At 44.7% G+C, this 72,089-nt stretch overlaps 2 protein-coding genes across 2 annotated transcripts; one reads left to right on the top strand and one right to left on the bottom strand.

Moving 5' to 3' along the window:
• Window positions 1-14,245: 14,245 nt before the first annotated feature.
• piwil1 (piwi-like RNA-mediated gene silencing 1) lies at window positions 14,246-21,921 on the top strand (the record flags this gene model as incomplete). Its single annotated transcript, XM_083673483.1, has 20 exons — window positions 14,246-14,320; window positions 15,608-15,710; window positions 15,911-16,039; window positions 16,190-16,404; window positions 16,653-16,774; window positions 16,906-16,986; window positions 17,101-17,298; window positions 17,592-17,700; window positions 17,798-17,924; window positions 18,060-18,177; window positions 18,330-18,444; window positions 18,624-18,811; window positions 19,208-19,280; window positions 19,387-19,587; window positions 20,260-20,363; window positions 20,481-20,551; window positions 20,719-20,872; window positions 20,997-21,122; window positions 21,223-21,370; window positions 21,805-21,921. 20 exons carry the CDS (start codon window positions 14,246-14,248, stop codon window positions 21,919-21,921), a joined length of 2,574 nt encoding a protein of 857 aa, XP_083529609.1.
• Window positions 21,922-25,611: 3,690 nt separating this feature from the next.
• rimbp2b (RIMS binding protein 2b) lies at window positions 25,612-50,215 on the bottom strand (the record flags this gene model as incomplete). Its single annotated transcript, XM_083673481.1, has 23 exons — window positions 25,612-25,806; window positions 28,438-28,572; window positions 28,700-28,771; window positions 29,268-29,300; window positions 29,898-29,995; window positions 30,352-30,414; window positions 30,715-30,883; window positions 31,102-31,289; window positions 32,688-32,813; window positions 33,398-33,512; window positions 34,794-35,570; window positions 37,418-37,576; window positions 37,869-38,018; window positions 38,113-38,805; window positions 39,296-39,447; window positions 42,543-43,490; window positions 43,631-43,740; window positions 44,601-44,680; window positions 45,436-45,584; window positions 46,244-46,448; window positions 48,387-48,407; window positions 49,011-49,061; window positions 50,114-50,215. 23 exons carry the CDS (start codon window positions 50,213-50,215, stop codon window positions 25,612-25,614), a joined length of 4,791 nt encoding a protein of 1,596 aa, XP_083529607.1.
• Window positions 50,216-72,089: the final 21,874 nt, after the last annotated feature.

Genomic DNA, 72,089 nt, shown 5'->3' with positions numbered 1-72,089 from the left:
TGAACAAGAGCAAACAAAAGCGGGGAGAGAGAGTAATATCACATTTGCCAGGAGGTACAACTGCAAAGCAAGCAAGCTAGTCCCTTGTGCAACTACAACTCTTTCTTTTTTTTTCTCACAATGTCAAATGTTTTTCCTCCTGTCTCATGTTTCTCCGTGACACCCCTTCTACCGTGCCATTTTCAAATTCCATCAAATTTGGATTTCTCTCATAACAGACATCAGAACAGGGACTTAACTGTCATGTAATTCACAGTTAGAGCAGCCTTACCAAAGCATTGCAACATCCCAAATTCAAGAGGGAGAGATCAGTCCACATTATCAGGACTGGGCAAACAGGACAGGGAGTTTATGGCAAGCATGTTCTCTCTGATCAAAATGGCAGAGGGGTATTAATCATGAAACTGAAAAAAAACTTGTGTCAAAAATAAGAGAAGTATAACTAATACGGCACCCATAGGCTGAAACTAGGCTGAATCTACAAAGGCAAGTGACTGAAGATTTTGCATGGAGGAGGAGGAGGGGAGAAGGGGGGGGATGTGAATAGTCTGGTGTCAGCTGGAAGCAGGGTTTTCGCCATGGTGACTTAGCAGCGCCAGATTGTGACGCTCTAATCTGCCACCTTCCTAATCCTCACAGCAAAGTGCTCAGATAATAAAACCCATCAGAATTCCTGCGCCCTGAATCTCATTGTTGCCCCAGTAGTGGGGATGGGTTTCCTCTCTCATAGGCTGAGCACATTCATTTTCACACACAAACTCATATACATGCGCACAGTTGTGTTCAATATCCCGGGGACGGTGTTTTGGATCAGGCCTTTGTCTTTACTGCATAGGAATGTAGAGTCACTGATATGATGCCCATTGTGATTACAGAACAAATACTTTCCCAGGCACACTTTCAAGCAGGGTGTGTGTGTGTGTGTGTGTGTGTGTGTGTGTGTGTGTGTGTGTGTGTGTGTGTGTGCGTGTGTGTGTGTGTGTGGCACTTTAAGAGATGTTGGCACGGCAGTGACAGGATTGATGGTAAGAGGTGCAGGGTGGAGAGAGCGAGCACGCCAGGAGACTGTCAGTGTGTTTGTGCATGTGTGCATGTGTGTCTGCACGTTTGTTTGTGAGGAAGATAGAGGGAGAAAGATGATGGTGGAACTGGCAGGCCTCATGAACGCCGCTGAGAGAGAATGCCTGTGGTTCAAAGACACACTCAACAAACTTAACAAAGAAAGATGGCACAGAGGGGGATCATATGAAAGGAAGCTACACAATCAACTGTCACATAAACTTGGGGAAAACATCTCGGCTTCGCCAACAGAAAATATATACAGACATTCTACAAAACTCCATTCTGTATCATTTCCAAAAGCAACACATATGCTGTGCTGTACATCATACAAGCCATATTGCAGAACCAATTTGCAATCTTACAAAAAAAGACTGCCAGAGTTCAGGGATAGAAGCAAACCGAAAGGAATACGCATGTTCCCTTTATTGAACACAAAAACCCATCTTTGTATCTGGAATAATATTGAAATATAAAATCTCATCTTTGCATTTGGAATACAAAGTGTTTGCTCGTTCATCCCTGTGTTGTCCATTGCTTGTTTTCTTCTATGTGACGTGTTTCTTCACTCCATGACAACTAATCTTCACTGTGATTGGTCCATCCTCATTGTCAGATTGGATACATACACACCATATGTGTTTCTCTCCACAGAGCTCATGTTTACCCGTGCAATCAGAACCTGCACAGCTCCCTTGAGAGTTACTCTGGTGAATCCAGTTAATACAAACTGGCACATACAACACAGAACATGTGTTACTCCTCAATGGGACCAAACAATGTCCTGTTTTTCTCCAACAGTACAGTACGTTTACGTTGAACGGTGACAGGGCTGGAAGCAATTTAGAGCAAACACAGAACAACCGTGGAGGAGTTGATAAATGGCGTTATTGTTTCATTTCTTACTGTATCTGATACCAGAGCATGTGTGCCTTTGAATAATCAAGCATGGGAAGGAATCTGGGTTTCCCGGAGACTGGCGGTGGCCAAGATGGCCTGGGCCAGATAGTGGTAATGAGTGTGATGGCAGGAGAAGGCAATCTCCAGAGAGAGGAGGTCAGGACCCACTTATCTGGCCCGAGTGGAAAATACAGACCCACTTAAAGTCTGTCTGGACGACAGCTGTCATAAGTGAGAGAGGCCCACAGGCACGCCCACTGCATTCTGTAAAACATAAGTCGTGTCCGCTCCACGAAAGCATGCAGAGTCAACTGTATACGTTCAGCGAATCCCAATGTCTATGGAGTCTGTCTGTCTGCAAATGCAGTTGATGTGTCAGAGAGTTCACAAATACAAGCAACCATGGCTGTCATTTAAATGAAGCGCTAAACTTAGCTAACCGTGTTTGATCGTTTGCTGCTGTAAACTGTATATATATATCAGGTCATGGACCACACTTTCAAACAACAAGGCTAGACTCACAAAACAATGTGACAAGATGACTCTGATTTTGTTTTATCAAAGGACAGAACAGTGAAGCAACTATATCAAGGCGCTACATCAAGCTCCTCTCAATTGTTTGACTGGAGGTGGGGTTTGATGGAATGATGGAAGCAGAGATGGATGTGCACTCATTAAGTGTTGTTTTACCCTTAAGAATATGTCCCTCTGAGCTGAATGAAGTGAGTGGATGGAGCAGGTCAGGAAAGGTCAGGGAGGACGAGGAGGGGCTCTCATGTGAGTCGGACACTTTTGAGGACTTTCACAAGGGGCACTGAGTCAGTTCATTGATATTCAAGGATTTGACCTGGCGACAACAGGGATGTCACTAAGGTTAAGACAGCCTTGCCTCTCCTTATTGTGCCTTGCAGAAAAGCCAAGGGGTCACCAAGCCCCTCCCCCCTCTGCCAGGTTGTCATGGTGAGCAAATCAAGCCTGCAGCGCTTTGTCACAGTCATGTGGGCACATTCTCTCTTTCTTCCTCTCTTTCTTCCTTTTCTCTGTCTTTCTTTCCTGCTGCTTCACCAAGGGACTGGAAAAGGGAGGTTTCTGTCCATTGACAATGTCTAGTGAGTCAGCCATCCCCATATATGTACACAGACACACAGGCTGTGGCGATACAAGAACTCCCTCATCCTAAAGCAATACTTCACCTTCGTGAAAGACGACAGGATTTGTGTGATGATAAGAGATATCTCTGATAAATGTGTCCAGTAGACATGAGGACAGGTGATAGGTCGCCCAGTGCAAATACAGTACTAGCCAATCAAATTCCTTCTCATGCCTGGGAGGAGTGAATACAACATCAGTGCTTGGTCATGTATTGGCAGTGCCAAATAGACACTGTCAGGCACTGCATTGCCACAAACTCTAAAGTTATTGTATGCTTCCGCTTCAAGCATAATAAAAACTTACAAAAAACTTACAAACTTACAAAATAAAAAAAATGAAAACTACAACAGTGCATGAACAATTAATTTAATTGACCTTCAAAACACACACCGCTCATACATTTACTCTGTCATCAAAAGGAAAACCACTGACTGATGTTTAGCAATAAGCCGCTGCTGTGTTTTGTCATACAAATATGTTCCAAGTGCAAATGTCAGGGAGATTACGTTGAGGGGAAAATTGCAGCTGTATTTAAGGTTGAGGAGCAGGAGAGTAGCTCCTCTCAGGTGATGGGGCATGTCTGTGCCTCACCCCGGCTGAACCTGATGGCTGCTCCGTCTGGCATTGTAATTACACCAGTCAGCCATAAATCAGAGGAGGAGAGGAGAGGCCCCAGGGCCAGAGGAGGCCCTGACAGGAGTCAGCACCATCAGAGACACAATTTTCACTCCTAGACACACACACACACACACACACACACACACACACACACACACACACACACACACACACACACACACACACAGGGTTAAGATGCTCCCCTGGCTATGGGAGCCCAGCCCACACATGGACCTGCACCGGTCCAACGGGTTCAGCTCTGCCAGTGCATACCACATGTGCATCCTGCACTCCTACATTCTGTGCACATTAAAGGAGCTAGCACCAGCCAAAAGGAAACAATGGTGGCGGCGACTGCTGATGTGAACCAACACCATTCTTCTTCCTGTTGACCCGTCCCACTGAGGGGGAGATCTAAAACACTTGGCATGGCCAACCTGACAGGGTCACCTATCAAAGAGATTTAGAAGAACAAAAAAAAATGTATTGACTCATTGCCTGTAAAATCATCACGTTTCAAATGTTAAGCCAACTTCCTCACCAACATCCTATGTAATTATAGTTATTAGACATTATTTGTTCATTATTTGTTATTGATGACTATTTGTAATTGACCTGACATTTGCGCATTTAGAATTGATATTCAAACCGCTACTTGATTGAAGGGCACAAGATGTCAAATCTAAAAGGACTGTACTCCCTTGGCAGCGACCTGTCATGTGTCACCCCTCTCCCTCCTCGCCTCCTCCACCCTCACCCTTCAGTTTGGACCATGTATTATATATCTGCACACATGGAACACAAAGCTCACATGGGACCTACATTCCCTTCATCCTTTGAACTGATGCCGATGCATAAAATGGAACAAATGAGGGAAGCTAATTCTTGTTGAAATAGGACATATGGAAATGAACATGACTTTCGCTGCAAGTGCCACCTTCCATTCATATCTCATACTCACACTGAGGTAAAGTTTCAGTGCTCAAGGTCAATCCCCAATGTAAAGATAGTGTGTCGAAGAAGACAATCAGCACTCTTGATTGTATTTTGTACCCATAGAGAGCCACTGATCCATAAAATCATTACAGAAGCTGCAGAGGAGCTTTTTAACAGGTTCCAAGGACCATGGATTACTTTTTAAATAAAACATAAACAAGAGAAAATATCAAACCCATTAATCTTTCATTAAGCTAGCCGGATAAAAAAGAATCGCTTAAAGTATCATTCGTTACCATCACTGCGAGTGCAAGCCCCCCTGCTAACATCAAAGGCTTCTCAAAGAAACAGAGAGGCAGAGAGAGTCAGTTAACAGAATTTGGCTGAGAACCAGCTTGTGGCTCGGTTTTAATTTAGTCTGACTCTTAATGGCATTGAGAAGGAAATAGGGGACTGCGCTATGATGGTTTTAGGAGTGGCACCCAGGCATGTTTTTTTTAAAGCAAACACACATAAACAAAGCACAGTTTAGCATATTGAGTGTTGATTATGGATGAGGAGTCCTGATACTGTAAGTTGGTAAGGAATAGTGTAGGATTCTCATGGCCAGAAAGAGGGTGAACTTCTAACATACCCCCCTAACAGGCAGACAGGCACTCCTCACAGGCAGAGGGAGGGGAGGAGGGGTCAGGATGTTTGCGTGGGGTATGTAACAGCACATTTTAGAAAACAGCTTCTTTTTTTTGCCGTACATGGTCTGAAGAGACATCTCATTTTGTTGTACTTCTTTTGAAACACTGCCATAGAGAAGGATGAAATATTAATATATTTCAACTGTGCCACTCTTATTGGGAAAATGTTTGAAATCTAATAGAAACAAACTCAATTGCCAGCTTTGGTTTGATTGAAAGGCTAAGAACAATGAGGCACTCTTACAGACTGTAAGGCAGATCATGGATGAGACTCATCAACATCTCTGTTTGTTGTCTTGCCAATAAGGTGTGTGTACTGTACATAAAAGCAAATTCATAATTTCATTTGTCTGTGTTTTCAGCTTGTGTCAACTTGGATCTGTATGGAGATATTTTAGCCGCCAACCTTACTTTTTCTTTTTCTTGTTGTCTTCTGAATGCATTAAAACGGCTTGGCAGTGGTGTCAAGTAGGTTAATAACATGCAGTGGATTAAGGTTTCAGGATGGCTCCACACTGTGAATTGTAGTGGAACTGGTTTACAGGGTAAAATAACAAGTAAAACCTATTCCAACACATGTTCAGGGTCCCCTTGTCTCCTGTTTCTATCCAGGGAGAGGACGTGGAGGTGGTCCAGAGCTATAAGTACCTGGGGGGACACGTGGACAATAAACTGGACTGGACTGGGAACACAGATGTCCTGTACAAGAGGGGCCAGAGCCGGCTTTATCTCCTGAGGAGGCTCAGGTCCTTTGGTGTGTGCAGGACTCTGCTGAACATGTTCTACCAGTCAGTGGTGGCCAGCGCAGTGCTGTACGTGGTGGTATGCTGGGGGGGCAGCATCAAGGAAGTTGACACCAAGAGGCTGAATAAGCTTATTAGGAAAGCTGGTTCTGTCCTCGGTGTCACCCTGGACACCACGTTGCACTAATAATAAGACTGTACAACTCCTCCTGCGACTGGCTCGATCGGGGTGATCAGAGTCAGCCTGGGGGATGTTAAATCATACTCATTCTTACTGTATATAAAGTTTCAGATGTCTATTTTACTCTATTATTCTATTGTCACTTCATTTTGTTGTTGTTGTTTGTGACGTGAGCTGCTGTAACGCCTTCATTTCCCCTCGGGAATCAATAAAGTATCTATGTTCCTCTCATGTGGTGTCCTGCATCCCAATGCTGGGGCACAACATAAAAATTGCGGATCATATTCATTCTTTCTTTAGAAAGTAAGGGAACTGGCTTTCAATATACTTCACAGGCCCAGTGTATTACACGAGTTAGTCATGCCTCTTACTGAATTAAACATAGGAAGATGAGTTTCTTTTTATCTGCAGCCAAAGTGCTAAATGTGACCACGGCTATTGATACTAGCCCGTTTCAAATCTTCTCTTTGATACTGTAGGGCTAAGAGCTTCAAATGTATCAGTTTGGCCTCATTTTATAAGGGCTTGAGTCCACATGATACAGTATGAAACTAATATCTCAGACTGTGTAGTAGTGAATGTGTTTGCATTCAACAACAAATATCAATCTTTTGAGACTCATGGTAAGAATCTTAAAGGGTCTATGGGTCAGATGGTCATATTGGGTTGGTCAATTGCCATTTTGTGTTAAGGTCGACACTTTTAGGAAGTTATTTAAAGCAGGACGCAAGGGCTCCTTGAAAATCTTCACTACCTGACTGAAAATGCCAGCACTCTGATCAGTTTATCCCCATCCCAAAACAAACACAATGTCACCCAAAGAGATGCTGAAACTCACAGAACACAGAAAACATGTGAGATGTCAAGTGAGACCAGGTTGATCTTATAGTGATTGTTTGACCACAAAAGCGGTTGGGGACAGTAACTTGTGTGTGTTCTATCTAAACTCTATTTTAGTTTATTGATGATGTTTTAATTGGCCTGGAGATGTTACAAATGTGTGTTTTGGTACTGTAGGACTCCCCTCTGTTAGTGTGGAGTTGTGATGTTTTGGGACAAGCAGGGATGAAAGCCCTGGGTCCTGTGGCTAATGAGATACTGAGGCAGTGGGAATGATGGTTTTAATTACTGCAGAGGACTCGTCTAAAGGGGAGATTGCTGAAGAGCATGCTGTGTGTCTTAGGTTGGGAGTTCAGGCCCATGCCAGTCATGCTGTGCCTGCCCGCCTTTGATGCTCACTTCCCTCTGCTTTTCTTCCCCCCTCCTGCTTATTAGATTCTTGCTGCACGATGCTTCAGTGCACCTTTGTTCAAGCTCTTGCTTTGGACAAAGAGAGGCATAACAACTGAAATCTCTACTTCAAACCCCCAGACAGTTTCAGTGGTGCAGATAGCAACTTAATCTTTTGTGGAAATGAAATCACTGGCACTCCCATTGTGTGACAGCTTTTGGTTGAATCCTGAGGAGGGGAGATGGATTGTGTGTTTGGGTATCAGAGATTCTTGAATTGTTAGTGGCAGGGATTCGGAGTGGCAAAAAGTTGTGTCGGCATGTAACATTAAATCAGCATAAACTAGTTTGGAAAAGGGTATAATTAACTATTGTGGGGAATGGCACTCATTATGAAAAAAAAACAAGTGTCTCCCCTCAAATGTGAAAGAGCGATATACTGTATATGCAAAGTCAGTGGATGTGAGTCCTCCCTCTTCCAGAGCCCAGCAGGAGAGTGTTGCTACGCGTCTGCTCTCTGTTCCCCTGAAGCCCAGCTGTGGCCCAGCCCTTTGTTGACTTTTCAAAGATCACATGGCATCCTCTCTGAGGCTCGCTCCAAGGGGGCACAGCCTCTGTAGGACACTGCTCTGGTCAGCATGAGTCGACTCCTCCTACCGCCCCTACACAAAAGACAACAGCCGCGGCTGGCTAATATTTGCACATGTGGCGCCTATCCAAAAACATACGATTCAATTCAAATCACTTGCTGCTATAGTACGTACTATAGGATTAAGTAGTCATATTTTCCTGTCTTTGATCTCTGACTCACAGTGTGAAAGGTCTGACAAACTTAACAATGAAAAACGCGTGAGTTGTTCTTCTATTTTCTTTTGCAGACAATGTTATCCAATGAGTAGGATGTCTGCTGATACAGGTGTTACTTCGTTGCTCCAAACTAAGGCTTTTTCCACCCCTGGCTCTATCAACAAACAACCTCCAACATGTTGTTAAGTCCTGAAGTGAGTCAAGGCCTTTGGCTGAGTGTGATCTTTGTTATCAAACACAGAGGAAACGGCATTTGCCAAATATGAGCAAACTTGAACTTGAAGGGTAGACTGTCCTTGGCACTCACAGTGGCTGGGGGAAGATTGGGTCGTACTTTTTTCAACAATATTTTTTTTCACAGCAGAGAAGGAATGATAAAATCAGATGTATGGTACAGCATTTTACCTTGAGCATGTACCCAATTTTCAGCACTGTACTGCAATTTTAATAGGGCTCTAAGCTGTAACAGGTGGGCCATCCTTTCTTCCTTTTGTACAAACATATGTTAGATGTCAGCATTAACAATTCCTCCCTTACTTGGCTATGCTTGTCATTCCCAAGACAACCATGTTTACAATAGTTATAATGACTATATTCTGGGCAAGTCAAATCTTTTCAAAAATAGACTGGAAGAGGCATGGTAATTTGAGGTGGGGCAGCTGAGCTGTCCCTGACCTGACTTTCACACCAAGCTAACGTGCATCTCTTTAAGTCAGTGGAGCTCAGGTGTACTCGTTACAGCCTGTTAACGAGACAAGAGCACACCATCTCCCAATTAACAATCAAGCACCGAATACTCAATTCCCAAAATGATTTTCCTGTATGGAAACCAATCAAACATTCACTTACTAAATCTTAACAAAGATATTCCTGCAAACCATAGATGGGCCATTGTATGGTAAGCAGTACTCTATAGCCTACAAGACAGAATGATTTCAGAACATGTTGTGAAAATGTAATAGCTTCACATTTGACCTCACTGGCCTGTGCTTTGAGAGTCAATTTAGATTACTTGTCCACTCTTGAAAGTAGATATTTCTCCATGAGGATATTTCCAGTCATGCTCAGAACTGCTGATAGTGTCACAAACTAACCAGTTGAACAATCATGGCCTATTGCTCATTCCTCTTACATTATCATCTTGAACATGAAGTATAATATGAGGATGAATGTTAGCCCTATTCAACCTTTGCTCTTTGTGCATAGCCAATCAGCATGGCACCCTGAGTGCGTTCTGATACTTAACTGTCATGACAGATTTCAGCTTTCACTCTGTCTACCAGCTTGCATGACAAACAGTGGGCATACTGTCAGCTCAGGCTTAAATATTTGCTTTGAACACCTTTTTATTTATCTCTTTGCAAACAAGCTTACTCCTACATAAAGAGCTCTTGGTATTAGAGTTTAGCCCTTGTTGCTCTCCATGTCAGTAGGCTATGAGTAAAAGCACCATGTTAAAGGAGGAAAATGGCCCCTATTTCCACGGTCATTCAATCACTTTGAAGCTTTGCTTCATCTGGAAAGAGCTTATTTAATTTGACTCTGGTTAAGTATGTCTACTGTATTTCAAAATGATGATGAAATATAATGCAGGGGTTCGTTATGGCCCTCAGTCATTATGATCACACATGCTCAACATCAATAACAACAATATGCCAATGATTCCTTGGAGCAAATCACAGTAAATGAGAAATAATTGAGATGTTTATCATACAGAAGATAATGGATATGTTAGATTACAGAGAGTGTCAGTAGTTTACTTTACTGTACCATTGGATGTGTATCAGAGTAACAGATTAGGACAACTTCAAACTGTCCGTTTAGGAGGAAATGTGGAAAAATGTCCATGACAGTCATCATCCTCTAGGGGGATCTTTATCTCAGTATCCATTTGTTTCCACTTACTGCAGTTCAAAGACGTTTCCACATTTTGGTCAAGACTATTTAATGGAGATAATGGTACAATTTAGTGCTTATTAAAGATTAAAGGCAAGAAAATGCTCAATCTATCATGGAGAACGAGAACCCTTCCCATGGACTTGAATCTTTTGGGGTAGAAAACTATCTTTTAGCCGTGCCTGCTGACTCAGCTTGGCTGTATTAGAGTACTGTGATTAAGATGTACAGCATGATATGGTACTTTTTTGTAGTGCGGTACATTTTGTTCCACAGTATCTGGTGCTATTGGTGTCGCTAATAGGGTAGTATTCCAACAACATACAGGACACACTGTCTATTACCTATCTTGCACAGGCTATGAAAAACAATCTCTACGATGTGAGAGTAACAGGTGTGTGTGTGTGTGTGTGTGTGTGTGTGTGTGTGTGTGTGTGTGTGTGTGTGTGTGTGTGTGTGTGTGTGTGTGTGTGTGCATGCATGGTACCATTTTACAGGGGGATTGCATTGATGCTGAGCAGATTATGTTCCACAGCAGGCAATAGAGTAATCTAATTTTCCTAACCCGCTTACTGATATCATGGTATCCTTATTATTCAGAATCCCCTCTTGTACTGATTTTGCAATCAAATGTGAGAGCTAAATGGGTCCATAGCTATTGCTATCAAGGCCTTGCTTTGTTCATATGTTTTTGATCAGATGGGTCAGTGAGGTTGGAGGACAGTGCTGACCATGACAAATTGGACACAGACTACTCTTGTATGTATTGAATCAGAAATACCCCATATGTTGAATGAAATTATTTTGATTTGATTTTGATGATTTTAAACAACATAACCAATTTGATATTCAGTGTTAAACAACAGTACATTGCATGTTTCTGTGAGAGGAAAGCGCCCACTCAATGGTGTTAGGCCTGGATGTCTCACAGTGGTTGATTAGTGTAAGTGTGGGATCCACACTGCTGGGGGCTGCAGGGCCAGCTTGAAGCCTGAAGCGCATTCATCAACGTCCCTGGCAGGGGGCACCTTTCTCAGCCTCACACTGCTCAGCTTGCAGCTCGCTCGCTGCCTCGCTTTTCTTCTTTTCCCTTTCATTTTCATCCTTTTTTTGGGCTTTGGCCTTTGTTGTTTTTTAAGGGAAACGGTGGTGTTTGAAGGAATATTTTTTGCAACAAATAAAAGAGGCCTTTATAGTATGTGTCCGATGCCTTATCATTGGAGTGAAAGGTGGTGTGATAGATAAAACAGTGGTGTGGCTTCTGAAAATAGTTGTATCACTTACTGAATGAAATGTATTCCATCTTCTCATTGAAGTACTATTGTGATGTGGTTGGCCACAAACCTACACTCAATATCAAATGAATGATTTGAGATCATCCACCATCATCTATTGAGTTGGCTGAACACTATGCCCCTAATATATTTACCTTCTATCATGCTCATTGACTGATTTCTGTGTGAAAGGATGCATTCTGACAAAGATCCATATGGAACTTGAAGAATGGGAAACATTCATCTGAGATTGTACACTTTGTTTCCAAGGGAAATAAGTTATTGGAAAACAGTAGTTATTGAAGGACCAAAGACCAACCAAACAATCCTCAAACAGAATGGCCAGTTGTTGTTTAGGGGAGCACCCATTAATTTTTATGACCTCATCTTTTGAGGGGGTGGGTTTATGTTTCCAGGTGTTCAATTAGCACATTACATGGAGTACTTACTTCTCATTTGCATTTAACTGCCCTGTCATAAACATTTACACAAACAGTTGTCATTATATAGACAAACCCTGTCTGTGGCTTGTGTTAGGTCTCTTTTCAAACTTTTTTGTTGGTGTAATTTTCAGCTAATTTACAATGTACAATGTCTGATTACCAAATAGGAACAATTTAGAATGCCCCCCCCCACACACACACACACTCTCACTCTCTCCTTTTCAAGCAGGTAAACAGTGACTGGAGCAATTCCTCTCAGACTGGTCCCTCAGGTCTGAATCTGTAATCAGTCTTAGATCTCAGACATGAAAGACTTGCGTACATCTTCCTCAAAATACCCTCTAAGGTGCCAAGTTCTTTTCTAAAGGATGAAGGGGAAGAGGGGAAAGGGGAGGAAGAGGGTTGAAGGAAGAGATGGTAACTTACAATCTAACCCTCTTAATAGACCGTTAAGAGAGGAAATTTTTTTGACTTTGTCACAGAATCCTTAATACTTTACATCTGAATCATGAATCTTTCATCAAAGTCAGGAGGAACACAGAAACAAGAAAGGGAATGGTCCATTCCAGCTTCTGCCCTCCTTCATTATGGCTGAGCGCTGGTTTAAGTTTGAGCCCAAGATGATCATTCTATTATTTTCAGTGCATGTAAGGAGGGCAGTTTCTATCAAACAAATAGTCTGTTTTTGCTCATAGCAAATCCAAGACTTATCGCTATGAAAACATCTACTGTATGAGCAACCAAAATAAAGAGAGAGGACTCAGTAGCAAGAGGGCTGTGGCTGGCAACCAGAGGTAACATGTATGCAGTTCTACTGTCTAAACTTCCTTCCATTATCCTTATCAACCAACACAGTGAATTCAAATCAGCTTTGACTTCAGAACATCCATTTATGGGGAAAACCACACATTTCACTTTCCCCTTTGAACATCCAGAGGAAATTAGATGCAGTATGTCCATCCAGAATCCATGTTGAGCTCTGTTGATGTGCTTTTCCACAAAAACAGGCATTTCCCATTGATCTTGACGACATCAAAACAAATGATGTTGATGAGACGGACGAGAGGGACTACGGAATGCAATCACGAGCAGCATCAAAACATGTCTTCTAGTTTAATGCTACTGTACATCCTAGTACATATAACAAGATAATAATGACATTCCACATAATTTGATTTACTTTGATTTCTTCATTTGAGTAGCTCAAGAAAACATCACATTAAATATTGAGTGATAATTCATGTAATGAATACAGTATGTAATTAATCTTTAATGTGCTTTTGCATCTATTTTTGTGAATATCAAGAAATGTCTTGTATTGTTAATCCTACTGGTTTTGAATTATATTACACAGTGAAGTCAGGTAGGCCTAGCTGGGGCAACATGGGTTGGTGGGAGCCAAGCCTGTACTTTGATACCATCTAGTGGACATATTTTAGATTGCAGCTAATCGCATGGGAATAAATGATGAAAAAACGAGGTAGAGGTCTCCTCGAAACGTCTAAGGTCGCAGTGATTACTGCGCCATTATCCTACCAATATATAGTTCTCTCTTGTTCCCAACTGTATAGTAAGAGATTTTTTTTTACATCCTTTGAGTCGAAAATAATGCGCTTGTATTCAGTCAATAAAATATTTCTAGAATTAAGTATTCTGTGAAAACCGATTAATGATATGGCAATTTTATTATGTGCGCAGTAATACTCAGGTTGAGAAGCCCTACAGATACCCTGTCGCAGGTGAGACAATTCACATCGCAGTTGAAACTTTAAGGAAGTCTCGATGTAAGTACATCTAAAAATATAACTACCTACATGATGTTTATTACCTCACATGCTGCCAGATAATCACTGTAAAAGTGAGTAACGAATCTAAGCTTTTAATTGAGCCACACGAGATGGTTTGAAGTCCAGTTGTCATTTTGGCAAGCTAGTTTAGACAGGCCGCGTGTTGGTCTAAAATCAACCAACGCAATTTTTCGTGCGTTTTCAATAACATTAGCTGGCTAGTAAAAAAGAATCTAATAAAATGAATTTTAACCGTCGACTATAGAAGCTACGATGACTCCATTGGCTAACTTATGAACCAAAAAATGGTTGTTCGCTAGCTAGCTAAATCTTTGGCCTCTCTGGCCAAATCTCCGGCCTCGTGCATCTACTTTGAGCCAGCGTTGCAGTCTTTAATTGTGTCCCAAATGTACACGCGGTAGTCTTGTCAAACTTCAGCCCCTAGTTTAAAATTGCAGAATGAAAAGTTGAATTTGTATGTTTCTTCCAATTCCAGATTCTAGTCCAGTTCTAACCCGAACCCTAAAATGACGGGTCGAGCAAGAGCAAGATCGAGGGGTCGTGCACGCGGTCAGGAGACGGGGCCACCAGGGGCGGTGTCGGTGAGTTACTCACTCATCCTTCTACCCAGCAATTACCACCGCGTTGTATGAAGTCATGCTGCGCACACACTACAGGATTTCGCCTTTCCGGATGGCTGTCCCAGACTTGATCGGGGTGAAATCCTTTGAATTTAGGCAACTGTAGGGCTGAGACGTCGGTACCTTTAATGTGAGCAAGTCAAAGATTGAATGGCTGATACAGTTATGTTGTCCTGACGCGCTTCGGAGGTGCCGATCATTTTCTGACGTGTCAGAAACTTGTGATGGGGTCTACGAGGCGATTTGAATAGAAATCCATGACCAGGGGATAAACTGATAAAAAAATTTGAGCAAGGGATCAATCGGGCTGTCTGGCGGGACCTCAGCAAAATCTAGTGGCCACTCGTGGTACCGATGTAATTTTCCTATCAGCAGAGTGAGGCACTGAGAAGGAGCATGGAACCTTATGAACCATGCTAGACTTGGGCGCCTTGCATCCAGAAGTGCTGCAACAATTGAACACTAACACTAAAGTACATACAATCACATTCTGTGTGCAGTATAGGTCAGTACATGCATTCTTCTGTTGTATATTCTCAATAATAGTTGTAACATGAAGCTGTCCCGCCGATCATGAATGCAAGATGACACTATATGAGCCCAATAAAAATGTACTGATGATTGATTGATTTTAATGATGACTGTGATGCATAATGAATAGTTCATTATGACAATGAAGACACTGATGTTAAAAATGATGAGACTGTTATGACCTGATATAAATTATGAATTTGCAAAGGGCATCATTTGATGGCAATCCATTACTTGGATGCCTAAGATGGTGGTGGAGTTAAAGGACAATTTAATTGAAATGATTATTATGATTTGGCCTCTTAACAGCGATGATTAGGCTGCATGAAGTTGTACTACATGTGTATCCATATTGTTAATTCACTGTAATTGCTACACAATTAGCCTATTGGTAACATCTGCCATCTCAAATTGTAGGCATGGGCATATTTACTGTACATTAGCCTACACATCGTTGAGTACGCCGAAGTCAGTAGCATCGTTTCTCTCTAATGACTTTGAGTGAGTTTGCCGGTGTCCATGTTTGTGTAAGCCTATATCTACATCCATTTGGTGGGAATACACTTTTAGTTATGCAGTACATCATGTCTTCAAATAAACAGTGATGCTAATCAAAGCTTGAAAGAACTGCGGGACGTTACCATGAGCGAATATCATGAGGTGAGATCCTTTTTTTTTTCTTTTTTTTTGATTAAATGATAATGCTTGTTCTTCAAGACTCCCTCTCAGGAGGCAGCACGGCCAGTCCACCCCCCTTCTGAGGGTCAACTTGTGGGTCGTGGAAGACAGAAAACTGCCCCAGGACCCGCGTCCTCAGAAGGTGCAGTGTTCTTTTCTTGCAGCTACTTACGAACCCAATCTGATGGCAGTTCTCAACTCAACTTTGACAAATCAATGGACATTTAAAATGGCTAATTCATATTCAAGGAACCATTGATGACTCGTAGAGTAGAGCTTAGTTGATCGTGGAAATGAGAACTGAGTGACACTGCATTGTTTCTCTGCCCTCTGTTTCCCCAGTTCTTCTTCAGATATCTGCAGGCTTTCAGCAGGTGAAGATCGGAGAGAGGGGTGGACGCCGCCGTGATTTCCACGATGCAGGAATCAACACCAGGCAGGCCATGGAACATGTCAAGGAATCCAAGACTGGTGTGTTAGACGGCCATGACATGGTTACAATTGTATAGTTTAACCACATGATGCATCCATGTATGAAATTCTCATCAAACGCATCACAGAGAAGAATGTCATCGTCCTGTGTTGTGTAATATGATGCTGTCGTCCGTGATATGTCTTCAGGTTCCTCTGGCTCTCCCATTGAACTGAAAGCCAACTTCTTCCGCATCCTGTCCCGCCCTCAGTGGGTGCTTTACCAGTACCATGTGGACTACAAGCCCCCCATGGAGTCCCGCCGCCTGCGTTCTGCCCTCCTGTATCAGCATGACGAGACGCTAGGCTCAGCCCGCACCTTTGATGGAGCCGTCCTCTTCCTGCCTCACAGACTTCACAACCAGGTACAGTACACTAGAGGCTTCGGTTCTTCTGACAGCTCTGTCACTCACATCGTATCTGTGTGTATTTGCAATAGGCTATGGAATAACTTGTCAAAGTAGTTAACCATTAATTCTTGGAGCAGGATTGAAAACCAGATACTAATTACATTATGATCTGAAGCTGATAGATCCCGCATGCTGTTTTGAAGCATGTTCTAATTGTGATTCATTGAGAAACCTGGACACACAGCTTCCATTGTGCTTTGTAGGAGACTGTACTTCACACTGAGACCAGACATGGAGAGAAAGTCCAGATCACCATCACTCTGACCAATGAGCTGCCGCCCACCTCTCCGGTGTGCCTGCAGTTCTACAACATCATCTTCAGAAGGTCAGACCACCCACTGAGAGGTCACGGTTGTGTTCACCAACGTAATGAGACACAAAGTCCCACGTTCCTCCGTCTGTCTCTCTTCCATCATTGTCTGTAAAAATGGATTTCTCTTGTGGTGTTTGTTCTAGGGTGCTGAGGATGCTGAACATGCAACAAATTGGGCGCCACTACTACAACCCAAACGACCCTCTCAACATCCCACAGCACAGGTCTGTGTCTTACCTGTCTCGGCAGTGGTTTTACCCGTAAAGACAAAAGAGACCAGAATAAAGATGTTGTTGTGTCCTTCATTGTGTGGAATGTCGTATGCCTGTGCTCTTCAGACTGACCATCTGGCCCGGCTTCACCACCACCATCCTGCAGTATGAGTCGAGCATCATGCTGTGTACGGATGTAAGCCACAAGGTGCTGCGCAGTGAAACGGTGCTCAGCTTCATGGGCAGTCTCAGGCAGCAGTGTGGGGACCAGCGCTTCCCAGAGGCCTGCACCAAGGAGCTGGTGGGCCTCATTGTCCTCACCAAGTAAGACCCACCACTAGATGATCGCAGAGATAAAACAGAAGTGATAGCAAGACAACTGTTCTATCTCTACGGTAACGCTTTCCAGTACTGCAGAGTATATAATGTACATTATTAGAGTATATACTGTACTATATATATTACTTTCCAGTAATATAGATGTATATTATTAGAGTATATGATGTATATAATGCAGAGTAATAAAAGCTACTTTTATTTGTGCATAGTCACATTTATAACAACCACCTTTCTATGGGGATTGTGTCCCTCAGGATTTAATATAGAATTTCTCTCAGGTACAACAACAAAACCTACAGGATTGACGACATCGCATGGGACCACACTCCTATGAACACTTTCAAGAGAGGGGACTCTGATATCTCCTTCAAAGACTACTACAAGACTGTTGGTTTTGTCTCCTAAACTAAACTATCAGACTTTGTCACTGACCATGCAATCACAGCAACCACTGAACTCACTATGATTTAACACTTTTATTCAGCAATATGGTCTGGACATCACCGATAACCATCAGGCCCTTCTGATAAGCCATGTGAAGAAGTTGGGTCCTGCTGGGGGGCCGCCCCCAGGCCCGGCCATGCTCGTCCCAGAGTTCTGCTTCCTTACAGGTACCACTGACTGACACTAGAGAAACCTGACGAACACTACTGATGGACAGTATTCAACTTCACACTTTATTCAACTTCACACAAGTTGCTCCTTGCCTCGTGAATCACACTGCTACTTTTTGTTTTCTTGAATAGGCCTGACGGACAAGATGCGCAGTGACTTCAACATCATGAAGGACCTGTCCACCCACACCAGACTGACCCCAGAGCAGAGGGAGGGACGTCTCAATCGCTTTGTCAATAACATCCACAAGTACGTCACGCTCTGTGGTATAGGGTTTGACTTTAAACAACCTCGCACTGATGTAATGTTGCCTCTACACTCCAGATTTAAATGGGTACAATATTGATATTATTTTAATGAGTTGGGCTCCAACGTTGATTGCAAAACTGACCACCTTGCAGGAACACTGAAGCTCAGACTGAAATGAATACCTGGGGACTCAACTTTGACAACAAACTCCTGAACCTCACAGGCAGAGTCCTCCCTGCTGAGAGGATTATCCAAGGATCCAGATCGGTATTGAATCCATCAGAAATGATGTATTACAGTACTTGTTACCTGCAGTCTATTTTACTGCAACATACTGATCTAGCTCCATAACTTGCTGGTCATGTATTTGCACCTACAGTATATGCTTGTCATGATCTGTGATTGCAACAAGCTCAAAAACCTTTTTTTTAATGTTTGTCTCCCAGTATGAGTACAACCCTTGGGCAGCAGACTGGTCCAAAGAGATGAGGGGGATCCCCCTGATCAGCAGCCGCCCACTGGAGAACTGGATCATGTTGTTTACCCGCCGCAACACAGACGTGGCCCAGGCCCTCCTGCAGACCCTCAACAAAGTGTCCCAGCCCCTGGGCATCCGCATACAGAGGGCTGCCATGTGAGTTCTCACTCTGGGATGGAGAAGACTGTGGAAGGAGGCACACATACACACACACACACACACACACACACACACACACACGCAATAGAATACACAGTGCTACTGCACCACCCAGTGGTAGGGAGCAGCAAATGCAACCTAAGTTAATTACAATGGTGAGTCCATTTGTGAATGGGCACAGCTAGAATGAATGGTTCCAAGTTTGAGTTAATGAGCACTTTGAGCTGCAGTGTTGTCAGGACAGGTGTTTTACAAAGAAAGTTAATTGTAATTGCTTTGTGTATTCTTTGCAAATTATAGTGGGGGTGTTATTTCAAAATGAATATGGTGTCATCAGTGGCAGTCCCATTGGTTAGACGTCCCAGTGCTTTGACAGTGTTGGCCCGTGTACAGGGTGGAGTATGAGGACCGCCAGGAGTCTCTGCTCAGGGCTCTGCAGCAGAACGTCGGACCAGCCACCCAGATGGTTAGTCTCTGAGCGTAACACGTCGAGCACATCGCCTTAAATCTGCGTCCAGGTAACCACTCCTAGGTGTTGAATGAGGACTAAAGCAGGTGTGTTCCCTCCTCAGGTGGTGGTGATCCTCCCCAGCAACAGGAAGGATAAGTACGACAGTGTGAAGAAGTACCTGTGTGTGGACTGTCCCACCCCCAGCCAGTGTGTGGTGGCTCGCACCCTTTCCCGCCAACAGGCCCTCATGACTGTGGCCACCAAGATTGCCCTGCAGATGAACTGCAAGATGGGAGGAGAGCTCTGGAGTGTGGAGATCCCAGTAAGTCGCACAGTAACTCGTGAAATGGAATAAACCAAAAGTCACGAAGGTTGGCGGGCCTAATGTATTTACAAAACGGTCGCACACACACAAACCAATGCCCATGATTCACTTAAAACGGAATTTTACCCTGTAATCCAGTGGATTTGTTGTTTTCATTATTCAATAGTAGACACAAAAGTCGACCTGAGTCAAGATATCTCGCTTTGAATGCCCTCATCAGTCCTGATGTTCCAAATTGGCCAAGATTCCCGTCTCCCTACCACGCGAGGTTCTTCTGTTGAACAGCGCGAGAGCGAGCATGTGCTGCTCTCTGGGAAGCACTGGCCTAGTAGAGCAGGGTCGGCGTGCAAAAAAAGTCGTCTGACATATTTTAACTCCGTATGGGGCTGTAAACACAGACGGAAGGCATTATGGATTGACCAGAAATACACATGAAAATGGATTTTGGGTGAACTTCCCCTTTTTAATGTGGATCACATTTATCTCACTGAGACCTCGCATGGGTGCAGGTACAACTTCTACAACGTGTTCTATTTCTACAACGACACACATCTCACACCTGTTTGATCTCCATCCACAGTCTTGTGTTCCACTCCATGTGTTTTAATAGAAGTACGTGCTAAGCCAAACTTTGTACGGCGTTAACCTCACCTGCCCCCCGTTTCACAGCTCCAGCAGCTGATGATCGTGGGCATTGACTGCTACCACGACACAGCTGCAGGGAAGAGGTCCATTGGAGCTCTGGTGGCCAGTCTCAATAAGGGCATGTCCAGGTATGCAGATGAGGATGGAGATGCGTGGCCTTGGGTCATGAATGTGCCCTTTTAGTAACCAACCCGTTAATTAATTCATCAGCAATTCAACTATAGGACATTCCTCTTGTCCTCCAGGTGGTTCTCCAAGTGTGTGCTTCAGAACCGTGGTCAGGAGATCATGGACGGCTTGAAAGTGGCGCTGCAAGGCAAGCTCAATGAAACGACAACGCAGTTCAGATAAGACACCCCTATCAAAACTGACCGCTGGACTGCCACATTGTAACAATCTCTTCCAAGTCTTCTTTTCAACTTAATCCCTCCAAGAAGCATGAGAATGATCCCTAGTATCCTAAATTCAGGCTCTCTTTTCCAGGTGCACTGAAGGCCTGGCTGAAGCACAACAAGTGCCTGCCCACACGCATCATTGTCTACAGAGACGGAGTGGGAGACGGGATGCTGCAGAGTGTGGTCAACTACGAAGTGCCACAGATCATGGACTCCATCAAGACCATGGGAACGGACTACGCGTAAGAGGACCTTGTTGTTTGAATGAAATTGTGAATTGGATTTAAAAAGAAAAATGTTTTAATATTAGCCTTGAACACATCCAGTCACCAACCATTCTGATGGTATTTTTTTCTATCCCTCTAGACCCAAACTCACAGTGGTGGTGGTGAAGAAACGTATCAGTTCCAGGTTCTTTGCCCAGATTGATGGCAAGCTGGCCAACCCACCCCCTGGAACAGTCATCGACACTGAGGTCACCCGCCCAGAATGGTATAGATTCAGTACTCAGTTCTCAAAATATGTTGTTTATTCAGAGATGCTTTGTCCAGTCTTAACATGGTAACTTACTGTTGCAATTTTCCATTTTCAGGTACGACTTCTTCATTGTCAGCCAAGCTGTTAGAATGGGAAGCGTCTCCCCAACCCACTACAACGTGGTGTACGACAGCAGCGGACTGAAGCCTGACCACATGCAGCGACTGACCTACAAACTCTGCCACATGTACTACAACTGGCAGGTATGCTGGTTGTCCTTCCAGTAGTACTTTTAAAGGGGAGGTTTACGCAACCCATCATCATTTCGTATGCAGCTGCATCATAGCTATTAGAGTTGTAGGAATTGAATCAAATGGGCAATTTGGAACATCAGGGCATTCAAAGAGATTGTTTGAAAACGTGATTTTTGTGTGTGAATGTGTCTACTATTGAATAATGAAAACAACGGATGCACAAAATTACGGGGTAAAATTCCGCTTTAACTTTTGTCTTGGTCAGTATTTCATATGCAGGAGTGAACAGGGTATAGTTCACATTGAAACACATCTTAAATCTACTGCTCTATCCATATTGGTTATGGAGTCGCACATATTTGCATATGGATTTCCCCTTTCAGGCATGCAAGTTGTTTTTTGATGTATAAATGGCCGTTGATTTTGTCTCCCCCGATATTCAGGGGATCATCCGAGTGCCTGCACCCTGCCAGTACGCCCACAAGCTGGCTTTCCTGGTGGGCCAGAGCATCCACAGAGAGCCCAACATGAACCTGGATGACTTCCTCTACTACCTGTGAGAGGGCAGCAGCTACCTGAAGAGCACTTTGGAGTGAACTTGATTTCCTTGAATGTGTTATATTTCTGTTTAAAGAACATGTCTTTATGACAAACTAAAGTTACTTAGGTGTAAAGATGTTTGGATATGTTAACTTGAAGGGAAGTGAAACTAAAATTACTCAAATCAAGATTTAGTTTGTTACGCTAATGCAGTTTTAATTGCTATTCTATTTTATCCTACTGTGTTCTTTGAAAATGATTTATTACAGATGGTCAAACTTCTGTGTTCAAAGTTTTATTTAGTGGTTATTTTCAAATGTGTACTGGTATTACTAAGATCAAGTTGCATGAGACTGTTTGAAAAGTTTGCCACTGCAGCTGTCATTTTGGCTGTTTCCCTGTTTTCACTATCATGGTGAAGATTAGGGTTTACTTTTCTTTTATTTAATGAAGTACAAGCCACATTGTCAGACATTAATTGTCAGACAGTAACTGTTGACATTTTGCAGCAAAGTTGCACTTATGACCCTTTTGTTTTTTAGAGATAAAAAAAAAAAAAAAAAAAGGTTTGAAATAAATGCAGTTAGATCAATTGTCTGAAGGATCGTGTGTGGGTCATGTTGAGTTTTGATATTAGATGACCTTTAAGTAAATATTAACTTTGAATTACCAGTGTTATTGCGTTCTTAAATACCCTAGTATAAAGCGAATATAGAGAATTGAGTCTCCTGTGCGCCATTCTTTATACTGTGCAGGTCAATGAGGTTTGAGAACATGAAGCGATGTACCTCAGTAGTCTGCTTGTAGGGGCCTGAATGGCCGAGGGAGAAAGACCCGCAACACAACAAGCATTATAAAATATCAAATTTATTTTGTTAAAAAAATTTGCACATGCACACCCACACAATATTTCGTAACCATCAATATAGGCTGATATTTCTTTTCATAAAGCTAGCACACAATTGCAGACTTTTAAAACATTATGGTTTTGAAGACACCATGGGGAAAGCTTGCACTGTTTGATTATAAATTTTAATGTACAAAAAAGGCAGTCTGAAAATCAAGTATAAACATTTAAAAACAATTTACAAATGGACAAAGTACAAAAAGAGCAACAGTCACTCAAACAATATGTATAGAAGCAATGACTGAAAACCTATGGTTCATGACTTGAACATTTTTACATATTTACTGTAGTTTTAAACGCCTGTTACTGTAGGCTGAGAATTGTACAGAAAGTTATACAGAATGCTTTTTATACATTCTTTTTTGGCAGTCTCAGTTCAAATCTCATGTAAGTAGTTCAGAAAAAGCAGTTTCTCTTAAAGGTGGATGGAAAGATGGAATGGTGAACAAAATGATGTAGGAGATGATGGTGGGAAAAGTTTCATTTCACATACTGTACAAACTCTGGACCAGAGACATAGTTGGACATCTGCACAATCCTTGAGGATAGTATATTGATAAATACATTGGCTTTCAATTCATCATACATTCACTACTCTATGTGCTAGTTGGGTGTTGATATAAATACAGTACTTCTGCCCAGTGCCACTAAAAACACAGGGCATACAGAAATAGCTCAGTTTCATAAATGAAATAGAGGGTTGGCTTCTGTTAACCTATCTTGTCAAATTTGTTGGACTTCTAGGGGTCATTATGGAGGTAGACTTGTGTCTCATTGAATCACAACTTCTATGAAGAACAAAACTTGACAGGGCTTTATCACCTAAAGGCCATTCAATCAAACCTGGCAGCCTAGATTCTGGAAGAAGTTTTGAACAACATTCTTATGCTGCAAGAATGCAAGTTTGGAATCATGTACTCGACAAAACAATATTAATACTATGAAACTAAGAGAATATTTACTACATACTAATTCACTCGCACATGCTTTGTTGTTGCACATGGAGAATGTTGACTTGCACTTGTCCCAGAAACCCAGATTTGATTGAATATTCATCTTCAGCTGCATTTCCTTCATGTTCATTGTCACTTACACAGACCTGCACCACAATGGGATTATAATGCAGAGTGAACTGTAGGGTACATTGTAAGTATAACATGAAAAACAAAATAAAGTGCCTTAAATTCTTTTCATTAGTCATTTGTGCAACAACAGGAGCTTATAAGATATGTGTGTATGTATGTATGTATATATGTGTGTGTGTGTATATATATATATATATATATACACACACACACACATATGTGTGTATATATATATATGTGTGTATATATATATATATATATATATATATATATATATATATATATATATGGATGAATTTGGACCTTGTTTTCAGTTTCATAGACAGTGTTATACACTCCTGTGGCATGTAATAACAAAGCAAAACTTTTTTTCTCCGTCTGGGCAGTTGGCATTCGGTTTTTCTTTTACCCTGGCTCAGAGAAAAAGTGGTACACCTTTACATTTACCTCCATTATGTTTTCAAATTATTTTCAACATAATTTGGATAATGGTTTTTTTTAAGTTTCAAATAAGATGTCAATGCACAGTTCCTCTGAAAGACAGGGCAGACACAAGTAACTACTAGCAGATACAAGTCAAATACTAGCTGCACATCACTAGTCTGGATCAACATAATTTGCAAATACATTTCCGTTTGTGAAGTAATGCAATGACATGAAAGCAGACAGGACAAAACGCTCCATTGACTGGACAAAATACATACCATTGTGCATTCATAAGGCAAATACATGGAGGTTGGTTTCAACTAGGCATTTCATGATCATTCCAACTACTTCAAAATAAATCACAAGATACTGAATGATGAAACCCTGTCCCATCTATACATGTGCTTGTCCATAGGGTCTCTGAGGAATTATTACTTACAGTACAAACTTATAGGGGCCAAATGAGACCGTAGTCTTTTTCTGAAGCGTCTATCCATTTGACCTCTGCACAGATCCTACCATCAGGAGACAGGTGACAGGACTATGTACCTGGCCAGTATACTATGCTCACACACTGTAGATTCTCCTGGTGTATAACTGCCGACTAATCTGTCTGAATATAAAAGGCCATCGGTAAGCATGTGCTTTCAAAGGTCTGGTGGGAATGATGTCTGGATGTGCTTTAAGTAAAACATGCAAACCTCCCATACAGTTCAAATGACCTCAGCTACTCTTAAACAAGCTCAAGTCAAAGACTGGCCCTAATAAATTGGTCATTTTTATGGATACCACACTATGGAGTACAACTACGAATGGGCCACCAATGGTAGTATGATGACTGGACTTACTGTACTGAGCCCTGTCCTTTGATTTCAGTCATAGTGTGACACTGATCTAAATATCGCATACTCTGGAGGGACATTGTGGCCTACAGTGCCATCAATCACAGACCTATTCAATATCATATTCCAGACGACATTTCAACCATCCCGTTGCTGTTCTGTACTCGTCAAAGCTAAACATGGATAACCAGAGAGATGCTTATGACACTTACTCTATGTCAACCTATGAGGTCCCTGGACCATATTAAAAATATGTACTGTAATTACATACGAAAATATGGATCCTAGTATACAACAACAGATGTGTAAGAATATGGCATTTGCCTTGCTGACAACTGCATTTTTAATCCAAGTTTTGACCACTACATTTATTCTTCTTCACTGGACTGAAATTACAGTAATGGAAGAGTTCGAAATTTAGAATGATGTGGTTGGAAATATATCAGGAGATTATTTTACAGCGCCAAGTCTTTTCAATAGTTTCTTCCCTTTGGAGAGCAGTCCCTTTTTCTTTTTGGAGGACATGTCGCGGGGGCCCCTGATGGGACTGCCGGGCCCCACGGTGGCAGGGCCAGAGCCGGGGATGTGTTGGCGCACAGTGGGGGAAGCAGCTCTTCTGGGCGGACCCGATTTTTCCAGTGGAACCTAATGGGAGACCCGTAAGGGACAGTTCAGGGGGTTAAAAAGCCAGCCCTCTCATACCCCAGTCACTACTCCCCTCCACTCAGTCCTTTCTGTCTCAGCAGGGCCACCATACCTTTGGATTCATCAGTCTATCTCCCTCATAGTGCAGCCCAGTGCAACTTCTCAAAGCTTGGATGTTGTCTTGTTAGTGTACTGAGACATACCTCCCTCCCCCACTGCCATGTAGGAACAGTCTTTGATCAAGCTGCTTTAAATGATAAAGGCTACAACACCAGAGAATATAGGCATGATTAAGGTCCACACTACTACGTCTCTTTCTCCTATTAATAACACATGTTCTGCTCAGACTGCATAATCTCTCTCAAAGATGGCTATCAATGGCAAAGGCAATACCTTTCACACAAAAACAAGATTTACAATACTGTATTACATTATGGGACAAAATATGACAGCAAACTTTCCTTTAAATATAGAGGCATTCGTTTACAACTGGGTTTACATAGAAACATCTAATATCTAAATATTCCTTCATTGTAATCATGAGCTAAAAGGCTTCCTTTCAATTGCACTTAGGAAAGATGTGTCGTTAAGATCCCATTAACATGAGACTGTAGTCTCTAGCTGTGTATAGCAATATATAGACACGTCTGAGTCCAAATCAATAAAGGTAAGACTCTGCACATCGTATGTTCATTGTTTTATGATATGTAGAGAGGAGATAAGTTTCAAATTTACCAGTTTTGAAGCAATTTAGCACTTTTCATCAAGGTAACTTCATCAAGGTTGTTGGGACCAATTCAACCTGCTTTAAAAAACGTTTTATTCACAAATCTGGTCGCAAGCACTTAGAGATTTAAACAAACTAAATAAAAAATGAGATTCTCCATTTCTCATGTTAATTAAAATGAAGTTTGAAAATCTAATTGATGCCACTTTCTATGAGGAAAAAATGTTAGTAGCTCTTTTGCCATTTCGCATCATTCCTTATGTGATAGAGAAAAAGTGCACCCCACGTACAACTTAATAAGGGTATTATGTCGTATGCTGGAACTGACCACCATCTGTCTTGAAATAATATGACTACGGTAATGCCACTGAAATGTGTATCTTATTGATTGGAAGCCTCAAAAAGACGAATTTGGCAATTACCACTGACCTATATCTTGCCATTTCCGATTGGATTAAGTGTGGCGGGGTGCACTACTTCAAGGAGAGGGAAGGTTCTGTCTATAAGAATGTTAGCTATTTAGTTTGATTTAATGTTATTACTACAGGGAAGCAACCTAGGCGTGCAACAATGGCCTTTTAGCTTACCATGAGTTACAGCAGGAGACTTATCGTGAGACGGACATTGTAATGTACAACACCCAGAGAAACAACTGAAGATACCATGCGTCTTGTCTAATGCATTGGCTAGGGTGATCATCCTTAAGTTAACACGATAACCTAAAAACTCACAGAAAATGTATGCAAATACACTGGGCCAAATTAGTCTCAAAATCTTACTCTAAGCCACAGTATTCCAACACTAAAACATAGTTAGAGGATATTCTCGAAAAAAAATAAATCTATATCCATTAAGAAGCAAAAGAAAGGTCATGAAAAGTGTGTATGTTGCATACCAGAAACTAAGGGTACCCATGTCATCTGCATTAGACGAGGGGAGCGTAACCTTGGTATCCTCAGTTGCTCACTTACGTGACGGAAACAGAGCCTTTAAGGTGTGAAATGAACACTCTTCTTCTGTATTGCCAAGCGGGTGAGGAAAAGAAATAAAAAAAAAATGCAGTGATGGCATTTCAATAATCTGCACTATGAAAATGACAAATCATAAAACAAGGAAAGAAATCTCTGATGAAACCTGTTGATATTCAAACATTAACTTGCAATTATTTGTTAAACACAGAATTGTCACATTAATTTACAGCTAGTAATATAATTACTTAGAAATTATACTCTGATAGCAACATAAGCTTTTTTTGACGTCTTGCGTGCTATTTTACAAGTAAGCAATATACAAAAACAAGGCTTTCAGGAGCAAATACAAAATGTATATAGTATTAGATTTCTTTTTTGATATAAAAATGTTCAAGGAGAATTCATGCATCTTAAAGATAGAACATGCGGTGCTACAGTCTACATATTTCATCTTTCAGAACATCAAAACTATCTTCTATTAGAAACTATTTTAGATCAAACACAGGTTATATTCATAAAGCATTTATTACAATGCTAAATATGCATGTGCAAAAAAACATTGCTTGTTGACTGCTATATGTCAAGACATTATAAGACAAGGTAAGTCAGTGGTGTTTTCTACTTCCTGTCTATTCTCTTTGAGAATGCTTTATGAATACAGTATCCAGATATTTTACAATGCTTTTGTTTCACAGCAGTCAACATCATAAAAATAAAAGTACCTCTGTCAAGTATCAATGGAGTTGTCTTAAATATATTTCTGAGACTTCAACGATGGTTACAGCATAATGCTCCAAAGTGGGAACTCCCATTGTAATTTCAGCAATGAAACACACACAAGCACAGACGGAAAAACTAAAGGAGTAAGGAGATAGAGGGAACTGAAAAGAGCAAATGGATGACAGAGGGCTAGTACTGCGAAAGAGCATGTACCCTTTTGGTCTTTATCCGCGCTGGAGCATCCTGGGGGTATCGAGATGGAGTGTCAGTGAGAAAAACCTCAACATCATCAGGCACTTCTTCAAGAAAGTTGGAGGGAACAAGACCCTTGTGTCCATTGAGCTCGCCCTGAGGGATCACAGAAAGACAGTGAGACTCATCCTTGCCCCACAACCCCATCTGATGTTGGACTCAGTCACACATTTACAAGTTTCTTGATATCATCAAGTGTAAATAGGACAGATCACATACTTACATAGTAAAACCCATCTTCATCGATTTCACCAAAAACTGTTATGACGTCACCCGCGCAGAATGTCAATTCAGCCTGTTCAAAAGGGAGAGGTTAGAGTTACTGTATGTTTACCCTTCTTCTCCGCATCACACAAGCTATAATCTGTTCTGTTCAAGACCCAAAACGTAGATTCTTATACTGTAGGGTTTCATTAGTGTGAAATGCTGTGCTTCCTACTCCAACCAATGAAATGCGTTGTACATGTACGTGTCAATGCAGTCTTGGCAGACTGTTGCAACCACTGTATCAACTGCATCAAATGTTGGATCTTCGAACACAGCATTGCAACACTACGGGCATCATATTCCTACAGGGCTCTCGAAAACACACCGACCAAATGCAATGCACTGTAACGTGAGGAGACCAAACCCGAGGAAAGATGCCAGCTCAGGCAATGCGTGAGGGGTTGTGTTCATGAACACTAGGGAAGGGTGACCCATCTGAACCCCACCTCCACGACACACTCCAACAACAGGGGGGAAAAAAACACACACACAGAGAAACGTAGATGTACGCTCCTCTCACTCACCTCCTCATTCAGCCTGTCTCCCCCATAGTGTGTCTGACGCAGTGGCAATAGAAAGGTGAGAGTGAGTGAGAGCAGGGGGGGGAAGGGCCATAGGTACAGCAGGAGAATAATACTTAATAGTGACCAGCTAATGACATGGTATTGTGAAGACGGGGAGTCAGTCTGGCTGGTGTATTGGATGAAATATTATCCTTAGGCTATTCTATTTCAAGAAGCAGGCAAATCTACGAGTACTACAGTAGTAGTAGTGCCACTCAACAGAGTAGGACTAGGTTTACACCTAACTCAATAACAGCAGTGGTGCTCTCCAACTGTGACGGTCCTCCTGAAGTATCGTACAGAGAGTTTAATTCATGAGCTGTGAGATCTCCCATGCTAAGTCAGAGCTACAGTGTTGTACACTGTGTGGCCTTAAAATTCCACACACATAAGACACATAAGACACAATACTATTAATAATACATCATTTTCTCCTGTTCATTCTGAGTTCACGTGCCATAATGTCTGCCACATTCTGTCATGTTATGTTCAGTATTGGTATGGATTCACATGCATCCTCATATACTAATCCTATCTGGAAAAGGAGGGGAAAGGAAGGATGAAAGACTAGAGCTCCAGCAGTACCTCCACATCCACGTTAGGGGAGCTCTCCCTGGGGTCGTAGTCATAGAGGGCCACCATCCTGCGCGTGGACACTGGGTGCTGACGCCCACTCCGCCTGTTCCTCTCTAGAGAGAGAGAGAGAGAGAGAGAGAGAGAGAGAGAGAAAGACACGGGCATTGAAAGAAAAGGTGTGTCGAGTATGTGTAGGGGTGAGCATGGTTGTTCACTTTTATCCAAATATTCAGTAGTTACATGTTGTACACAGTTTGGCTGATGATCTGGCATGAATATCCAACTACTTCCAGAGGATGAATGGATGATTGTATTCCAAAGATGGCATATTAATGGTTAAACAGTGAAACTAGCCATTACTCCCAATCGCAGATATTCATGTCAGGACTAAAGAGAGGTTCATCAGGAGAAGCAAAGCGTGAAGCTGATGAAGGAAAAAGGCAAGAGTACATCTTTAGAGAACACAGACCTCGCTTGGATTTCCTGGACCTGCGGTTTATTGAGCGACCATCTTTGAAGCGGTCGCAGTTCACTTCAGAGGAAAGCAGAGAGAAAGGAAAAAGAACGAGAGAAAAGAGTGTAGAGACAGAGAAATGAGAGTACCATCGGCAATAGAGTAGAGATAGCAAGCCAGAGAGAAGAAGAAGAAGAAGAAGAAAAAGAAGAAGAAGAAGAAGAAGAAGAAGAAGAAGAAGAAAAAGAAGAAGAAGAAGAAGAAGAACAACAACAACAACCACAACAACAACGACAACAACAACAACAAGTAGAGATAGAAAGTGGTAGGGGAAAAGAGAGAGTGAAATAAAAAATAAAAAAACAGGTGGTGCCGTACCTAATTTCTCTACAGGTGTGTTGAGAGGGAGGAAGCCCTGTTTGAGCAGCTGGTCCATCATCTCGTCATCCTCCGTCTGGATCTCTGACACCATGTTACAGGGGATGAGCCCCGGCCGGTCACGGATCTCTGCCCTGTAGAAGCCATCTGTGTCCTTATCCCCATAAACCTGAGGAACACACAAGCACAGTCAAAGGAGAGAGAGACAGACAGAGACAGACAGAGAGAGAGACATGTTTCTCTTGGGTTTATGTAGTTATAGCAGCTTCAGAGTGTATGCGCACCAGAGTGACCACTGGGCCAGTGAGACTACGATGCTGTCTTGTGACTACAATGCTGTGAGTTATCCAACTGTAGTGCTGTGTGGCTCAGACAGCAGACTCCCACCTTGATGATCTGGCCCTCTTTGAAAGGCAGCTCCTCGTCAGCCGCGTCAGGGTTTGGGGACATGGAGAGGGGGTCATAGTCAAACAGAGCCACAAATATACGCGCCAGGTCCTCCGGGTCCGACTCCTCGTAGTACTCTGGGGACCGGCGCTCTCGCCCGTTCCTGTGGGCGCGCCCACCGTACCCATCTGAAACACAGGAGAGGGCACTGCTGCTACTCCCAGCCCTGCACAGCCTCCAGCACAGGCTGTGAAGGGCAGAGGGACCAGAAGATGTCACTTTGTAAGAGCTGACAGGGGAGAGGGCGATGAAACACATGTGTGAGAAAAAGAGCCTTGGAGGTTTTAAAATGCCACTCTTAAGTAAATGAAAACTGCCAATCTCCCTCTCTTTCAGAGGCTGGAACATTTGGAGTTGAGGTAAGCAGGAGACTGCTTTTACAAAGCTCTTCCATGCTAACTGATTGACAGTGGCACAGAGTGGCTCTTTTTTCACACATCTCTGAATGCTGGCACGACACATTTAGACAGAGGCAGGAAAGACATTTCAAGCAAAGCCATGGGATGCAGGGGGAACTAAATGACCGTGCACGTTGAAAGAATGGGGGGGGGGGACATATTGTTCATTGCTGTTTTACTGTACAGAACCTGCTTTCTCTGACAGAGTCTACTAGGCATGCATCCGTTCTACTCTTCTAAATGCAAAGGTGTGCTTCTATATCAACACAGGAGGGGTCAGAATCATGCTTGGTTCATATTTGGAATACAATTGATAGGGAAAAACAACAATCCTGAAAGAAATGAGAACATCAAACATTCCTGAAAGAAATGATACCATCAAATGCCATGGCAAATTCCTGACTCTGGGCATATCAGGGACAGTGAGGGGAAAGGAATGATGAACCAAATGTTTCAATAGCAGAATTCAGGAGGCAATCTGATACTTGTTGTAGGTTGTTGTCATAGCAGGCACCTGATGAGATTCGGGTTAATCGAAAAACATCCAAAACAACCATGGATGAATACAGAGTATATACACTTGAAATCAATCCCATTTAACATACACTGTATATGTTTTTGGAAACATTTTCGTTTGATGATGTTTTTATGGTAAAAATTCTAACACTGTGCAATGGAGTGATACCAACAAGGCAGGAGTGCACTTACTCATCCAACGCTTTTCCTTCCCACTGTACAGTAAACAACCAGTCATGCAAAATCAACAGAGGAGAAGGAGGGAGGCTATTGGCCCAGGAGGAGGAGGAGGAGGAAGGGTGAAAAAAGGGGGGGGGAGGAGGGGATGGTTGGGAGAGGGTGAGTTCAAAGGAAGGTCTGGGATTGAGGCTACATACAGGGAGGGGGACACTCATTCTCCAGCTACAGAAAATATTGCCATCTTGTCTTCCCCGTCAGCTTAGTCTAAAGTCACACTCAAAAGGTGCCCTGAATGGAGCAGAAAGACCACCATTCCCCTCTTGATAATGTATATCAAATCAGTTTTCTACACACTACTGTACGTGTATACGTCTATCTTTTCTGTCATTTATCAAGGGTGATTGTCTTCTAGAGAGAAGCTGCGCCACATACCATATTGTTGCTCTGAGGCCATAGACCGCCATATCCTGCGTCGAGCTACACTGCCATAGTAAACATCGTCCTTGACAGGTGAGGGGTTCCCCTCACTCCCCTCACTGTTACTGTCCATGGTGATCTCTACAGAAGACACCAATCACAGTGTTACTGCCCGGGACGGCCCAACACTGCACTACCCAATGCCCCACCCCACCCCGCCCCCGTCTGGACATGCTGGAGGGGGAAAGGATCAGGGGACTTGGGGGGAGGTGGGGTTGGTTAGGAGGCAACAGATTTGACTCTGGAGTTATTCAATGTAAAACAGCAATGCTTTCACTCTTTGAGAGCCAGAGGGACAGGTAAAAGTACCTCAGCCCTCTAGGTATTAATGTTACCCTATAGACAGTATCCATAAGCATACACCTCTGAGAGATTTCAAACACTTTTCTGTTATCAGCACCTGGTCATTTACCCCCCCCCCCCTATTGCAAATGCACATTCAGCGAGCCAAGTCAGAGACACCATATAGAGGTATGAGGATGGGTAGAACCACAGGTGTAGCAGTTCACCACTACAAAAGCTTATATGGTTGTTTAAGGTAATGTGTCTATGGGAAAGATGTTCAGCTCAGCTCACATGGGTAGAGAAACACATGGGATAAATACACAACACCAGCGTCCCTGAGGGAGGGGACACGGCACCCCTCACATGGCGACCGCACTAACCAATGGAAGGAACCATCATGGGCCGTCGTTGTGGGGGTGTACCGCCATGGACCGGCCTCCTCCCTGAATGGTCCAGCCGATCAGAGCGTCCATGTGAGGGCGAGTTCCCTATAATCTTTAGAGTGAGAAAAAAAACACATGCCAGGTTAAAACCAACCGCCTCTCTCTCACAGAACAAACCACCGATTCAAAAAAAGGATCGCAAAACCATAAGAGCAAATGATGTCACCTCCATTTGTCCTTAAGGAGGCAAAATAAAGAGTAAGAAACCCATAAAATAAGGAGAAGAAAACCAATAAACCATCAACAGAAACCAAACAAAAAGCAACCCCAACACGACAACATGAACCAGGGTTTTTGGCAGAATCAGATGTTTAGCTAAAGACCATTTGTATTTTTTGTTCTGCACATGTCAGCTCCTTGATGGGAAAAGTAAGCGAGTGAGTGAGTCAATCAGAGAGAATGGAGAGAGGCATGGTTAGCTGAACACAACCATAATGGCTTCAGCCTGGGGCCTCAATGAGTGCAAGAGACTGAAAAACATAAGGACTTGTCATACGGGGGGATATGGGGCGGAAAGAAAATGGGAGGAAGAGGGCTACAAGCTGACCACTACTTTGGATGGGAGGAGGAGTTGATTCCTCTGAAAAGATACAAGGGAGGACCATGAGAGAGAGGGCAGCTCATTGTCTGCCAGCACATTGCCAAGCACTAACATGATGCGGATGGGGTTGAGGGCTGAAACCCTGGGTAGGTTTGGGCGGGTCAGAAAGAGGTTAGGCTATGGGCTAGGCTATGGGCTAGCTACCCACCACTAGGAAAAGCTTGATCTGTCATTAGAGTCAAGCCTTTTTTCAGCAATGAAAGGCACAACATGCTGGAGTATATGTTCCCCCTGGAAGGCAGAGCAATCAGGGTTTAGTCATAGGTAGGATAAGAGGGGCAGGACACCTGTCAGAGCTGTCACAGACAGGTATCAAACCTATTGGCTGGCAGTGAGATGGGGGAGGGCCGAGCAGGAGAGGGAAACACTGACCCCTCATGCACAGCATAGAGGCACTATAATGGTTGAGCTGCCATTTTTCTTTGAAAGGAATCGTTCTCCTCCGAGACATCAGAAACAAAAACTCTGCAATGGCCTTTAGGTAATCAAAAAAAGCTTCACTTAAAAATATCACTGGATGTTCTAAGAACAAGCAAACTAATACACATGAAAAACTACAAATAAGAACCACCATGAACATGTAAGAACTTGAACCAGAAGACTGCACAAAACAATAAGAAATCAATGTAAAGAGGGGGAGATCCAAAGAGAAAAAAAACACCAAGAAAAAAAGAATGGTTTTACTGCTTGCTGATGGAATGTACAGCAGATAAGTGTCTGAGTCACACACACCAGCGGCTGGTCCGAGCCCCTGCTGAGCCTGGCCACAGAGTGGGCCCTAGTGTCCCTGTGATAGGCTCTGTCCAGCTCGCCCAGCCTGCCCTCGCTCAGGGCCCCCTCCCTGGGGAAGTGTCTGGGCCCTGGGTCCCGGCTTGGCCCATAGTGCACCTCCCTGCTCCTCAGGTCCCCCATGTGCACCATCTTGGTCTTGGCTGCAGTTACAGGCACGTTACAGAAATCCTCCTCCATGCTGCACTGGCGGGTCAGGGTCCTCTTCCGGCCGGCGGCCAGGGCCCGGCGTTCTACCGGCCCCTCGCAGTGGATGATGCGGACATGGCCCCGCATGGGGCTCCCGTGTGTGTAACCCCGGTAGCCCAGGGAGCCCTCCTCCTCACTCCCACAGTCCAGGCCGCTGTCGGGGCTCTTGGTGGTCTGGCGGCTGGGCCGGCCCAGGCTGCGCTCGTCCAGGGGGTAGCCGTAGCCGTAGCGGCTGTCAGGGAAGCGGGGAGAGGAGCGCTGGCGCTGCAGCCGGCGGGGGTTCTTGCCGGGGGAGAGGTGGTTGTGCTGGTAGATATGAGGGCTCCTGCGCTGAGTGCGGGGCGTTCCGGGCCTGCCTCCCTCATCGAAGCGTAGGCGCTGGCCCATGCCGTCCACTCCGTCAGGATCCTCCTCGGCCACCTCAGGGATGCTGTGCAGACGTTTACTACGCAGGGACTTCTGCCTGACCACCTCTCTCTGCAGGTCCCAGCAGTCCCTCTCCTCCCCCAGGTCCTGACGCCTATAATACGCCTTTGGCCAGGACGGGTCAGTCAACAGCACGCAGGTTGGATTGTTTGTTTGTTTTTTTTACAATGAAGGGGTTTGTTTTAGATTTGGGGGTTTGGTTTAGTTTTTGAAGGTGTTAGAACAGGCAGGAAACAACACAGTGTGTGTGAATAGAAAAGAAAACAGGAAAAAAAGACAAAATAAAGACAGAATTAGTTTATTTGAGGCAATGGCCAGATGTAAAGCATGCAGTCTCATTCCGTTGGGGGTGGGAAATGACATGCTCTGAACGGGAATCTGTGGAGGAGGAGAACCAAGGGGATGATGGCTGATAATCACACTGAGGATGACGGGGCTGAACAGGTGAGGAACATTCAACACACAGACAAACAGAAACATATATCCAGTAGAACCTGAGCAGATGAAATGCGAAGACACAAACCGACAGGAATAAGGCAGAAAAGCACCCGAATAGTGAAAATAATGCGAAATAGTATACTGTATAAGTATACAATCTAGCAGTCTGTTCTAACAATTTCAGACTGAACAGATTGGATGCTTTTCTCAGTTCAACTAAAGGAACATCGATTTTCCATCCATCATATCTATCTTTCTTACTGTCTTACATACTGTAGTTCAGCTTGGCGGGGCTCCCTCCTCAAAGATGCTATTTGTTTGCTACTTGACCCTGGTAGTGTGCTACTGCACATAGACCTAACTGTAAATACACATACAGCTCTACCAATTAGCTCTTTTAACTGTTATAATTCCAGAACAAAGGCCTCATAAAACAGACATGAGTACATACAGTACATGAGGACATGACAGTGGTACAGTGACATACAGTACTGATTGACAACATAGTGACTATGGGAACATAGGCAGATGCAGTATCAGTGTATTGAAGATATCAATACACCCATAAAGACAGATTGAAAACCACAGTTTAAAGTACAGTATGTACAGTGTACAGAGTTTAGGTGTTCTATACATCGATGATCTTTTGCTAATGCTAATTTATATTATGAACATAATTAACAAATCACGAAAAAGGTCTAATCATGTCAAATGAATGTTAGCAGTTTCCCAAGTGACCCGAAGGCCTTCTGCTTCTTATTAGTGATCAACAGTAGAAAAGATTTGGTCACACTTGTCACTCACTCTAAGTATGTTGTTGATAGTTGATAGTTGTTGAGACACAATGGCTTCTCCTATACATGTGCCCCTTTGACATATTCAATGGAGACAGGTCCACATACTGACAACAGTAATCATCTACACCAAATAATAAGGTAGAACATGAGACAGACACAACCGAAAGTGAATTATTCCATTTAAGTAAACTCACTTAAATGAGATTCCCATATGCACTCAATATGCCATGACCCTTCTAGCTGATGATACAGTACATCTTGGCCATTATTACATTCTTCAACAGCATTTTTTTTCCAATATAACAAGCACATCAAGTCATCACTCTTCAACTGTGTATTAAAATGCGCATCATAATGTGGCAAAAAAAATAAACACACATTTCATGTTCGTATCAATATACAGCCCATTGATATCACGTAAGTGAGCTAACGGCTTGTGTTCAATTCTTTTCAAACATGCTGCGTGCGTGTAGCCACATGGAATAGCTAAGCCTAGGATGGGTTAGGGGTAAGCTCAGCCAGGCAAAGCCACACAGCGGGCCTGCATGTGGAGCCTGAGAGGAAAAGGCAGGGGGCCGTTGTAGATGGTATGACCCACCCTCCCCCACCAACACCCCCACCACAAATCCCCCCCCGGTCCTCCCTCCTCCCTCCTGCCCTGCCCTGCTCCTGCCCTGGGGGGAGGGGGGGGGGGGCGGTTATGTATGTATTCTGTACCTTGAGAGTGTTGTGAGAGTTGATGCTACGCCGGCGCCCCTCCTCCAGCTGCATCTCAGAGTACAGGTCCTCCTCATCCTCCTCCATGATGTCAGACAGGTCAGAGCCCCGACTGCTCTCCGTCTGGTACTCCTCACTGTGGCTGTGGCTGTAATGGTGCTGGAGGACAGACAGAGACAGAGAGAGAGAGAAGAGGGAACGCTTTCATTAACACGGAGGGAACGCTTTCATTAACACGGAGCCAAAAGGTCACAGTCACGCCTTAGGACGACAACACCCAGCACAGCGCATCTCTCTCTAACCCTTCTACTTGGCATTCGTCAGGTGAATCACATCCGATTCACGCTGGGTGTTGCGTCTGTCTCCGCCATGTGGTAGTCGTCTCTGGCGGAATGAGGGAGAGAGACAGTGTTGTTTGTCTGGACTGCCGTACTGGGTGTGTAAGCGGTACCTGTCTGCCCAGCTCTGAGCCCCTCAGGAACTCGTCCACTGACGCCCCTCTCCTCCTGGCGTGAGGAGAGTCATAGCCGTCCTCCTCCTCGTCAGAGTTCAGGGAGTGCAGGGCATTACCCCGGTCGCTGAATATATTCCTCTTCTCAATCTGATACATTAGAGAAAAAAAACAGACACGAATGACTTAGTATGGACACTGATTTAACGTGTGTACAGGATAGGGAGTCCGTACACATGCTCACCCGGTTGCTCTCAGCAAATACCCTCTGAGCAGCTTCCCTGGCCATGGCCTTGGCGATGGTGTTTGGGATGGGGGCTCCCTGAGGCTGTGGCAGGATCCTCTGAGGAGAGGGCGAACGACGCCCCTGGAAGTGGGGCGGCTCCAGGGTGTGTCCACGCATGGGAGGGTGGGGCGAGGAGCAGCGGACCCGCTCCCAGGGCTGGCCAGGCCTCAGGCCCGCCTCATGCTCTTTGGTTTCTGGCTCTCTGGCACTTACTAGCGGTTTGGGCTTGGACATGGGGTGGGTCTGGTGATGGGGCTGGGGCTGGGGCTGAGGCTGAGGGGGAGGGTGGCAGAGGGGTTGGGAGTGGGGCTGTCCATGGGGCAGAGTATGGGGCTGGGGCTGGGGCTGAGGCAGGGGCTGGACATGGGGTTGTGGGTGGGATGGGGGGTACGTGTGGGGGTAGGGCGGATGGGTTTGTGTGTGTGCAGGATGTGGCTGGGGGTGGGGCATAGGATGGGGGTGTGGAGGGGGGTGGTGGCAGGAGGGATGGGGAGGTCCCAGGAGACTGTGTGGAATGGTGGCCACGGGGGAGTCCTGAGACTCTCCTTGTGCTGATAACGTCCTTACAATGACCTCCCTGGCCTCTAGACACTGGATCCTGTTCAGCTCCACTGTCACATAGTCTGCCGTAGGGTACATCACCTCTGCTATCTAGAGAGGGTTACACAGGAATGAGCACAAAACAACATCTCTTCACTGACTATACAGTCATTCATATCGTTAGATCCCATCCAGAAAGTAGACAGGATCATTTACCTCTGTAAAGTAGCACAATTATCATGATCATATGGGGTTTTTTCACATTCATGTTTCCCTGTTTCGTTGAGCATAATGACATTGTTTGCTGAATTTCAATGTCGTAGTTCAATGTTTGTATGCAAACGACAAACATAACAGATTGCATTTCATGTTTACTGTATCTACACTTTGGGCAAAATGGAGCCTGGTAAAGCTCTGATTGCAATTCTCTGCATTATGTAATCCCTGCAGAAACCACAGACTGAACATGACTGTAACATCACAATTCTCCAGCAGATGGTGATAGAGCACTACATACTCATGACAGCGCTGAAGGTTACAGGGCCCATTCTGACAGAATTAAACATGAGGCGCTGCATAATCATAAACCATTCTTACGCACCTTTTGTCCCTTTGTGCACACGGCATAGCCAATCACGCTGGCCCCATTGGAGGTTCCTGTGGACGTGAGGAGCGGGGGCTTCCATCGTACCTGCAGGATGCCGGGGGTCTGACTACACTGGACCTGCACCTCCTGGGGAGGGAAGGGGGGTCCTGGAGGGAGAGGAGCCAGAGAAGATTGTCAACATATGAAAACAATAGACTCGGAGCGGATGCTTGCAGTGTGTGTTTAACATCAAAGGCCGACATCTTGACCTGATTCCATACTGTGTAAAAAAACGACAGCCGTCAAGATATTTCCATGTAATGCCGTTTAATCTACCGTACATGTAAAACTTTATGTAAGCATGTGCATATAATGTTTAATCTGTTGGTAGGCTACTGTACGTGTATTTGTGTGTGTGTGCATAGGCTACTGTATGTGTATTTGTGTGTGTGTGTATGTGTAGGCTACTGTATGTTTATTTGTGTGTGTGTATGTGTAGGCTACTGTATGTGTATTTGTGTGTGTGTATGTGTAGGCTACTGTATGTGTATTTCTGTGTGTGTAGGCTATTGTAAATGTAGGCTACTGTATGTGTATGTGTGTGCATGTCTTCCACATGTATCGTATGTTTAAGAGTGCAATATCATCCTGCTGTCAGGATCTCTGCACTCCTGTTCCACAAAGCCTCCAGAGAGAGAGAGAGAGAGAGAGAGAGAGGGAGAGGGAGAGAGAGAGAGAGGTTTTTTTTCACAGTCTACCTCTGCTGCGTGCTAACCAACAGGACCCATCTGTGCAGTCCTGCCAGCGCCCTGCAGTCACACAGGCCTATAGAGGGAGCAGATGCAGTCAGCTGCCCATTCAGCACTATCTCAGAGCAGCAAGCCACTGCACCGTCTGAGAAGGCACGTCAATACATCTTCATCGCATTTCTACACCATACAACTGTCAGCAGAGATATACCACTCTCTGAAGAGGAAGACTCAGCAGGAGGCGGCATCCTGACCGTTCAGCTGTTTTTGACATTCAACTGACGATCATAAAGCATAAGCCTCAGCGTGAGTTGAAGGGAGTGTTTAAAATAAGCATTTAAGTGAATCCAACCCATGTCATGATGAGAAAAACAAGGGAGGAAAACTGTTATTTCTCCATTAGGCTAATCACGCATTGCCTTGAATGATGATGTAACCTTTGATGTTGTGTTATTTCATAGATCTCATTAAAACTGCTGGGTTTCATTAGACTGATATAAAACATTCTGATACATTATTACCATAGCCTGTCTGATTTGGTGTGATTAATCAATTGACAGTGAGTCTGTGACCCTTTAGGGGAACATTCTGCCATGTACACCAGCCTGAAACAGTTCCAGGTGCCTCTCTAATGACCAATAGCCGACCATTTGATGAACTCATCCTCAGTTGACAACAGTCATTTTCACGTCACTCAGTTCAATCATGTTCCAAGACCTTCATGCAGACTTCACAATAATAGGGACGGATGCCTCTCAAAGACATCAATTGAGAGGGGACTGGAATAGCTCATGACAAGGCGGAGGGCACAAAGTGGATCATGTAATTGGTGACTTTATCCACAGGAACAAGATCAATTCCCAGTAATTGAAAGGCTCTCAAATGCTGTCTTTATCTTATCACGCACCACCATCACATTGTGAGGGCAAGGCCCGCAGTGTTCCCGGTAATGAGCCTCCGCCCTTCCACCACTGATCCTACTGCTGCTGCTGCTGCTGTCTACACAGGGCTCCAGCTGTCTGTCCTGTCCCTCCACCCCTCTCCTCCTCCTCCTCCTCCTCCCATCCACTGGTGAAGTCACTCACTCATAGTGCCAGAGTCTGATGCCATGATGTGACCACACTTCTAGTGAACTAAAAGGTCCAAACCCACTGCACATCCCTATAAAATACCCAATAGAGCAAGCATGCTGATTCATTTCAACATTATTTGGAGGAAATATGGCCCTACAGGCAGGCACGTAGGAAGGAGGGGGTGCAGGGGGATGAGACTGTCAGCTGGTGTTTTTCTAATTTTTTAATTGATACAGATCTTGTGTACTGGTGATGGTGTGTGTGACAGTATGTGGAAGTCTATATGTGTCATCTAGGCTACTGGTTAAATTATGTGACTGCTGTTGGGTCCGATGCTTCACTCACACTAACCACTGTTATTCTCCTGTCAAAATTCACCAGAATTGCTTGTTTAACAGGTGATATGCAAAATGTGCACAGCCCCCCCCCCCCCTTCACCCCCCTCACAAAATTTTAGGCAGCATCCCCTCACGAAATATACTTCCTACCTCCTTACCTACAGGGCTTGTTCTGTGGTTGATCAGAGTTTTTGGACAAACAGAGATGTTCTTTTTGAGTGGGACTTATGGGACTGAAGGGGGACGGCTCACAGGGACAGGCCTCTGAGGGAAGTCACTGATAATGTGCTTTACTGTATAAGTCTTTACCAGTGATTCTCTCAGACCGTGAGAAACCAGCAGGGAGACACAGAGGGTTTAATGGCGCTGGTAGAGCCAGCTGTATGTAATGCCTGTGCCTTCTCTCTCCTGACGTACAGAGCGAGAGGAGGTCTCCTGAGAGAAGAGTCCCAGAGAGCTACACTATTTACACAAACTAAGTATCTTGAGTTTCCTTCTCGCCTACAGTACAAATTCTGTTTTCTTTTACATCCTTCTGATGATACGCTGCCTTCTGCAGCAACCTCTCTGAGGAAGTTTATTCATCACACTTTTCCCTTTTTTTTTTAATTTATTTCTGGCGTGCATCTCTTTTTAAAGCCACTACACACAAATCCTGGAGGGAAATCAAAAAAAAAAAGCTACTGGGAAAAAATAAAAACAAGGCTTAGATATTTGTCAGGTATGGAGTCGTAAATATCATGGGCTCAAGGCTTGTCAGAGCTAAAGTAAATGGATTGCTGTGTTCACTCTAAATTGCCAGGTGCTTTTCAGCCAGGGTACCTTTGTGAGGGTTTACTGCTGTGCAGGCTTGATATACAAGCAAAAGCAGAAGCAGCAGGAACTAACCACAAGTGCACTCAATGCACCCTGAGGAGAGGAAAAACACAGCCCAACCAGAGCTATTATGCTAAGTACACTGTCTATAAAACATGAAAGTATATAGAACCATCAACAAAGCAACCCACACAGCAACCGAATCTCACAATGATGCAAAAACGTCACCACATGAGTAGGTAGCAGGTGTAATGATGGGGATATAGGAAAAGTAAAGCCAGCTGACCTGCAGGTTGTGTACAGAACTCCACAGAGATCTCCCTCTTCTCTCTCTGATCCAGGGGAAGCTGCCAAGGCATCTGGTGAGGGCGCGCCACGGCCTTCACCTTGTAAACGGTCATAGGCTTCAGGTGGAAGAACTGGTACTTGTATCCCCCCGCCTTGACCATGTCATACTCTGCGCCGTTGAGGAAGAGGGTGTGGCTGTAGTTGCTGCTGCTGGGCATCCAGGAGAGCTCCGCTGTGACCTGCGTGATGTTGTCCACGCGCAGGTAGTAGGGGGCCACCACCACATCCTTCCCCACCAGCAGGGTGCAGCGCAGCTCGTCCGACAGGCCCCTTTCTGTGATGCTCTGGACTGAGATGCGGTAGGTGTTGGTGGCCAGGTTGAGCTTCTCCACGAGCGACTTTGTCCTGCCCCCAAAGGGCACGCTCATGCGCACCTCCTTGTCCACCAGGACGTTGTAGCCGCTGATGGTGCCCCAGCCGGGCGGCACCACCGGAGGGTCCCAGCCCACGATCACACTCTTGGCCAGCTGTTTGATCAGGTTGATGCGGCGGGGGTAAGGCACGATGTCTTCACCAATCTCGTCAATGCTGAAGTCCAGGGTTCCTGTCCCGTTGTTGCAGGTGCCCAGGTGGTCCATGCCCAAGCTGCTGGAGCCAAGGCTGCCCAGGCTGCCCAGACCACTGGAGCAAAGGCTGCTGGTGCCCAAGCTGCTGGTGCCCAGGCTGCTGGTGCCCAGGCAGTCCAGCTTACTGTCAGACAGTAGGCTGCCAATGCCCAAGCCCATGCCTATGCTGCCCACACTCAGGCCCTGGGAACCTAGGCTACTGTGCTTGAGGTAGCCCAGATCTTTACCCCCCTCCCTGGGAAGAGAGGGCATCTCCTCGTTCTGAACAGCATCCACAAAGTTGGAGGGGACGAGGCCCTGCTGTCCATCTAGTAGCTCTCCTGAGAAACAGAGAAAGATAGATAGGGAGCAAAAGAGACAGAGAGAGAGAGAGAGAGAGAGCAACCAGCATGTAGGTGTGAAATTGAACTCTTTAGCTAAGTTTTGGATTCTGATAATAATATGTAGAGCTATATCAGACCTTCATAGAAGCCATCGTCATCCATAGTCCCATACACGTAGAGGTACTTCCCTGCCACCAGGGGGAGCTCTGCCTCAGGATTCTCATTGGGACCATCATAAGGGTTATAGCTGGTGAGAGAAAAATACAAGGAGGCAATAAGACAGCGATTCTGATTTGAGTCAAAACTAGACATAAAAATCTAATTCTGGGTGAATAATTCCACAGTCTATCAACCCAGGTGAAAATGTGACAGTATTCCACAAAATGTTAAGTGCAAATTAGTGTTGAGGCTTGACAGAATTGACAACATTGAGGTGATAGAGCACAACAGCTGGGTAGCATTCAAGCATTTTCACACTAATTCAAGCACTACATTTGACAGTAGCAAACACTGCAGTGCCCTTATATAACTCCACGAGAGGGGGAATTGCTGAGTACTACATTAAAAAAATAATCAAAAGTATACAATTTTTCAGAGTAAATGAAAAAGAGAGCGACAGCGTAGGTGGACAACATGGGGTTCCATTCATGTGTTTGCCTTTGTTCTGGGGGATTCCAATTCTTTTAGCTGACAATTAATTTTTTTTGAAGAGCACTGCATCATTATTAAGAGATGAGCTCAAACCTCTGTGGGACAGTAGAAAACACTGTTAAAATGTACTTATGGTAGGATAAACTCTCAAGCCTCATCCATTAGTAAAGCATCTCATACCCAAGTCACTAAAAAAACATCAATTTGAGGTGCAGAAAGTCATATTTATTAGGCTAAAGCTCTCTCAGACACAGGTATTGATCGATTCATCAGCTTGTCACATCATCATTACCACATGTAGCACCATTGTCTGTATGTAGTCATAGCTAGACTAAACGTGCCCTTTGACTGGCATTGTGGGGCAGTACTGTATCCTGGAGTCAGTATGGTTGTCAGGGGGTTGAGAAAGCTGCATACACTGGTCTTACCGGCTGGGAAAGAAGCAGTCAAGCTCACCTGTACCGCGCGATGCACAGACGGACCTTGCCGGTGAACCTAGGCCTGGACCTGGTGGTGGAGCTTAGTTCTTTGTCCATCTGGAGGACAGAGACAAAAGACAGAGAGGAAAACCCATCATGAGAAAGAGAGTCATAAAATACACTTTCCTTCTAATCTCTCTTCTCATATTCTTCATTATTACTTTAAGTTTTACGTCATGCAAACCTATGAAAACTATTGCATGTTTTCTATGCTGGAAGTCAGTGGGGCTGATCTTCCCTTTCATGGTAGCAGTGGCTAATCTCTTTGGAGTAGATACTTGGTGAAACTGCCAATACTCTCAGTAGAGTGTAAAAGGAAACAGACTGGGCCTTTCACACCCTATCCTCTATGCCCCACACTGGCAGAATGATGGGTTCTCACTGTGTGTTCTCACACTCCTGCCACTCCACCAGCACAGGACGTCAGCTTTGGCTGGCTGAACAGAGTACAGCAGAGTCTGTTTGTCAGTCTTATGTCTTTGAAATGATACACGGTGACCTTGTTGGAGAGAAACACTGCTATGATGCTTTATTATTGTCGAGGCTCAGATCTATCTCCATCATTTAATCAGGGCTAACAGTTCTCCTTTGTCGCAGACGCTGGTTCTGTGATAGCTAAGCTAACTGAAATAAAACAATTGTTTGAATGCGGTGGACGGACGGACGGACGGACGGACGGACGGACAGACCGACAGAGGGGGGAGTGAACGGATGGATGGATAAATGGATGGGTGAGTGGGTGGGTTGACAGATGGATGTATAAACAGGTAGATGGAAGGAATGAAGGAGAGGGGAGACCAGGTAGGACCCACCTCTGAGAGCAGGGCCCGTCGGGGGCTTGTGGCTCGGCTGCGTGTGAGGAATGTTGGCTTTACAGACAGGAGTTCAGGCTTGTCCCCACTGATCTGGAGTGGTCGGATGAACTCAGATATCACAGATCTGCTCATTGGACTGTCATTGCCTAGGGGCAAAACAAAGGAATCACTCGGATCTGAAATATGACTGTGCCAGCTTAAATCACATTTCTATGAGTAATAATGCATACAAGGAGTTATATCGCATGCTATTTCATTCATTCTTCATGTGATAAAAATAAAATGACAAGAAAAAGCAGCAATTTACAGAAAAATACCCATACATGACCAATAATAAATAAATCATAAATCATTAGTACAATAAGGTTGTGCATTATAAGTACACATCTGTACGTAAAGATGCAATCAAATGAAAAGTAAACTCCCAGACACAGGCTCAATGTAAAGCTCAGTATGATTGACATATACAGTACATATGTGTCCTCTTATTAGAGTGTGTGGCAAGCTGTGGTAAAGGCTATGTCATAGCTTGATTGATTATTTCATTAAGAGCTCAATGTTTATCCCCATTTACGTCATAACCGTTGCCTCCAAGATCTCAAATTTCAAGAGCAGCTGCATGTTTGTCTCTCCTCTTGCGTCATTGTAATATTAGCTTGACTAAAGTGTCTCACTGTGCTCTACAATAACACACACTCTGAGGATATTCTTATCTATGAGCTGTGTATGTAGCAATGTCTATGTGTATGGGCAAACTCAACCAAACCCCTTTAAAGGTGCTGAGGATCAAGAAGATTCCACTAACCTTTCCCTATGGGGGCGGCCAGTCCATTCAGGAGCTGGGAGAGGGATTTGTTGGGCGATCCAGGGGATTCACAAACAGTTAAGGGATCGGTGCTGAGGATGTCAAACTTCCCAGCCTGCAGCCGGAACTTCTCCAGCTCTTTGGACAGGAGGTTGAACTGCTCACTCTGAGTCCGACATTTCTCCTCCAACTCTCGGACTTTGGCCTGATGACACAGAGAGAGAGAGAGAGAGAGAGAGAGGGAGAGGGAGAGAGAGAGAGAGAGAGAGAGAGATAGAGAGAGAGAGGGAGAGGGAGAGAGAGAGAGAGTGAGAGAGAGATAGAGAGAGAGGGAGAGGGAGAGAGAGAGAGAGAGAGAGAGAGATAGAGAGAGAGATAGAGAGAGAGAGAGAGAGAGAGAGAGAGAGAGAGAGAGAGAGAGAGAGAGACAAAAGGAAAGGAAGTAATAGAGGAATAAGAAAGTGAGAAACAGAAAGAGAATTTAAAATCTGTCAAAGTAAACACACATATCTAAGATGAGGGATGGGATATAGGACATTAAAATGTGGGAGTCATTCATTACAGAGAAAAGGGTGTTGACGCCTTAAAGGTTCCTATCAAACAAAACACAGTCCACTCCTAAACACCTCAACTATTCACAGTATGCAAATCACATGCAAGACTACAGTTAATGCACATGATTCTAAAGAGCAGCCTCTTGCTAAGAGGAAGTATGCATACCAAAAACTGCACTGTGTTCAAAGCGCGGGGAATGCTCCTCAACTTCATTGCACAGAGATAATAAAATAAAGGCAAGAGTCATCATGAGTTACGAAGCTGACAAGAGCTGACAACAGCAATTCAAAAACATTATAGATCCATGCAGTCAAATCCTTGGGTTGGTCAAGAATAACACTGCCCCCCACACTGGCCTGATCATAGAAGAGTAGGAGGATGGGCACGCCTAGGAGAAACCCCAGGGGTGCTCAGCTCATGATCTTCCCCTGAGCAGGGGTGAGTGTTCAGTTAACCATTCAATGCTGTTCTGTAGACAGACAACCCTTGAGTCACTCACTTCTCCATCTCTATAAACCCACATCAGTCCTTACGTCAGACCACCCTGAAAGTGTTTGCTGAAGTGACCATGTAATTTGCAGCCCTGCCCACTGCACAGCAATGCCTAATGCCCAATTTCTGTGGCATTTTGTTAAGCACTGTGAATGACTTTCATGCAGACAAGTTATTGTTCGGCAGGGCGTGAACATGCTATTAGAGGAGGGGGTGACCTTTCCAATCGCTGCATATGATTCAATGGTTTGGTGCATTAGCAAAGAGGGTGGTTAGCCTATTAGCATCACCAAACCCTACGACACGTAGCAGCCTTGTGAAACACATGCTGCAGTGCATGCAATGCCAACCATAATATGAACTCTTGACAGAGAGGAAGAGTAGAATCCAATTAGTCTTTCTCTGTCTGGAGAGCTTTATTTGTTAGAATTGAATAAGATTTCTTTATTTGTTAGAATGCCATCTTAATATACGGAGAGTCTGATTTTCCTCTCTGGTTTTTACATTGTGCTAACATCTAAACAGAATCCCTTAGACATTATAATCAAGGCAGGCAACCGCCTAACTAGAGCTGCAGTAAGGATGAAAGACCTCCATAGCATCTGTAATGTTCCAGCCCTCCTTTGTGAACTCCGCTGTGACTAAAGTAATAAGCTTTAGCTTGTTGATTGCCCAGTGGAGTGTGGATGTCTGAACATGCTTTGATGACAAGCTGAATGGAGGTGAGTGGGTGTCATCGTTGTATGGACAGCCTTTGGGAAGCACACAGTTGTACATGTGTTCTACAGTCTACAACAGCACTGTGTCCATTGCGTCATGCCATGGATGTACTGTATGACATTTGTTCAGCTGTTGAATCTCATATAAAAATAAATAAATAAATAAAAAAGCAATATCTCCCACATCAAAACCAGTTGATGACCTCTTGATTGACTTCCACCGTGGTGTGACGTATGCATAAAATGCAACAATCAATTAAATTCCCAATTACCTCAATTTACCTCCCAAATCCAAATAAAAACTAAGTGCATATATCCGGTGTACTGTACAAGAAGAGATGGAAAATATCAAGTAAATAAAAACAATTCTGAAATACCTGCATGCTGTCCAAGTGGTTCTGTATATGCATAAAACACACGCCAATAACACAGTAAAAAGAGATGTAGGAAAGAAATTAAGCACAATTACAAATATGAACACCCATACACCCACCTTGAAATAAAAACATATCTTGAAATAAGAAAAGAAGATTTTCTGTAGCATTCATGCAAAACAATTTCTTCATATCAATAATAAACAAATATCAAATGATAAGTCATGATTAATAATGATGTATGGTTATATACTATTGTTTGAATATACTGAATACACATTTTAAAAAACACAAACATTGTCATTAGCATGACATTTGTCAGCTAGCTAGCTAGCTACGTAGCTATTAACTGCTAGTTAATTACATGGGTATACAGTATATACTTAGCAAAATAATGTAATCATGTGAAAATGAATATATCATTCAATCTGACCTTGGTCTTTATGTTAGCCCCATACTATGTAAAGCACCATACAGAGAGTGCTTGCCAGTGGGGTCAACAGGGATAGAAATGCCCCTTGGCACACATATGTCTGACTGGCAGGCTGACCCTCACACTCCAATGCCAGCCACACACTCACACTCACAGCCAACTCCCTTGTCACCCCCTAGTGCCCTGACACTCACCTCTAACAGATGGACAGCTCCCTCATGCTCCTTCTTAGCCTCAACCTGAGCCTGGAAAAACATGGAGAAGCTGTGTTCACTTCAACACCAACCACAGGAACAACACATGACCTCAACTGTGGAAAACTGTTAACAACTAACTTAAATTTAAGTTAACATCTTAGGAGACTTTGAGTTTGAGCTGTTGTGACGACCATCTGTGAGAGCAACGATGTGCACAGGGCCTATATACTCTAGGATAATTGTATAGGACTACTGTATATCATATCAACAATACAGTCTTCCCTTGAGCCTACTGTAGATCTCAGGGTTTTCCAGAAGATTCATCTTTGCATAATATAAACCCATTGTACTGTGTATAAAACATAAAATAATGCATGCCAGTTTACTTAATGTGACTGAGAACATCTGTTGAGAAAACTAACGTTCCACATGAGTGAGAGAACATCTGCAGACTTTCCAATTTCACGAATCCACTTTGCAGGCAATTAATTCAAGAGAATGCAGAAAACCGCACAGTGTCTCTAGGAAGATAACACAGTAATGAGCTCCTTTTGCTAATGAGAGAAAACAGAGACTGAGCCTGTTTATGGCCAGCTCTAAAATAAGTATCTCACACAGTAACACAGAGACGGATCCTGACGAGCCCCTCTCAGCTCTGATACCCCATGAGGTGTTGGTGACACTTCCTATCACGTTCACACTCCCCTGTCATTGCTCTGCTCGCCTGACAGAGGAGGCAGACAAAACTTCACATCGTCTGGCTCTGGTGTTTTCGAGAGAAAAAAAAGAAAGAAAAAAAAAAGGCAAGTCTGATGACTCTGATCTAACTTTTAGTGTACTAATCTGCTCCACGTAGCCAATTTAGAAACTCTATTCCAGAGTGGTTTAGCTGTAGCAGGCTCTCCTCCCACACACAGACACACAACCTTGGGGTTGATAGGCAGCTGAAGGCAGGGATTTAGGAGGATACGCTGTAGTAGCTGCAGTAACACTAGTGCTCAACACAAAGCTCTTTGACCTCTGACACGGGGACGGGCCGGGCTAACAAGAGAGGTCGGCCCTCCCGTGTCGTTAGCACGACGTGACCCGCTATCCCTTACCTTCTGCAGAAGGTCAATCTCCTGCTGCTTTGCATTGAGTACAGCCAAGGCTTGCTCATGCTCCAACTCTAGCTGCTGCCTCCGCTCTGCAGCCTCTCGCATATGCTGTCGGCAGGGGGCAGGGGTGGAGAGAGGAGGGAGGGTGGTGGGGGGGTGGGGGGCATAGAGAGGCCTGCTGTTAGTGGAACTAAAAACCCATGGCATCAGGCTAGAACATGCCTCCCAAGTCCTCTATTCCCATCTCACTGTACAGAGGGTTAAATGTGCATAAACATCACAAATAAAGGGGCTTGTAACATGTTACTGGACCTCCCAGTCTCAAAACATACGTTTGGTAGTCATAAGTATGACATTAAAGTAACTAGTGTGACATAAACTGATGTCAGTTGGCAGTTTTCTTCTGAGAGACCAAGTAAAGGCCTGCCCCAAAAGCCTGGATCTGTAGTTCCAAATCAGTACAGGAATGCATGATTGAACAGAGGTTATGGATGAGGACTGAAGATGCTTTGCTGTGCGTTAAAACCAGTCATCAATCTACTGTTTTAAGTTTGCTGCCCCCTTTGAGTAACACAATACCTGTGTTTGAAGTATCATTACAGAAAAGCTGTCCTCAGCAATGTTGTCTTTGTGTGATCAATACAGGGTTTTTAGTTACATGAAAAGGGTTAGCAAATTCTGTAGCGTGCTCACTTGTCCGTGGTCATCCATAACAACAAAAGAAGCCATACAAAACAAAGGCTTAATGCAAGGTCTTTCTCAACCTCATGTCAAAGTGCCATCCAGTCATCATTTTGCTTTCATATGCTTCTCAAATGTGAATAATCAGAAAAGAAACAGACTTGCAGAGTAGTTAGGGGGGAAAAGCAAAATACATTTTCATGCCACTTATATAATTCTTGCCTTACAGTAGGTTAGTTAAAGGCCCACACTAGCCAGTTTTTCCGTCATTCACGGAGCTATCTGGGAAAGTAACGGCAGATAAAGCTAGGAGCAATTCTCCACAATGTGTCGAAAGGTTGTTTGACTCAGTCGCAAAAAAGCCGGTGAAGGGGGTTCGGAGGGTTATATTTTTAACTTTACAAACTAGGCTAGCCACGTTACACTTTGGAGCGCTATGGCTCTTTGAAATGTCATACATCACGGCACGTGGGAAATCGTTTTAGGAGGACCTAAGAAAATAGAATGTTTTGCCCAAAATACACATACCTTGACCTGAATGGCAATTTTGTGCAATTTTGTTCTGGAATCATTGCGCAATAACGTATGTACAGCACCAGGATGTCATATATCAGCTAAAAACGTTAAAACGACTAATGTGGGCCTTTAATATCATCAAGCTTGTGTGTTACATTGTCATCATGAACAGTGATCCCCATCCCAACCCCCTCCCCTCCTCGCTCTGCCCTCCCCTACCATCAAACTCATCATGCACAACCACATTCTACAGTGCGCTGGTCCTAGCTGGTTACCCATTCGTGTCATAGGAGAGCAGCCCAGAGAGAGGGGGGGAGGTAGCATAGCCACTGGAGAAAAGCATTCACAATGGGGGTAGAGTGGGCTGCTCACCAATACAGATGGACATAGCAGTGATACCTTATCAATCTAGCAGGGGAGAGAGGGGATGGGGTGAGGGAGGGGGTGGGGGAGGGGTTAGGGGTTAGGGGGGAAGGACAGACTGCTCCAAGTTTCCTAGTCTGTCACAGCTCCTTGTCAGACCTCCCACCACGGCACTGGAAGGCAACAGACAGGTCAGGGACATTAGAGAATCAGAGAGAGAGAGAAAGGAGTGGAGAGGAGAGGAGAGGAGAGGAAGAAAGCAAGATGGAGGTATGGGCAGGGTAGGGAAGGTCTGCAAAAGGACCTACGTTAAGACTGGGATTCACATATTTCCCAGGAGAACAAACCCATAAACACATGGAAAGAACGGCCGTGTCCTCAGGTGCCGGCTCGGGGCTCTCACCTTCAGCACCTGCTCTAGGTTCTCCAGTTTGCCTTGGAGCTGGATCTTCTCCCGCAGGGCTGAATCTCTCTCCTGAGTCACAGCACCGAGGCTCTCTTTGAGCTGATCATACTCTGACTTCACCTAAAGAGAGGGTACAAGGGGCCAGATTGGGAATGAGCATTCCTCAATGGGGTGGACAGGAGCGCCGCTTGGCTGGCTGGGATAATAATAGCCTTAGCCACAGTATAATCATATACTGTACGAGAAACACAACAAGGTTCTCCCTGTCCTAAACATAGCATGGTTCATTTGGCATCAACCAATTTGTAATGCTAAAATTGCTGACCGAGAGGGAAACAGGAGTTGAAAACACGAACATTCTCAAATATACGTACTGTACAACAGCATTCTAAATTGTTTTTTAAGTGGGTGACCCACACTTCAGTCGTGCAATCTCCTCCTGTGACAGGAGAGCAGCCATGTTGAGGTGAATCTCCCGTCCTCAGTGCATTCATAAATGACTAATGAGAAGGAGGAAGCAGGCGGTTACAACACACGACAACAGATCCACTTCTGTGGCCCATCACCCACACAGTGACAGGCGTTACTGTGGTCTCTGCTAGCGTGGTGAGATAGGACTCAATGATAAGACGCAGGAGAGCAAGCTTGGACACACAGGCTAGTATGAGAGCAGATGGGAGGTGCCTTCCCTTCTCAGCGCCTCCTCCTCCTCCTCCCCCGTCCACTCGGAGCGATGATAGGGATCAGAACACGGCGGTGTGGGCGGCACCGGCTCATATCCGCACAGCCCCGCAGAGTGCTGCACCTCTCATATCCGCCTCTGTGATAACGCTGACGAATGCCTCGTCTTAAGATCTGCCCATCCTGATAAGACATCAATAACCAGCATCCCCCTGGTCTCATCCCCCGCCCCTCTTCAGTTCCCTGCCAGTCAATCAAATCCATGAGGAAATTGCCTTTCTGTCGATACAGAGGCCTTCTGACGCTCCTGCCTGGTCCGTTGATCTCCTCTGCCGCTGTGTTATCAGCGAAGAGAGCGCCTGTGAGGTCTGTGGGCTAAGGAGGAAGGTGATAGTGCTCTAATACAATGTGAGGCTCAGAGCTAGAAATGATACAGATGAGGCTGGAGACCCAGCTCAACATCCTGCTCCTCAGGAAGGTAAACACGCATGTTCTTCTATGCAGCATGAGATGGCCGGCCTGGCAACGTGCCACTAGGACAACAGAAGGCCATCTGAGGCCACTGACTTCTATGAAGAAAAACCCTGATCATTTAGACCTGTTCAGATGACAAACAACATCGCATTACATACAGCCAGGAGAGACATCACAGCCAGTGTAAATGGAGTACCCCCTTGAGACGTGTGTGTGTGGGTGTAGATGAGACAGGAGGTTTCATTGTGTAGTCATAAGCCACGGTGCGGCTGTGTCTCTTACCTGGTCATATTGTACTGCCTTGTGGCTATTGTTGAACAACTGGAGACTCAAGTGCTTCTTCTCCTGGAGAACATCTTGAAACTCATTCTCCTAGAGAGAAAAGAAAGACACGGATAGAAAACAGTGTTTAGTGTTGAGACCCCCAACGGACCGCATGATTAGGCCGGAGTACTGCACTCAACAAACATGTTGCCAGCGATAGCCCCTGCATTATTCATCTTGAGAGACCGGTGGTGGTTGTCTTATCTCTCCTAGAAAACATGACTAACGGCAGAAGATGTCTGTATCATGTAAAAATGTTTGTTTCCAAGAATAGCTAGCTACACAATAATAAAGTACATAATAACATGAATACATTTTTTTACTGCAATGCGTTAGCCATTGTTGGGGAGAAACAGCTCTGAAAAATGGTATATTTACCAATTTACCAAAGTAATGTTTCTTGTGAAACTGAATGCAGATCAGATTTGCATTTTTATACCCCTTCAACACTTCCGTGGCACCCTCCCCCGCCCTTCTTCCCACCAAGTGTGTCAGGGGGAGATTAAAAAACATCCCTTCATTGCAGAGGAGGAAAACTTAATTACATTCAATCAACAGCCATGAGGCGTGCCGTGGATGCAATTTGGAGTGTCAACTGGAGAGCTCTCTGGTGTGATGTGCATTTCACTTTAGCATACAGCACTGGGCGAAGCAAGTGTTGTTCTACAAGGAGCTGAGGAGCTGGCTGCTCATTCAGGATAGATTTACTGTAAGTATAGTGTGTCTTTGAATAGCTACTGACAGTGCACTGTGTTGCACTGCTATCTCCTGATGTTTTACTTATGAAGGTCAGACATGTTGGAACAGACGGCAAATGTGGAGACAAAATACCTCTCACCATCAGATAGGGTACACATAAAAGAGCAATGCGCAGACGTGTGAAACAATCTTCAACAAACAGCTCAGCGCTGCAACAGTGCTGGCTGCAGGTCCATTCATTTCAATTCCCCCTCATCAAAACATCGTTGGCATTTCAACCTGTATCAATTCACTCCAGTCAATTCTAATTTTCCTACATAAGCACATGATTGCATTGGCCTTCCAATTCAAGCCCATCGATCCTTCAACTCAGAGCTGATTGACTGACAGGTTGACTTTCTGAGTGACAAGGATCCAGGTGTACATTAAGGGGAACGACAGGGGAGAGCGACTGAAAACACAACACAGGTGTTGTATCATCCAAACACACGACAAACACAAGAGCTGCAGTGTAACATTTGGCTGACTAATTAACACACAGTAATGTACTGTAATCAGATCCTCCATTACAACCCCCACACTGTTAGTGTAGAATGTGCTGTTCTTTCTCACATTATTGTGTCCTTTTTGGGAACTTACCCCTGATTTGCAAGTTTAAACCTACAGTAAAGTGGATTATTTGCTTTCAAAATCAATAAGCTATTGCTGTAAAAATTGCAGTAATGAATGAATACAGGACAAATACAGTACATTGTATTGTTTAATACAGTACCTCTTTGCTTACTGTAATTGGTTTACAGGACTCATGTATAGGCAAAATACAATACCGTGCTGGCAACCGTGGTGCCAGTAAAGTACTGTAAATGTACAGTGAAAAGAAAGAAAATAGATTCTCTTTCTCACTGTGGAAATGCAGGATTAAGGAGAGGACATTGTGTCTTGTTCCAATTTATTCACTACATCAGGAAAAGTAATTTCACTCATTGACAATGCCCATAGATTGTTTGAAAAAACTGTTGTGAACATGAAACTGCAATTCAACTACACACCATGTAATATGTATCTAGAGTAAGCCTAGATGATCAAGACAATGTAGCCAGATATAATTTTTTCAAAGGTATTCAAAAAGTATTTGATGTTTTGCCAAAGGGGAGGTCATTAAAATGTATTGTATTACTTCTTCTGGAGCCAGGGAAGCCTTGTGAATAATGCATTTGTACTATGGCACAGGGTAATTAGGCACATGTGCAGAATACCTAAAAATTCCCCCTCTTGTTGAGAGACTATCAGTGAGCAGACAGCCATGTGTTTGACCAGACATGGTCTGACTGGATGCAGTTTGCTGTGTGTGTAATGAGAGCAGCTCTGAAGGATGGAGCTGCTCTCCACCCACTGACCCTCCTTATAGGAACTCTCTGTTCTCCTGCCTGCTCATCTTTATGCACAACACATGCATTCACATACAGTGAATGTTAACATATAATAATGTTAACCTGCTATTCAAATATCTCGATATATCAATTCAATCAACCCCAAAAAACAAGACAATACAGTACAGCGTAGTATTTGTTTTGAAATATGATTGTGTAGAATATATCTAAACGACTTGCTGGATCAATAGGCAACCTGAGGAAATGTGATGTTGACATTGTCTGAAAACATGAAGACAATCACAGTTCAGAGTGGCCTTCATGACCACAGGAGCATGCTTTTCACAACACCCTTTCAACAATGGCTAATTAGATGGTTCGATGTAGCGTTAACCAATACTGTGTTTTGACTTGTGAGTTGGACATGATAAGAATGCATCTGTCATAAACTATGTTCTTTTAACAACCAATGAGCAGTGATCACCAAGGTAACCGGCCATATAGACTGTGCCATGGTTTATTCCACATGACTGATTGGAGCTGATGTAAAACACACACACTGTCCCTGGGAAGGAGGAAGTGCCAGATGGCTGTGCCACTCAACACTGCCACTCACTACACATTCTACGATGGAGTGGTTCCATCCATATCTGAAAAGCTACAGTAGTATGAAGAAGAACAGAATCAACACAAGCTTTCACTTCATTCTGGAATATACGTACGTATTACCGGCACATACAAGTAATTATATGCATTATACAAAAGGCAGTGAGGCATGAAAAACTGATATTCAGAGAGAGGACTGATATCTCAGATCAAATTGCACAACAAAAAGAGGTTGGCGTGGTCTGACTCTAGCTCTGTAAACATGCATGCACCAGTCTGCATCTCATGTTTACCTGGAGAAATAGAGAGGTCAGCCTACGGATGCAATGAATGTCAGACTCCCATCCCCCCTCCCCCCCCCCCCCCCCACACACACACACATGCGCCCAGTGTTGTCTCTGTCTGAGCTTGCCTCTGGTCCTGTCTCTGTCTCAGCTCTCAGAGCTCTACTGAATAAGCAGATAAGAGCAGAGCTACAGTCTGTGGAGGCTCGTCTGCCATTTATGGGGACAGGGCGCTGAACAGTTTTCTCCTTTAGGTAATTCCCCAGGACGGAGGAGGTTGACAATGGGGAGGAGAGTGCTGCTGTGGGGAGGGAAAGTGAGAGCAGCACACAACCCTAATGGAGTGTTTATTTGGGGCAGAGCGCCACACACAAAGTCAGCCCCTCTAGATGGGAGGGCCTTGGGGCACCAGGGAGTGAATTCAAATGGTTTCCTAGCTCAAAACAACGACATTTAGCTTACTGATTGATCTCTCCAGACCTTCACAAGAAAATGCCTGAGTAATATAATCATTCCATCTACATTATTCTGTGCTTACTATCTAAACAGGTTGGCATGAATAATACATGCAATCAAATAATTATAAAAGTCAACATATATTAATAACCACAATGAATATGTAATAATATAACATAATACACTGTCAGGAAAAATGTCCTCCATATACTTATGTGTCGAAACACGTACTGTTGTTAGATACTGTATGTGCTTAGTTGCACATCAGCCTGAACTGTTCCACTTCTCTTGGTAGCAAGAAGCCCTGCAAATACTACACTGTTAACGTGAAAGAGAATATTCAAAACTTATAACACAAGCTGTCCTCATAATGGTCCCATCACAGCCAGCAGAGTGCTCATTTAAATGTCAGTTGGTTGTGTTGGATGTGCTGTAGCTTGTGAAAGGATCCTCAGCTCAGTGCTAGTGGAGTGATTAGCCAGTGTAGATCCTGGCCCCCCTGTGGTTGTGATGGGGAACCCCCCAGTCCAGACCCCATTAGCTGTGCTGTGACTCAATGTTCTGATGTTCTCCTGCAGAGAGCCTTGGTGGGGGGATCCTGATACTGATGGCTCCTGATAGGTCCTCAGGTCTCTGATGTGTGTGGGGGAGGGGGGATTTTTGGGTTTGTTTTTGAACATCTAACTATCTAAACTATTTTTTATGCAAAGAATGTAAGAATGCAACTTATTTGACGCACAAAAACCTAGTCCATAATTCCATAGAAAAACCAGACCAAAGCTGATAACAAAGACGGCTTTATGAAAAGCCCCTATTATCTCTCTTAATGAAATATGTTTCTGAAAATGTCAAGGTAAGACAAGCATAAAGGGAGAGGCGCTCCTCTTTAAAAGGTCTCAGAGTCGTCAGGAAGGATTATTCTCTCAGCACTGGCATATTTCTGCCTTGTCCTTTCTTCCCTCCCTGACTTTTTGTTTAGAGTGAAGGCCAGCTCAGAAGGCACTGTGACATTTCTGGTACTTTCTGAGAAAATCTCCTCCGGGTACAGAGGCAGAGAACAGCACATAGGAGCAGAGGGCTTGTGTAACATACCCCTGACCTCCTTCAGCAGGCGACCATGACTTACACACAGCGTGAACTGTACTGTATACAACAGCGTCGACATTGCTACAACCAGGGGCCTGAATACACAAGTGTATACTGCACGGTTTCTCTATAATGTGTTGCTGCTAGTGAATAAATTCTGTACTGAATAAATGCATTCTCACATTTTCACAATGCAAAACAGAGATCAAGTCAAATAGAATTGCAATGCCACGTGCAGATCAAATTAAACTGCTCCTATTTTTCGATGTCTATCATCCCCTCCAGAGACTGCGACTCGTGACTCTGGGGAGCGCTGTATGTGATGACACAGGGCAAGGCTCCCAGGTACAAAAAAAAAAAATCAGTCTCAGCATTTCAGTGAGAGGCAGATATATTTTTTGGAGCACTTACCAAAGTCTGACATGTTTGATTATTTTTCTCCACTTCCTCCTTAAGTGCTTCACACTCACCTCCTTCTTCCTAGCTGTCTCCTGAGAAGCAAGAAATAGCTGTGGATGGCTTCTATGGCTTGCCAGGGACAATGACTTTAATTTAGTCATGGCACAGTGTGACAACAGAATGTCCTGTGAGAGAACACTGTCTGACAGTGAGACTAGTCAGTGGGGGACAGAGCTTTTCATTTATTCAGTGCCTGTGTGTGTGTGTGTGTGTATGTGTGTGTGTGTGTGTGTGTGTTTGTGTGTGTGTGTGTGTGTGTGTAGAAAAAGAGTAGATGCAAATCACCTGATGATATCCATTATGATCCATTATTATATTTGAACCTTTTCATCTTTTGATCAATATGGATACATTTAGGGTTAGGGTTAGAATTGTTTTTTAAATTAAATTAAATTCAATAGTCCAACATAGCGGGATACAAGCCCAAGCCATACTGACACTTCATTCACACCACCTCCTGCCACCAGTGTCCACCTGATACAGTAGCTGCTGGTTCCCCACACAAGCGTTTCTCAGCTAAGCCCCTGGGGTCTTTAAATGCTGGTTTTCACACTATCTATTGATCAGCTGTTTAATTGAGCTGTCAATTAAATACTGAGTCACCCTGTGACTGACAGTAGAGACCCAGCTTTACTCAGGTGGTCCCAGCACCAACATTAAGAGAATATGATGCAAAGCTTCATACGCTTTATCTCCCAAATAACTGTGTAAAAATAGACATAGTGAATCCCCCAGTGGAGTGGGCTGGTATGACACCTTAGTATTAGGAGTGTAAATCACCATTGGCCTTTTACGAGGACCAGGTGTTGCCTCAAACAAGGTTGTCCCCATCACACCTATCTGGAGACCTTGAATACCCTTGTGGTGTGACGAAATATCTATGTACAACTGTAATCCAATCAAGAGCTACCATTTCAATTTCATTTAATTCAAGATAGATTGACAGGTTTGAATGCATGTCAGAAACCCTCACCCTAACTGTGAAAAACGGTTATGTCACTATCTTGTCCTTCTGGTCCTCGACAGATTGATGTTAAAGGTAAATGAGGAATGTCTTTACTAGGATTAGGAGTGAAAGAGTGTGGACGTGCAGCTGGATATTCTAAGATGAGTGTAGAATTAAACAGGATTTTATCTGTGTCAATGTGTTCTGCTACTGTACACTCCCTGGTGGCATGAAACTATATCCCTGGACAGGACTGAAATAAGCATGAGTATAGCCACCAAAAGGCACACAATGCATTATGAGAAAAATGAATATGCACATTGTTAACAAATACAAGTTGTCAGTTTATTGGAGTCATCTTTTTTTTGTAACTGGTTTGAATTAATATTGGACGCCGTTCTATGAAGAGACATTTCTTTCACTAAATCTGGTGGTTGAACCTTTTGGCTCCAAAGAGCTTGAATATTAGAGGAGACATCCAGCAATGAGGTCAGAGCAGAGGGAGAGAAGATGCAGGAGGAGGAGGAGGAACCATCTTTGACCCATTCATGCTCTTTGACCTTGGATTGCTTAACCCCAGGCAAGTGACAGTTGCTATGATTGCATCCTTGCTTGACCACCCTATCTGTCAGAACCAGTCTATCAGACAGTGATCAACTTCAATTACGTGTGAGTGAGTGTGTGTTTCAGGGTGTTCATGTGTGTATGTGGGTGCCCACATGCGTGCATATGTGTATACTTACTGTATGTGTGTGTGGTTATGAATGAAAGGGGTTCCGTATTTCTTTATTCTTTATATCTACATTATTAACCGTGAGTGAATCACACACACCCAGCACAGACAGCTCGGTGTGTCCCTTGTGTGCTGGTATCTAATGTCTACAGTTTTTAGAACCAGACGGTTTGACATCGGGCTAAGCGCTCCTATGAATATTTCACTCACTCACTCGCTCTCACACACACACACACACGCACACACACACGCACGCACACACGCACGCAGGTACACACGCACACACACACACACACACACACACACACACACACACACACACGCACACACACGCACACACACACACACACGCACACACACACACACACACACACAGACACACCCGGCTCTCAGGCTGCTGCTCGGGCCCATTTGTTTGGAACGCACTAGCCAATGTTCAATTAAAAATCTCTCCAATAAAAGATTCAAATGGCTGCCATTGTGAGTAATGAGCTCCAGGATAAAGTGTATAGGCGTTTACTGCACATTAAATTAAGACAGATGAGGGAGACCAACCCCTTAAGCTGGATCTATCGCTTTGTCCACAATGGCATTGATACAAATACTTGCCCACCAGAGGAACATAGATATTCCCTCTATGTCCGCCCACATGTAGTAGAGTCGGAGGGAGTGATGGTGGGCTCTCCAGACTGATGGTGTGCCAGCCAGGAGCCTGCCTGGGAGAAGACATGGACAGGTTCCCAGTTTCAGTCCCAACCAGGCACCTTAATTGTGTCTTAATTGTGCATCTTATGGGAGCACTGCAGCACCAAGAGACATTGGGGAAGTGGAGAATAGACTGTAGCAGGGGTCTTGACAATATCAGGAACAAAGTTGGCTGATTTAAAGACACACAGCTTACTCAAACCAAATTGGACATCATGATAAACCAGTCCCACAGCACTCCATAGTGGCAAGTGGGGTTAAGGCAGACAGTGGTGCCCCAACAGTGAATGGACACTGTGTTCAGCACCATGGACATGGGATGTATTGACAGTGTGTATTGCACTAGTGTGGTTGGAAATCTTCCCCCCCCCCCCCTCTTCAGCCCCTCTCGCTTTGCTTATCATACATCACGCATCATGCATAATGATGGATCATAATCCTGCACATAGCTAAAGGCACTGAGACAAACACTGACAGATAGTTGACTCTCTCTCTCTCTCTCTCTCTCTCTGCATTATCACTGGGTGTGCTAAGTAAGTTAGGGGGAAAGATAATATCTGTTTAAAAACAACATCCCATTTACCCCTCCTGTGTCAGATGAAGAGAAGCTTGCTGCTTCACGACGCAGTATCAAAGCAACCTCCACATGGAATTCCATTTCCCTTTGAAGACAGAATCTTCCGGGTGAACCTCATAATTAATAACGACATATGAATTTTAATCCTGGCAACAAATATTCCAGCCGGAACAGCATGCTACCACAATTCAGGTTGAAGCTAGTCAAATCTACTGAGGCAGTCACACAGCACCGGAACACTTGACCTTTTACTAGGGGAGTAACACACAGTACATCATCTCTGACAGGAGCACACAGCGCAACAGCTAATTTGTTGCCTCTCAAAATGCCAATGCTGCACCCGAAGATGTACAGACAAACAACCAAACCTAACTGCCCAGAGACACTCTCTCTCCATGTTGTTGTTTTTTTGGATCCTTGTTTCATCTCTCCAGCTGAGGCTAGAGGAGCTCTGCCGAACGCAGGGAGGGAGACAGGAAGCAGGCTCTGAGGTGAGATGCTAGCCCTGCCTAGCGTGCTACTGGGCTGTTCTCTGGTGCTAGGCTTTAGAACCTCAAAGAGGATCCCCCCCCCCCCCCTCTGTTACCTAACACCACAGCACCAGGCAGCTCTACCCAGGAGGATCCGAACAGCACCACTGACTATATGTCCCGTACCCACAGCCCAAACACAGCGTAATCCAGTCCAGCACGGCAAGCAGTAATGATCAGAAATTATTTGAAATGGCAGAGTAAGTTACATAACCACACAGCTTAAGTCTGTGTGCGCAGATGCCTGAACTGATAATACTGTGTGTGTGTGTGTGTGTGTGTGTGTGTGTGTGTGTGTGTGTAGGTTGCTGAATCACAGAGCACGCACAGGGCAACTCCCAGACACTATTAGCCCCTCTCTGCTCCCGTGTCCTGTAGCAACCTCCCCTCAGCTGCAGAGAGCACACTAAAAACACTCCTCTCACATGCGGAGACACACACCGCAATACTCACACTGCCTAGAGCAGAGAGAGAGAGAGAGAGAGAGAGAGAGAGAGAGAGGAAGAGAGAAAGAGCTGGGGAGATGAAAAGAGAGATGAGGAGAGAGGGTGAAAGAGGGAGAGCAAGAGCGTGTCAGTTTGTGTGTGTGTGTGTGTGTGTGTGTGTGTGTGTGTGTGTGTGTGTGTGTGTGTGTGAGAGAGAGAGAGAGAGAGAGATGGAGAAACAGGGCAGGATTTACCGTACGTGTTCCTCAGCTCTGCAGAACTTTATCCTGGGTATCAGTGTGTGTTAGCCTTTAGCGAGGTATTCCTTACCAGGAGTATTACTGTAAACGTCATGCAGCAGTGGCAGTGGAAGCAGTCTCAGTAGTAGCAGCAGCAGCAGTAGCAGTAGGCTCTCCTGGGCTCTCGTCCCTCTCTCCCCTGCACAGACAGGCAGCAGCAGCAGCAGCAGCAGCAGCAGCTCTACAGCAACAGGGCTGCCTGCCTCCACCTCCACCTCCACCAGGGACCAGCAGCCCCTGCACACTGCTGAATCCAAATGAAGCTGCTACTATTACCAGGGCCTGACCTCTCCAAGCCACTGAGCACTACACCTGCCTGCTGATGGGTTCCCAGTCTACACCACTCACTCCCCACACCAGAGAGGGAGGATAGAGGGAGGAAAGTGGGAGGCAGGGAGGGAGGGAACGAGGGAGGGAAAGAGGGTGGAAAGAGGGAGGGAGGGAGGGAGGGAGGGAAGGATAGGTGAGGGGAGGAGAGAAGGATGAAACATACGGAGGAGCGGCAAGGAACAAATGGAGAGATAAACGAGGAAAGAAAGGCGATAACAAAAAGGATAGGGTGGACTAGGAGGTAAGGCCAGTGGAACAGTGGGCTAATTAGGGTGAAAGCGGGCTGAATGCTATTGACCCGTGGATGGCTCTGGGAAGATTAATTCTGATAATCCCGGGACATGACATCTGAGCTTTCAGATTAGACTTTTACCTTAATGGAAACCAAACAATGACTCACAGAGCCACCAGAGACCACTGCACAGAGGAGGAGGGAGAAGGTAGCTACAGCACTTCCTCCAAACAGCTGTTTGTCGGGCGGCCATGTCAACCAGCAATGGAACGAGCCCGGCTGACGCATTCGGCAGAACACGACAAAACAGCTCTAGAAGACAGCAAGTGGAGTGTTTGTGTGAAAGTAAGTGTTTTGTCGAGTGAAGCCTCACAGAGAGAGATTAGCACCTTAGCCCACTGTGGCTAGCTCCCGCGACTGCCACTGCTGCTGCCCACTTGCGCGCACGCGCACACACACACACACACACACACACACACACACACACACACACACACACACAGGCTTCCTCATCCTCAGCCAGTTAAAGTCAATCCTCTGCAGACTCACGCCCAGTTCACATGGTAACCTAGAACAGCTCATCAGTCCTCTGTGCACAGTAACCTCCAGTAATCACAGAGCCGATACAGAGCGCTGATCTGATCTGATCTGATCTGCCGTATCTCCAGTGTTCAGCCCTCCCCCGGCTAAGGCTGACTCAGTCATTGTGTTGGCGTGAGCCTGAGAGCAGTGTGCATTAAGACTGGGCCCCAGCCAGGTAGACGAGCCGCTGAGGGTATCGACTGTTCTCTGAGCAGTAAGGACAGAGTGTTCATCAGCCCAGCCCCATGAGACTTCCTCCAGGTAGATGTGTTCTGTGTGGTGGTGTGCACTGAGCACGTGCTAGAGAGTGGGGTGGTGGTGGTGGGGGGGGTAGGGGACAGAGGGAGCCTCAGGCTGGATCTTAACATAAGGACCACAAGGGACCTGGACAGTGACGAAATAACTACCTGGCATCAACACACCTTGAGAGCAAAGCACGTACACACGCATGCGCATGTGCATCTCTCTCTCTCTCTCTCTCTCTCTCTCTCTCTCTCTCTCTCTCTCTCTCTCTCTCTCTCTCTCTCTCTCTCTCTCTCTCTCTCTCTCTCTCTCTCTCTCTCTCTCTCTCTCTTCTCTCTCTCTCTCTCTCTCTCTCTCTCTCTCTCTCTCTCTCTCTCTCTCTCTCTCTCTCTCTCTCTCTCTCTCTCTCTCTCTCTCTCTCTCTCTCTCTCTCTCTCTCTCTCTCTCTCTCCTCTCTCTCCCTCTCTCTCTCCCTCTCTCTCTCCCTCTCCCTCTCTCTCTCCCTCTCCCTCTCTCTCTGATTTACACAAATCAGTGTAGATGTTTTTCCATTGTTATTGAGCACATGATGATGCAGGTGAAAGAAGGATGCGTCTTTCTCATTATCCTGCAGTGAATGTGCCAGACTCAACCGTTCTGTTCTGCAGCAGGTCTGGCCTGGTCTCTCCACACATCTTTGAGTCTCTCTCATCAGAAACCCACAGAGAGAGAAAATATCACAAGCCCGGCCATGAACACATTCATTCACATCCAGGCTGCCTGTTCTCCTGGACTCTTGGGCCCTACCCAGATAAGCTGATTATGACACAAAATATTACATGCTGTCCTGTTTGTTCTGATGCAGTTTTATCACAATGTCACTGCTAATACAAAATCACTGACCCATAAAAAGGCAAGATAGGCAGAGTAATAATTACCCTCGACTCTCTACTGAGTTAATAATATGGAGGAATTGGCCATGTTTATCACAGTGGCCATCAATGAATGAACAGGCATCACACACAATCGCATGTAGACACACAGACACTGCCATCCTCTGTATGTCTGTGAAACTGCATTTTATATACTGTAGTGGGCCTAGATCTTGCACAACGATAGACAGTTCTGAAGCAGTATTGAAATTCACATCACGAGAGCTGCAGCCTTTGAAGTGGAGTGCTCTAACCAGCACATGCTCTGGTGGTGCATCTTCTTCCTTTGCCTCTGATGAAGGTCCTTTTCCTGAGGATGAAACGCTTAACCGCCAGCAGAGGCTAATTCATTACTGCCTCCACATGTACTCTGTTGTCTTCCAGCCCCAGACAGAGAGGGGCAAGACTGTCTGCCCCTCCACTCTACAGAGAGGGGATGTGGAGACTTGGGGAGGAATATTCTTTTTTTTTTTAAATATGTTCTTAGGACATTTCTGCTTTATTGGGATAGAAACAGGAACCTTGCGATTATGTGGTATGCGCATTAGTGTGCTACGCCACTATGAGCCCCGGGGAGGAATATTCTATCCCATTTGTTATAATCAATTCTGTATTTGTTTCTTGTTTTCTTCACTGAGCCACTCTCCTGAGAATGCAAAGTTAACAAACATCCCATTTAAGTCTAGCATTTCTTAAAACGGATCACGTCAAGGCTACTTCACATGGGCATTTAAAGAACAAAATCCCCAAACTACCGCTGAATCAGATGTTAAAATTTGGCAGATTATCAGCTTGCAGCAGTGGATACACAGGCTTCCTGTCTCAAAGCTTGAGACTTGCCCAGTTTCACTCAAGGCTGGAGTGAATGGCCAGAGGGAAGCCGCAGGCTGCATCTATCCTCCGTCTCGGTGGCAGCTAACACACATCCCCTCTCTCACCAACCCAGTCTCCAATCTCCTCTAGGAGTCTGCCGTCTGGCCCCCCCACACTTCTCCATTAGTGGATCCATCATCAATGACATGGCTGAGAGAGAGAGGGAGCAGGAGGGAGGAAGAGAGGCTGTCCCTGGCCTGCGGTAGGGGGGAGTGTTGGACTGGTTGTGCACCTGTGGCTGTATGGGTTTTGGCTGTTTAAAGGGATTATAGAGAGGAGCTCTATAATAGACGGTAACCGGTAATACCCAGAGCCAGGCAGCACCAGGAGATGGGCGTTGGGCATTGGGTGAGTGGTCTGTGGTGGGGGGGGGGACCCTATAACCTGTAATGGGAGACAGGTGGTGCCCAGGAGGAGATAAAGAGCCGTGCTTTCACCCCGATGGAGCCTGGCACGGGAGCAGGAGAAACAGACGCCACCACCGCCCCCTTTGGGCAGACAGAGAGAGAGACACTTCCCTTAACCCTCACTGCCAATTTACAGGACACTCCATTACTGAACATTACCTGACCAAAGGACACACAGAGCGAGAGGGCCCACGGCTTCCTCGGTGCCAAATCACACAGACAGATAGAAAGGTTGGCTACTGCAGGCAGCAGACACAGACCAAATTCAATTTTCAACTGTTTAGATTGTTTCCCTAATCTGAGAGAGGCCTGTACACAGATTAGCAGCTCCTGTATTACAATATGCAAACAATGTCACACACGGACACCCCATCTCATCAAATATGCCCCATTTCTATAAATAGGGTGTACGCTTTCCCAGTACAAAGGTGTTCTCTAAAGGTGCTTCCAGTTATTCTCCTCTTTGTTCTTCTTTAAGTCAAAAGGAAGAAAGGAAAAAGGAGCTGGCAATTAGGTTAATGGAGCAAAACACACACAGAAGATCACAGAAATCAAGGTGTGTGTGTGTGTGTGTGTGTGTGTGTGTGCATGCGTGCGTGCGTGCGTGTGTGTGCGTATGTGTGCGTATACACTCACACATACACACTGGTCACACACACACAGTGGAGTGGAACAACTTGAGGAGGCCTCCCTGCTGAGGCTCAATTGAAAACAAATTACTTTATTTTCTACAACAGAGTCCTGTAACTCTGGTTGAAGATTGCAAATCTGCATCTCATTTTCTCTGAGCCCTGTGAGTTTTCTTCAGAAGCCACAGGGAACCAGAATTTGCCAATTGAAAGACTTTGACTGGCAACTAAATTTAGCGGGTATTGCACAAGCCTCCATCATCTCACAACGTCCATAAAAGGGATGATTATTATCACGAGACACATTTTGTTTGCCCGGCACGGCTTGGATCTGAGTTGAGATTGACATGTTTGGTATGCAAGGCCAATAACAGAGCTGAAGCAGAGTCAGTCACACACAGGCGTGTCACAGTCCGGCATTAGCATATAAACTACAGCCCTCTGTGGATGGCTGCTGCTGCTGCTGCTGCTGCTGCTGCTGCTGCTGACGTCTCAATCGTCAATATACTCGCTAGTCCAAAGATCAGAGAGGGGCTGACGGTGCTTTGATTTCTGAACACCAGGGAAGGGATAAATGACAGAAAAAAAACAAGACCACTACCTGTCATTCATACTTATTCCATTCACAAACCTATTCACGTCCCATTTTTCAGTTTAAGAGCAAAAGTGGAATCAAAGGAGGAGAGAGAGAGTGAGAGAGTAAAAGAGAGGAGGGGAAATGAGAGAGATAGAGGGGAGTCATACGAGAGCAGGTGAGCATCAGTCTTCATCTATGGAATATACTGTTGCCTTCTCTCTACCCTGATTCATCAGCCCTCAAATCGCCTGAATCCACACCGGCAGCAAGACTAATTCTATTTCCATGATGTTTTTCGTTTTTTTTGTGCCAAGTAGAGAAACAATATATCCTGGATAGATTTCAAACTGTGTATCCAAACCCCTGTGTTTTTCACACTCTTTGTACCGTGGTGAATGGCCTCTCTGGTTTAATGTTCACGTCCACAAAAGGAGACAACATATGCTTGGAGACCATGGGACCAAGCGGACCTGATTGAGAGCAGGGGAGTGTGGCTCATTGTGTCATGCAGAGGATATTAGTGGATTACACATCAGCTGTTGTGTTGATGTGTGTGCGTGCGTGCGGGTGTATTATGTGTGTGTGTGTGTGTGTGTGTGTGTGTGTGTGTGTGTGCGTGCGTGCTACCATGTGGCAAAAAGAGTATGTCTTTTGTATTAATTGAGCCGCCTACAGTAGTAGAGTGCAGATCAGTCCAACCCCTGTTCAACCCCTCTGTGAGAGAAGAGCACTCAGCTGTGTGTTCCACAGTGTGAGCCCAAACACGAGAACCTCGCCTTCCCTTCTCTGAACTGTCAAGAGTTCCACTACAACACACATTCTGTATGACAGTGGGAAAGATAGAGAGAGAGAGAGAGAGAGAGAGAGAGAGAAGAGAGAGAGAGAAAAAAAGAGAGAGAGATAGGAGAGTGTGTGAACAGTCCCCCCACCCCCCCCGGAATCCAATCCCTACACTTCAGATTTTCCCACCTCTGGAAGTAATTGTATTGGATAAGCCATTCAATCCTATCACACGAGAGAGGCTAAATGATCGCGTGTGGAGGAGCAGAGGACGTGTGAGATGTCACAAGGGGATGCTGGGGAAGTGTGGACTGTCTGCTGAATGGCCTGAGAGAAAAGCAGAGTCAAACCTACATCCCTGTGTCCTATCCACTATCCACAGAATCATCAAACCTCTCACAAAAGCAAAGGTCCAACTAATTGTGATCGATGAACAGCCACCACAATAGTGTTAGACCCAAAAAGCGACCCAAATGGACGCATAAATTGATATCCCAAATGTGATCATCTCATTTCATGTCATTATGATACCCAGTAGACAGCACATTAGAACTTCATGGTACATAATATTTCTTTTTAACCTAATAAAGGCGGGTTATGGAATTAGCAGAGGAGAAAAAAGCCCATTATGACCACGCTCACTCAGAGAAGTCCAAGCTTCTGGACACTAAAATCCCTCCGGTTCTCAATGGGAGGAAGCAAAGCAGAAAACAGAAATCAGGAGAAATGCTTCCCCTCCCATTATCTGCTGAGCCACACTGACCCAGGTCTGGACTGTCTGTACTGTCTGTTCAAACTACTGTTTAACACAGCAAAGATCCCACAGCTATGGAAGTCAACACCATACTGTACAGCTTCCCACCCGGAGCCCCTAGATCAGCACTACTATATGATATGATATCAACACTGTGTTTGTTACTGATGACAATCCCAATCAATGCAATATCGAGCACACCAAGTAACACAAACACTCATATGTCATCACCTGCTGTGCTTTAGATACATTCGTACACGGTATAATCATACAAGTCAACACATGTATTCTATGTAGTGTATTCACGTGAATGGAATTAGAAAAGAGTACAGTAGCATTAAGAGGAATACACTAGTATAGAGAGACTGCCATATTGGATGAAACAAGCTGCATGTAAAGAGTAACGAACAACAGCACCGTGGATGTAAATACTGACACTGCACGAGATAACTCCTCCTTTACACCTTGCTGCATTTGGAAAGCAACAAATAAATCAATGTACCATGTTTTCTCTCTCTCCCCCTGTCTTCCGCTAGATCTACATAACTGGAAGCTATAGTTGGGGGGAGGGGAGGGAAGGGAAGAGGGGAGGAGCAGAGCAGAAGAGAGAGAGAGAGAGAGAGAGAGAGAGAGAGAGAGAGAGAGAGGGAGAGAGAGAGAGGGAGAGGGAGGGAGAGGGAGGGAGAGAGAGAGAGAGGGAGAGAGGGAGAGGGAGGGAGGGGGGATATGGACATGGAGATGAAAAGGGAAGAGTAAGAAGAGAATGTGTGAGAGACTGTTAGCTAGCTACCATTCTGGCCCAGCAGCCCAGCGGCTGAATGCACAGGGTTACGTAACGGGCCCGGACGGCTCACTGTGTGAAGCACAGCAGCCAGGGTTCGTGCACATGTAGCTAAAGAGACCACTCCAGCCTTCTGGGGGGGAAAGGGAGTTATTTCAGCGAGCGCATACACAGGATGTTTTGACACAATGTACTAAAAATAGCTGAATCTTAATAGAGGAAAAAAAAAAAGAAAGAGTGCCAGTCAAATCCAATGTGGCATGAGAGAAAACATCAAACATTTTCAGCCAAAGACAAAAGGCACCAAGGGCCAAACCAAGGGCACAGTAAACTGCCAAGAGGACACGTCGCCTGAGCAGGGACCACTCGCCACTATATCAAAGGCAGTGTTTTCACCTGACATGTCCGCTGCATTTAAAAACCATGATGAGCTCAAGGAAAAGAAATAAACCGAAGCAATTACGACTCCGTGTGAGTTAAGGGCAGATATGTTATGTAATTGGAAGCCTGTGGGCTGTGTGTTAGGAAATGGCGGCTGGCCTGGTGTGTTTTTCTGCTGCACATACATGACCATTAATCACGCTCCGGCTCTTTTCTCTTTTTCTATTTCCAGAGAGGCATTGGCCTGAGGGCAGGAAGCCCACAGCACTACAGCAGCACGTGTGGAATGGCTGGCTGTGGCAGTCACTGCAAATGTCACACAGCGTTAGCTAGCCCACTGGAGGGGACCCTACGGTGACAGCCATGGTGTGGGGCTCTAACAGCAATCACAGGGACACTCCATGCATGCTATCCTCACATCCACCCACTCTTTAATACTGTATATATATAAACGCTTGTTAATTCTTCAAATTGACACACCGTTCTCGTCTTAGCTATTTACAGAGAATTAACCTTCAAATGTGTTAATTGCCGATCTCTACTTACCTCTTCCTTCTCACGAGCACTAAAATGTATCTGATGAATATTAATGCACTTGTAAGATGCTCGACTGCAGATAAGAGCATCTGCTAGCTGAATATATGTAAATGTACTCTGGGGGTTTACAGTAGAAACACACCAGCTGCATTCCAGCCCTGGAGGCAACCATAGGGAACACCACATTGTGTAGTGGCTGAGTATTCTTGTAGACAGGGAGAGAGGCACAGCAAGAGAGCAGGTTGAGGTAGAGCATGCTGCATGTGAGACATCCTATATGTCAGAACAGCGTCAGAGAACAGCTCGCGCTCCCGCTCTCCGTTTCTCTGGGGCGCTGGAGGAGAGATTTCTGCAGGGGTGTGTTGGAGTGTGAGTCATCGGCAGTGCAGAGGGAGAGAGAGAGAGGGAGAGAGAGGGAGAGAGAGAAAGAGAGAGAGAGAGAGATGTATTCTTCAAGTATAAGACAGTGCTCAGAGCAGCAATGCAGCAAGGAAACACCCAAAGACCCAACCTAAAGGCCCTTCCGAAGGGTAGAAAATGGTCAAAGTATCAAACAATGGCTGGTAATACACACCTGCAAGGTGAAGACAGACATTATGCTGCCAGCTCAGTGTTATGTCACAGTTGAGGGCAGAGGCATCAGAGCTCCATGTATTAGGTGCTCAGTGCATTAGACACCACTGGGCCGGGCCTGGGCAGGGCTCACTGGGTGAGTGTGAGGGATGTGACTTTCCACTGACGCCTGTGGTCAGATTACTGTAATGAAGACAGGCTTGGCTGGCTGGTGAGAGTTTGATCTCAGGCACCCATCATCACAGGTTCACTGGGCACATACTGGTGGGGTACAAATATTATAAACTACCCTTCTTTAAGGGTTAAATGATATTGGAAGAAATACATTCTTCTTGTCATACATTCGTGCACTCATGCAGCCCTTTGGTTCAATAAAGATTCAATAAAAATACATCAAAGGTGTGCACAAATACAGATTCCTCTTTGACACTTTCACGAAGAGCAGGAACAGTGCACAAAGTCACATTGTTCAACTGACAAATGGATTGAAAAAAATTCAAGGACAGAGATGATCTGAATGAAAAATAGCAGCTTTACTTTACAGTGTAATATTTGAAAATGAATACCGGTAGACTTATCTGAGGAAGATGATAATATCACCCGAATACTGAAAAATGTAACAGGCTTGTCACCTCCTTCACTGCTTTACCTCTCTCTCCTCCCAAACCTTTGCTCCTGCTCATACACAGTACGGTACATTCTATGAATACAGTATTTTCACCCAAACAAATAACCCTTAACCCTTACCTTCACCCAAACACACACAGTG

This window comes from Argentina silus (genome assembly GCF_951799395.1).
Source record: "Argentina silus genome assembly, chromosome: 7".
Lineage (NCBI taxonomy): Eukaryota > Metazoa > Chordata > Actinopteri > Argentiniformes > Argentinidae > Argentina > Argentina silus.
Note: the sequence above shows the minus strand (reverse complement) of the source record. Positions and strands in the feature narration are given on the sequence as shown.